The following is a 70,728-nucleotide window of genomic DNA, read 5'->3' as shown; positions in this document are numbered from 1 at the left end:
CTTAGTTGCAGAGTAGACGATGCCAGCTTCATCGCACTTCTCCCGAATACTCTGCTGAACAAAGCGCACACCCTTCGTCTTGATATGCTTCCGTTTGATAACGGTAAGCATATCAAGAACACCAGGTTGCATAGCAATTCGAATTTGAGCCTCAGGAATCGCCAGCTTCTTCATCTTTCGCCTCACCGCCTGCTTGAAGTGAAAAAAGCAGCCGATGCGCTGTGCTTCTGGAAATTGCACAGCAACAGCATTGATAAGAGCAGCCTCAAAATCGCATACTATCGCCGCCGGTCGAATCTTCTCGTCGGTGCATTCAACGATGAAGTTGAAGATATTCCAATACGTATCTTGTGTTTCGACGTGCAGAGGATGTAGAAAATAGGGACATAGAGCCCAGTTGCCTGGTCGAGTACCATGATAACCACGCATTGCCGAAACTGCGATGGGACGCAACGGAATGTTGCGTCCACGAAGATCGTTGTGCCAGCGTACATTAGCAGACGGATTAACTCGGGATGAGCCCACCCGATAATCCTCTGCGGCTGGTTTGGGTTTCGCTGCATGTCTTCGTAGTAGATGTGATGGAACTGAAAAAAACGAAGAGTTGAGTTTTTCACCAGTGACAGCGGCGGTATCTCCAGACGCCCATGCACTTCTCCGCCGTCGTGATTGCGCCTTCTATTAAACACACGAGTGATCACCTGCTCTCGCGTGAGACCGACGACAGCACGGCCAGGCTCTGCTTCAGTGTAGAACTCTTGATTGACAATATCCCACACGTGACGAGCAGTACTCGATAGCTCCGAAATTGCAAGAGCGTCAATTCGACGCTTCATCTCCTCGACGACGTTGGCCTCTTGTACAGCGAATGCAACCCTAAGCTGGCAGGTGTGCTCGACAAGGACGGTGTACGCATCCTGTAGTAGCGTCCGTTCAGCTTTAGCTCGGCAGCCCGTCCGCCGATAGCTGCTGCAGCGGTAGGTAGCCTTTCGCCGTGAAATGCGTGCCCGTGTGAGCTGAAAGCCGTCGATGAAAACAACCGTAGCAAATTGGGCCGAGCGTTGAGCATGCTGCGGAGCTGGTGGAGGGTCGGGTGGCCCCGACTCGATCGCTGGGGTCTCTGCCATCGTATTGACTGTTAGGAAGATGGAGACTGCTCGCAAAATCCTGTGAACATCTGCCGAACAACGGCGCACCATTCATCGTTACGATGCGTGGCAACCACTCATTCAACTTGACAAGCACGAGGTTGTGTCGGCCCTCAACTCATCCCCAAGATTGCAACTAATAATGATTTGGTTTGTGTTTGCAGACAATTTTAATATCTTCGTGATTGTATTAGTGACGCTGAAAGGAGACCCGATGGAGACCAGACCGACAGTATCGTAGCTGCACTGCGGACCCGAAAAAGACCGGACCCGTAGGTAACCCATTTTAACGCTAATTGCGGGTTTCATTCGCAAAATGCGTGCGTTGAACAACTTTTTCGCTTCTGGTAGACACAGCGCATTCATCGACTGACTGAAGTGTAAACTTTTCACAAGCTACCGCAGCTCACTGCAATAGGTGACATTGAAGTTCGAGCTGCATCAACTATAAAGCTTTTCAGACGGTCTATTATCAACTACCCGATCTTCCAAGCTTTTTTTTTTCAGAGCGCCGATGTGACCTAGACAGAAAAAAGTATTTACCTGCATCACAGATGACGGGTGGAGCTTGGTAGGGCAACGCGAGGCCGTAACGCAGCGTATAGCCGGACTGGCCTTAAGGGAGGCTTAGTATGCACCCATGGTGTCATCATCGATGTATATCTTTCTTCGCGTGGCATCTGTCCGGATGAATCCGTACAAATTTTTAGCATTTTGCCAATCCTTCTAGCCCAATATTCTGCATTATACAGAATAAGTGTAACAAGGTTACACGAAAGTGGCTACACATAGCCACTTGGTTAGGAAAGAGGTTTTATAAATTAATGTCAGATTTACTAATGGGTACATTTGGTAGATTGTTCATTCAAGGCCTTCATTGGTTGAAAGTCAATTTCCTCAATTAATTAGGATAATAGGATTCTGTCAACCATTCGTTGATAAATACCTTTCATTTAGATTACTAGATTAGGAGAAAACCCAAACAAACAATTGAACAGTTCTCATTTTACCGGAAATCGGCTTTGCTTTCCTATTCAAGTGCACCTTCGGACACAAGTTTAGTTAATCTAAGTGAAACGCATCTTACGCTTCCTCATACACGTGCGCCTATGTGTAAGCTGAAGTAGTGGGCTTAAAGTGGGTCCATTACAAAAAGATGTTTCACAGGATCTAATATCCAGCAAACTAGGCTGCCGCGTCAGACTTCGCATATGTGCTTTTTGTACGGGTATGGATTATCAAATCTTCCTGTTGGATTGGCGTTGGGTAGATAAACGGACATTATTCTACGGTGATAGAAAGTATAAATTGTATACAGGTCTGAATATCGTAATGGAAACCTAAGTGAACGCGTCTCACCCATTCACTCATCTTTTCATTTTGGAAACGGTAAGCGGCCGCGGTAGCAAGCACTCAAGGAGGCAGGTGGCGGGCGTTTGGAAGAGAGTGGCGAGCGACTGGATGCATACTAAGGGTCCGCTGAAAAGCAGATAAGGGGCGCTACACGGATGCAAACGTGAAATCAGCGGTGGGTGGTAAGCGGTATGCGATGTGCTTATGTAATAAGCATACAATTGTTCTCCCAGATAAACCAGGCTGGGCTTAGAATTGATCGCACGCCGTCCGGGACGGCTCCACCTAAAAGCAGGGCGCTAGTATCTCTTGTCAGTACCGGTTGACAGCAAGCGTCAGTTTAGTGTACATGTATTGCAATTTTAATACTTGAAGCACGCCGGGCACCGCCAGCTCACTGCCTCCTGTGCACCGCCCTACCACCACCTTCTGTGCATCGCCCTACCACCACCTTCTGTGCACCGCCCTGTCACTACTTTCTGTGCACCGCTCTGCCGCCGTCCTGCTGCCGCTCTGCCACCGCCCTGCCGCCACCCTTCCGCCACCTCTACTTCCCCCGCTCTTCTTGTTTTTGTGAATATATTTTCGATGTGGCCCACAGTTAAAAAAAGAAACTTAATATATTTGTTTGAAGAACTACTGACTTAGATGTGTCACCCTTTTGGTACAGGTCGGAGATTGTCGGAGGTCGAAGATTTTATGATATGGCGTGCCGAAACGTCCTGAAATGGTGCGCTACTGAGATGAGTAAGCGCAGCATTCATAATAGGTCAATCCGAGCCCTCTAAATTTATTTACGCCTCAGTAAAAATGCGAACGTAAGCTACGTGAATATTGGCAGACAGATCCAATCATGTAAATGAATACTTCGTGCTTTAATCTGGGGAAGGGCACCCTTCTCTACTATACGGCTCCATTACAGCTAGAATATAAGGAATAGGGAACTGACGAAAACAATATAATTCAATATGCTTTCTTAATTGCACCTCTGGGTATCACTTTTACGGTGGAGATTAATATATATTTTTTATTCAATTGCCTTTTAAACTAACACTTCCATTAGCTGACACACCGGGGTAGTTAAATGAAATTTTTAATTTTTATTTCGAATTTAACATGTAAATTTTTTTTTACCAGCACATTACCACGCTTAAGCCTTCTGCTCACGCCTGGTCATTTTAAAACACAATCAATAGATCAGCTCTGTACTGGTTTTTATATACTTGAATACAGCATAGACATTAATAATAGTAAATGGCATTGAGAGTAAAGGCGGCATTAAAATCTTTGTTTTATTTCTAGCATTTGTGCGGCCAGGTCGCGTTAGGAACGAGCAGCGCCAGTCGAATTGACATCGAGCGAGTAACTGTTGCGTCGTCGTGATTGACCGACGACGTGACGAACGCGTATGCGAGTGACGAAGACGCGAAACTATTGCTAAACTATGTCTTAGCACCTTCTGACACGGCACGTCGAAAGCTGTTGCCACGTCTCCGAGCGCGTCCAATGTAGTGTAGTGTTTCTCCTAAAAGCTACAGAAACATTATCGGCGGACACAGGCACACCATGTTCAAGTTGCTCAAGCTACGAACGCACGGTCACGTGACAGATAGAGATTTCGGGGTGTCAAAGACTCGACTATGTCACTAAAGAACTCTCATTGGGGCTCAACTGTGACCAAGATGTTAATCCGCCCGGGCCGTTCTTTTTGAAAACAATGGGACTGGTCAGATTCACATTCAGCGACACTAAATGGCGATTTACGGTACGAATGCTCAGTGGCGGTTGGAGCGACTCTTGCGAAGACCAGGCGACGGTTTGAGTCCTCGTTGGCCATTTGAGAAGACGCGTCGACGGCTCAAGCGTCTGTTGATATGCGAAGAGATCCATAACGGATTGTAGCTCACTTGATATTAGTATGAATATTTAGGATTACGTTTTAGGAATAGGCCCGAAAGGGCAGCACAAATACAGAACCGAATTTCCACTCAAGTGCATAAGCGACGTTCAGCTTCGAGGCTTACTTGTGTGTGTTATGCCTGTTGGTGGGCTCGAAGCTTACTAGCGAGGGCTCATTTGGCAAGGACAAGCGACTGTGTGTGCATTGGCCAATTATATATCTAAATGTTCAGGTGACGGCTTTATTTTGACTATTTGCACGAATGGTATTGCGTGTTGCATCCCTTTTATTCTTCGAGGCCGAGTGTTAAACACTCGGAGCCCTTGTAAAAAGCTTACCCGTGCCTTGTACGCTTCCGATGTTGGGAAAACGAGGATTCAACACACCTGCTAGCTTTGCTCGTGCTAGTAGCGAGCTATCATCTCTACTGGTTGGCCTATATAAGCGATTTGCAAGGTCCAATCTGTCCCTGTGCTAGCGCTTGACATGGTGTTCCGACACCATGAAATGCCGCTCGACATTGTATCGAAACATGATCCGCGCTTTACAGCGCCGCTCGAGCAAGAAGTGCTTACACTTCTTGGAACACTACTGTTGACGTCGACTGCGGATCATCCGCAGATGGACGGACAGACCGAGCGCGTGAATCGCGGGCTCGGTGACTACTGGAGCGCTACGCACACTCGTTCCCATAGTGGAACGACTGCTTATCGATGGCAGAGTTTGCCATTAACTAATCGGTGCATACCTCGACCGGGTATACACCTTTACGTGAATGTTATTCGGCATCTACCACTTCCGATCTTGCTCGGAACGGTAAGCTCCTCCTTAAATGGACGAGGGGGGGGTCTACGGTTGCATCGAAACAGCCGCAGAAGAACACTGACATCGACGTGGTATTAGCGGTGACGACACGAAGACCAATGTCTCGTTCCGGGAACGAGGCAAAGACCAATAACTCTATGTATATCCAAGGCACAGCACCGCAAACAAAGTACGTATGTACCGTGTACCGACAGCGCGCCGGTCGGGCCCGCTGTGGAGAAGGAAGTCGGCTGAGCAAGTCATTCGGCACGCAATCACTGTACTGTATCCAGCGCCGACAAGCCATAATACGGTTTGTCAAGGACGCAATAGCCGTTTCTGTAGACATACAGAAGTGGAACGCAGACAATGTCGACAAATGAATTTAAAAAGGGTTCAATGGTTCTGTTAGCTACAGAGACTTACCACGACATGCAGTTTCTTATTTCGGTGTAAGAAATCTTGTTCCGCGCTTCATCAGTCCGTTCACTGGGCTTTAGCGGTATGGCAGCGCGTACATGTTGGCCACACCGTCCAGCATGCGACTCCATCCGACATTCAATGTCGGGCGGCTGAAGCCTTACGAACTGCACGAGCCATCTAGTCCTGAAGCTCGAGGGCTACGAAGTGGCGTGAGCCAACTTCTTGAGAGCGGCGACGCGGTCGCGTTGCCGTTCCAGCTTTGAACCAAGTGCGACTTGAATGCTTGAAGCGGTCTGAGCTACCGCGGCGAGCTGCGCCATCGAAGACGAACCAATACCAGGCTCGTCTTATCTCAGTTTCTTTTCGGGACTTCATATTTGTTGGGAATACTTTTCCTCCCCATCGAGATACATGGGATCCACGGGACGTTTCGGATATGGTGGGGCGTACCAGGCCCAGAACCAAGTGCAGGCATAACCGCCTCCATAGCGTCATTATGGAGGCGATCGATGAGTAACGCCTCGAGAAAGTCTCGAAGCGCTGGCGTGCCGCGACAATGCGCTCGCGGTAGCCTCTCGCATTGTTGATGAGGCTCACAATAAAGGGTCGGATGTAGTTGTCGCGCCTTTGATTCGTTAACGGATTAAAGTGCGTGTTGAAGGTCTCAGCGTCATCATTGATGGCTCTGCACACGTAAAATCCTATCGGGTTCGGCGGCGAAGTCGCGCCAACTGGCATCCAGGGAGCGCGTACTGCAGGTGCAGTACGCGGAGAAGAAGGCGGCACCGGGACATGTGGCTGTGCCTCTTCTTCATTACGCAGACGCTTTGATCCAGGAGCGTCCAGAACATTGTCACGGTCACCAACAGGAGGATCGGGTGTTGGTTCGGTCGACTGAGAGTCGACAGCTGACGACAAGGTGTTCTCATCCTCCATGGGGACAACTTCAATGTCAGACCCATACGCAATGGGTATGTCTCCGTCACTAGACATAACTGACGGACCCTCCATGACGACTTTTAGTCTTAGTTAGCGCGCAGTTCTGCTTATGCAGAGTGTGGTATTGAGCGACAGAAAATTTGTCTTCTGTCGCGGGTGGCATCAAATTCCGTTCTCTGCCTTATGCTCGGCACAACCATGTATTTCATGGCGAGAGCTGTGAGCGGAACCGTGGTGCGCGAATTCATCGAAGGCAAAACGTTCAGGTCCGTTGAAGACCACTGGTACGATTTTCACCGTACAAACGGCTAGTCCACCAAGGACCAGCCCACGACCGACACTCTGACGTTGAGTGCAGTTGGGTGTCGCTATGCCAACCGACGCTCCGGTGGTGTATCAACGCCCTAGAACATATTAAACGTTCAAGGGGTACCGTACCCCTGTACACCGACTGTACTACCCGCAGGCTATCACTGCCTTCACCGGTTTAGAGAACCACGTCTCTCTGGGTTAAGCCTCGTGGTGCGCACAACCTGCACATCCATCATTAAGTCTTAGCGCTCTTCGGTAGGGCATACCGGCTCTACTGGTGGCCGGGTAGTCTTTGTCCACCTGCCCGTGCCCTACGCCACCGTACCTAGGGTCCATGGGCTGTCTTCTTCCTGAAGACTGATGAGGATCATACACGCTGATAGCGTCCATGTCCGCCACACCCGTATCATTGGACCAACCTCTTGCCTGAGCTTAAATCCATGGGTTCGGGCTCGCTGTACGCACCGGTAACACCGGGCTGAGTGACAGCGGGAGCAACAGCGTCATTGCTGTGAAGCTCCGCCTCCCGAGGATCGCCATCCCTATCGTGGCAATGCTCCTCTTCCCGAGGATTTCCTACGTGCTTGTGGTTGTACTCCTCTTGGAGGTCGATTCGAATCGCCTCCTCGATAGTTGTCGCGCTCACCCGGAATAACCACACGAGTGCAGGACCGACCTTCAGGCCGTCAATGAAGACTGCTGTCTTAATGTCATCAGGCAGAGGATTTCCCGCCATAGATGCCACCGACGTACGCATCTCTTGCACGTACGCCTGTAGCTCCCGTTTACCTTGCTTACACGCGACAAAGCGTGAGTGCTGGCAGAACTCTTTGTTCGCCGGTAGGAACGCGGCTCGAAGCTGTTCACACAGCTGAGCCCAGGATGTAAAGCATCCAGAGATGTTGTCTCCAGTGCTTGGCACGCCCACCAAGGTTGGATAGGACAAAACCCACCCGAAGTGGCTCGTCCGAGACAAGACCCGCCTTCATGGCGATCTCCATCTCTCGGACCCAGAAGTAAAGGTTCTCTCCTTCTTTCCTCTCAAACGCTGGGACCTCCAACCTTACCGGCCTAGGCCTGGTTGCATGGGGAGCGGTCATCGAGGCCTCCAAGCTCCCGCGGACGTGAGCGATGAGACCGCGCTCGTAGGTCTCAAACGCGGCCATGCGTTCGTCCAGCTCGACAGGCGTCCCCGCCGCCAAGATGCGAAGGACACCTTGCTCAAAGATGACTCGCAATTTCCAAGCCGACTTGTACTGTGAGTCGTTCAAACGTAAAGCGCACAAAGGATTCCGGTTGTTCAATCTACCCGCGAAGGCGTAGGATTGACTACGAGTGCTACCAAGTGTGACGGGGTCACATAGCACCTTGCGCAGAGGAAGTGCTTAAGGGTATTTACTACCCGAGTGAACCTTGGTTCACGTGCTCCTGCCTCAGAGGGAACGGTTTGCTACTTAGACGACGAGTAGATGTAAGACTGATGTATTTATAAGTAAGCTTAGCTTGGGTTCTATACAACCTAGAAGTTACCTATAGCTAAGCTATGTAGCTATACCCTGACTGGCTCCTAGAGTATCTGGTACCGTGTACCAGCTGTTCACAAGAGCGACGGGTCACTCTGTATGTAACTGAAGGTACACTGGATTATAAACCGCTACACATAGACTGTGGCACTGACGAAAAGAAATCGTGAGCAAGATACGGCGTAGTGTAGGGGGTGCTGCTTTAAAGCGGTCACGCTTCCGGCATGTCGGTAGGCACGCACCAAAAGCTTTACCTGTTGGAGCTCCAGCGTAGAATAAAATAGGGTTTATAAAGTCAGGTCTTGAGTGCCATTGATATACCAACCAGTCAGAGTACTGAAGCCATTCTATGTTGCGCTCACAGTTAAAAAGTGAAGATTTGATTTGATTCGCTGCTGGATCAAACAATTCAGCCGTGATAAACCCTAATAAGAACTAGACGTTTTTTATACTTGGTCATAGTATTGAATGGAGTTGATGAGAGGGTGAAACATGAATAGAGCCGCCCTTGGGTAGATACCTGTACTCTATCGCATTTAAACACTCGCAGGGCGCAGCCAACAGACATTACAAGCTGTAGGTACTTGTTGTTTTACACTCTCCCGAACCGAAGGAGACCGGGTTTCCGGGCTAGCTTCTATGTGAAGAACATGGTGCGCTCACGCTTCTTTTAGTGCGCCGATTTACGGTAAATTGCATCGGAAGACACTCCTAGCTGTGTAAAAGTGCACTACATGCCAACAGCTACAAACGAGCGCTTTTTGTCGATTCAACGCGCAAATGTACGCCTTCGTTCTATATATACTTTGTGCAGGGCCCCAAAGGCGTTTTTTTTGTGCAGCTTCGTCAGTTCGGCTCCTGTTTTAGAGTGGCGACCACCATTGGATTTGACCTGATTAGCAGCGCTTATTTGCCAATTTTATGCTGAGATTGGATTGTGATTAGTGGCTAAGATAACGAAATAACTGCAGCTCCTATAATTAGTGCCAGCACAGTAGGTATCCAACGTTTTTTTTCGTAAAGCAGATACCATATTTCTTGATTTGATGTCCCATAAAATACTACACTCTCTACGGTAATTAGTATGTGTGCAAAAATAGTCTAAGCTCAAAAATAGTCTAGGTCAGACTATATTGTGTTCGAGCAAAATAATTTTATTCCTTATTAGTCTTACTAACTCCTATTCGTGATTAGTCTTACCTGGTCGAGTGGGTATAGACGCTTAGATCTAATCTGAGTGTCAGGGTTCGAGTCTCCCATTACGCTTTTGTTTTCAAATCAGTTGGTTTAGCTGTTCGTGGTTCTCGAAGTGTCGACCAACTGCAAGCATGTATTGGACCACTATTACTGCTCTTATAGAGTGTCTGATGGTACATCTGCTTAGGTGGTACGGATAAAGGACTAGGACGCCCTATTTTACTTCTACATCTTCACTTTCGTTTTACAAGCTCATACATCATGTCTACCACCAAGTCTATTGCGCCGTGTGGGGGTTGCGGTCAGCCTGCTGTGCAGTGGGGCTGCCGTAGCTTTAGCGTCAGAGGAATACGTTCGACTCAAAGAGTCCCTAATACTAAGTTCCTTATCCAAAGGACACTTACAGCCCAAGACCAGGGCTCAAAGTTAATACCTTAACTTTTATGCTTCAAACCAGAAGTGTTTTATTGCGGATAAGCCGCCTAGGGATAAATGTATATGTTTAACTACATAGCATAGTTAAACCTAATCAAATGCATAATGTGTGGCTTTCAGCCAACGTACTGATAGACCCTTGTTAGCTCTCCAACTTATGTACTGAGAGTCTGCTAGCTCTCCAACTTATGTACTAAGAATTTGTTAGCTCTCCGGGTATTCCGTACCCCTGTGTGTTTCACACAATGTAACCCCGTTACAATCTCCCTTACTAAGCTGAGAGCATTCCGTTTTCGAAATTTTCCTCCGCGAGGTCACGTCTTGTCAAGACGGCGGAGGTCATTAGACCTCACCTCTGAGCTCTGCAGCTCCGCGAGCTCACAAACGCTTTCGCATCCTTGATGCCTGGCACTTCCACTCCGCCCATATCATCATCGCGTCGCGCCGCCCCTGCCCCGACGGTCCCAGACCCACAACTGCGCTCCGCAACTGCTCCAAGAGCATCTTCGTCTCTTTCCGTGGCGGAGTACCACCAAGGGTATAGCCGACGACACGGTCAACACTCCATGAGCCGTCAACTTGATGAGAGCAAAGCTCAAAGCTCGTCAGAGCCGCGGGCGTCGCCCAGAGGGAGCGATGTTCTGTTCTCGGAACTTGAAGAGGGCCAAGTCTACTACGACAAGCCCATGGGTAGCGAGGTCCACTCCAACCCAACCTCTCCGAGGTCGCACACTGGTGCCGCGTCTTTTCCAGCAGCCTTTGTGAGGTCTAACCGCTCGGCGGCGCGATTTCCAACAAGAAGAGACCCGCGGATACCGCATCCGTCCCCTGAACGTTCGAATCCGATTCGTGCGCTGCGCGATGCGCCACAGCTATCGTCGCGGTATGACGAGGAAGATAGATACGATCACAACGTCATTACGAATAACCTGGACGAGGCCCAAGGCGGTTAGTTGACCAATGGGCAGCGCTCACAGTCGTTTCGACCTGTGGTCCGACCACTTGTTCTCACGACACGCCGTGACTACGGCTTCCAGACGCGGAACCCTGCCGAAGCGGCCCACCTCGAGGCACAGCAGCCGCTGAACACGTACACGTGTGGGCCTGCTGCCTCGACTGCTGATGAGCAAGTGCAGCGGCACCGGCTCCGAGAGTATCTGACTTCACAAGTCACAACACCTCGGGAGTATCAGGCGCGCCTGTAAATGCAGCTTAACCGTTAACCAGTTCCCTCCATGCGAACCATTCCGGGTGCTCTCAACCCTAGGGAATCCCAGCGTGCTTTTGAAGCACAATTTCGAAGCTGGGTGGAGAGAGCTCGACGGCTCCCCTCCTACAATGCACTTCGAGCAAGTTTCTCTGAAACCGATATTCGTCTTGAGAGACGTTTGCGCTTAGACTTCGCTAAGTCGAAAGCGCGCCGTCAAACCTTGCGACCCCGTCCCCATCTCCACGAGGCGTCACCGCCTCCCGCCCATGCTGCGAGTGCCGCTCATTCCTACGATCCGGCTGCTACAGTCACGGGTCGGAGCTTGTGCTCAGCCAGTGACCTGTCATCCCCGCGTTCTAGCGGCGGGGAGCGCTCAGCGCCTGACGACGCGGTCGTACGCCGTAGCGGCGTGGCAGTGGGTGTGCCCGATCAAAAGCGTCAGCGACGTCAGGGCAGTCCTGCCGGAGGACAACCTCAAACTCCCAAGAGCTTTGTGTGTGAGGATAACCCCTCCATTTCACAAGATACTGCGTACGACTCTGACGCCTGCGCCTCGCCACCAGGCATTCCACATGAAAGTGGGGCTCGCCGTGTTCATCGAGCAGAGCGGGAGGAGGCCTTGCCTCAGCTGGGCTCTCGCGGGGAGAGCCAGCGCTTGCCGGAACGGCGTCTGCGGCCATACAACGCCGGCTTCCACGACGCGAACGTTCACCTTCACCGCCCATCGGTCGATCTCGAAGAGATGGTCCACCTTGTGGATAGGTTAGAGCCACCACTGCTGACTCATTACCAGGTCTCGGACCTTGAGCATTCAGTCGCTCCGCGGAACGTTCAGCTTGCCTTGCTCCTGCATCTTGAGCACTTCGCTCCGTGACCTGTGGCTCAGCCACATGCTGTTGATCAGCCATCGGTGGGTCCACCCCTTGCTGTCGTTCAGCCTCCCGTGGCTCTGTCACCCGCTGCCCTGCAGTTGTCTGTGGCCTAGCCACCGTTGGCGCCAACGCCTCCGTGATCACCAGAGTAGGGTCTTGATATGGCTTAAGCAAGCCAGCATAGAAGACCGGATGTGTGCGCATCTTCTTCGGAAGGTGTAGCGTATACGCTAGGCCCTTCTTGGCCACGACCTTGAACAGTCCTATGAACCGTGGTCTCAATTTTGTCTTGAAAATCGCAGACACTGCATGAGTAGGTAGGGTTTTAGCGTTTTATAAAAATTGGGCCACCGACCTCAAACCTCTCAACATTGCTTCTACCCTTGGCATCTGCATGCTCCTTCTGCATGGCTTGGCTTTCAGTCATAGCGTCGCGTACTCGACGCATTACGCTCAGTCTCAAAGAGCCAAAGTCATCGACTTGCTTACGAACCGCAACAGGGCTGACATCAGCTAGCCGCTCGGCCACCCCTCTCCCATCAAGCCCTGGGCCACTCCGTGGCGGCGTCAGTGGGACGCGAGGGTTAACCAAGCCGCTCACATAGAGCGGAGTGTAGCCTGCCGAGGCGTGCACTGCATTATTTGATGCAAATTCAGCGAGTGGGAGCATCTGGCTCCAGCCGTTTGGCGCCTCAGCGCATACGCTTCGGAGGATATCCTCCACAACGCGATTCAGGCGTTCGGTTTGACCGTCGGTCTGCGGATGGTCCGCTGTGGACATGTCCAAACGAGTGCCGAGCACTCTGAAGAGGGACGTCCAGAACTTCGCGGTGAAGCGCGGGTCTCGATCCAAGACAATTGCCTCAGGCAAGCCATGTTGGCGATAGACTATGGCTAAGAACAGCAAAGCTGTACCTTCACCATCAATGGTGTCCGGCACCGCCGCTAAATGAGCCATGTTGCTCAATCGGTCTACAAAGACCACAATACCCGTGTTTCCCGCCTTATCCTTGGGAAGGTCAAACACAAAGTCCATACTCATGGACTCCCAACATCCCTTGGGGACAAACAAACTCGCCAATGGCGCTGCCGTGCTCGGCGCGGACTTTGTCCGTTGACACGTCTCACACGTGCGTACATAAGTGCCGACCCACTTATACATCTTGGGCCACCAGTACATCGAGCTCACCGAGCCATAGGTCTTCTCCGGACCTAAGTGCCCGCCCACGGGCGTATCATGAACCTCGTAGAGGATTCGATACTTTAAACTCTCATCATGAGAAACGACTACACGCGGGTTATCCTCAGCGTCGGTGCTGTAGTACAGCAGGCCGCCATCGAGTGAGTATCGATGCAGCCTCGCGCGTAAGCGCCCAGACAATTCCTTGTCAGAGTCTTTAAACTCTTCGCTCCCAAGAGCCCGTAGCAGCGCTACGCACATGTCGTCTTGTGCATACGCTCCGCGTATCAAGTCAGGCACTGACGACGTCACTGTCGTGACATGAGCTAACTCGTAGTCCGGCCTGCGCGAGAGCGCATCGGCCACTAGATTAAGCCGCCCCAGCTTGTACTTCACCTCGAAGTTATACTCGGCAAAGAAGGAAAGCCATCTTGCCATTCTCTGAGAGAGATGAGGCGACTGTGTCGCAGTGCGTAACGACGCATGATCAGTAAAGATCACAAAAGGCTTAGAGCCTAGCAGGTGTACCCTGAATTTGACTAGAGCATACTTCATTGCAAGTAGCTCTTTGTCATGAACTGGATAGTTCTTCTCTGCAGCTTTGAGCTGGCGAGACTCAAACGCGATCACGCGCTCACGCCCTTCGGCGTCTGCTTGTAGTAAAGCACAACCGATTGCAAAATCGGAGGCGTCACAGACGACGCTAAACGGACTATCCGGGTCCGGTAGCGCAAGGATCGGAGCCTGGAGGATGCTCTCCTTCACAGCCTCAAAGGCTCCGTCGTGCTCGACGTTCCGGCACCATGGTGCGTCCTTCTTAAGGAGATCTGATAATGGCCGAGCCATCTCCGCGTAGTTCGCGCTGTACTTGTGCAAGTAATTGGCTAAGCCTAGCCACTTGCGTAAGTCTTTTTGGTTCTTGGGAACCGGCCAGTCCACGATGGCCTTGACTTTGGCAGGATCTGCCCGTAAGCCACGCTTCCCAATGAAGCACCCGAGGATAAGTATATCCTCCACGCCAAAGATGCACTTGTCCAGGCTGGCATACAACTTATTAGTGCGCATGCCCTCGAGCACCGCTCGCAAGTGGTCAATGTGATTTTTCACGTCTGACTTTCCGTGCTCAGCACGACTATGGATGAATATATCGTCAAAGTACGTCTGAACGTACGCCCGGTGGGGCCTAAACAGCTGCGTCACAAGACGATTGAGCGTTGCTGGTGCGTTTGACAGCCCCTGGGGCATCACCAGCCCATAACCGCTCGGAATACACACCGCTGTCAGCGGAATGTCGCTCGCTCTCATGAGCAATTGGTAGTAACCATCGACCAAGTCGAGCGCGCTGTACAGCGTACAGCGTACCATGTTGTTCTGCAGAACATCCTTGTGAGGAATCGGCGTTTGCGCCGGGATAGTGGCCACATTTAGCTTGCTAAAAGCATGAACAATGCGTCACTTGCCGCTCGGCTTTCTGACACAGAACGTGGGTGTCGAGTGCGGAGACTTTCTCTCACGCACCATCCCTGCCTCGTGCTTCGCACGGAAGAACGCGTCAATGACGTCACACTGCTCTCTCGTCAAAGGCCATTGCTTTGTTACGCAGTATTTGGTTCCAGGGACCAGGTCAATCGCATGACACACCTCGATCCGGAGGCAGGCCCATCGGTGGGTCTTTCGAGACAACGTCTCCGTATTCCTTTACCACCGGGTAGAAGGGATCCGAAGGATCTTTTAGGATCGCCGATCCGCTTCTTGCGCTCAGCGTCTTAGTGTCCTCTAGGACCGGGTCGCCCACGACAAATGAGGAGTTCAACTCCTCCTCGGGTCCCAGCAGGGCCTTTTCGGCTAGCACGCCTGACTTCAAGGCTTCGCCAAACTTGGCAATGGACATCCCGTCCAGCTCTAGGAGAGAATCTACAGCGGGCAGAGTGTCAAGGCTGATGTCGCCTTCTACCTCCCCGGTCACGCCATTGACGGGTGTGTACAGCTGCTCACAGCAATCACGTGGAGCCTTAACGCTCGTCCCGTTGGACACCTCGTCCGACGTCGAAGACGTCACAGACGCCCTGCATCTTCTTCTCCTCTCTCTCCGCGACCGAGCCCGGCCGGATGAGGGCGGTGTGGCGACATCTTCATCACCACCACCGGGTGCAGCAGCACCATCACTCCTCGAAGAGGATACAGTGTCTCGCAAGACACTTGGCTGAGAGCCAAGAGGTCCTTGACCCTCACACAGTGAGCTAGGTGTCACTTCACCTGCATCTCCTGGGCCGCACCGATGATGCCTCGACTCGCAGTCGACCGCGACCCAAGCCACGCAGCGGTAGGGCATCGACCAGATTCGTACCACTCAGTGGATTACGCGTCACTCCGCGTTCGTCCTCACCAGGACCCAGCAGTTGGCCATCGACCTGATCTGCACCGCTCAGCGGATAACTTGCCGCACCACGTACGCCCTCAGGGCGAACAGCAACCTCGTTGCTAATAATTTCGGACATACCAATGTCCAGCACTACGGCCGCCTCGGTCTCGTTCTCGCGCCAAAAGCGCTACTGCTTCCTAGCAGAGGTGGGTTCATGACTCACCAAAGCTTCACTAGGAGCACGGTGCGACGCACCCAGCGTTTTCGACTTCCAGTCGATCTATGGCTCATGGCGCTCCAGCTATGCCATGCCAAGGATGAAGCCATATCTCGCAACTAGGTCTAAGACCAAACAGCGTTCCACGCTATCGAAGTTCTTAAACTTCACTCCAAGGTCGACACAGACCTTCGACACAGTTACCAGTGTCCCCGTCGCGAGACAGACAGAGATCGTATCTCTCGTTAGCACTTCAAGTGCCTCAGCATACAGCTGACTCCCTTCCAGGGTGGAGCGACGGGCGTAGTTGCCCGAGGCTCCCGAATCAATCAAGACTCTCCATGGCTTTAAAAAGCCCTTCACGCTCGCTTGAACGACCAGCAAGCCCGGCTTGCACACACTCTTCTCGTAAGAGAGCTCAGCTCTTTTCGAGGCTGAGCCCCGTTGCCCTCTACTGCCTCGAGGCACAACAGAAATCAGCTCTTCCCAGTAGGCGCGGGGCGGCCTACTGGGGAGTTGCCGTTTCCCGGCGATGACCCGGAGGGTTGGCTCGCCGGGGCCTCGCGCTTCTTGCGCAGAGGCAAAAGGCCCTCAAGTGCTTAGTGCTATTGCACACAAAGCATCGGTGCATGCCGGCGCGCTGCTCCGCAGCAAGAAGGTCCGCTTCTTCGTCTTCAGCATAGCTGAGGTCCATCGGCTCTGGACCGCTCGAACAGCTTGCGCTACCAGCGCTCCAACCAGGTCGAGCCGACCTGAAGTTGTGCTCGACATTTAATGCCACATCCACCGCCTCTTCGAAAGCGTTAGGGTGTACACGGAACACTTCCGTTCGAGCTGCGCTCACACGAAGTCCCTCCATGAAGACGGTCACGCTGACCAGTTCCGGAAGAGAATCCGCCGCCATTCCGGCGATAAGAGTTCTCAACTCTTGGACATAGTCCAATAACTCCTTCTTGCCCGGGCGGGTAGCAAGGCGCTTCGACCGGATACGGTACGCCTGATTAGGCGGCGCGAGCACGCGCGAAAGCTGTTGCTTCAGCTGATCCCAAGTGGGAAATGCAGCGTCATCAGACGTGCCGCACGGTAGTGCCCATTCACACCTCCAAGCCTGGAGATAGCCAGCGCCACGCGCTGATGCTCAGACTGGAGCAGGGCCGATCCCATGGCCATCTCGACCTCACGGATCCACTGAAGGAGATTTTCTCCATCTTTCCCCTCGAAGGTTTTTACGCTCACCATGAGCGGTTTCAGTCTCATAGACCCCTCACGCGTTATCGACGCCGCCGCCGTTGTGGCGCTCCTCTTCTCTTGGACGTGCTCCAAGAGCGCGTTCTCGTAGTGAGAGAACGATTCCAGGCTACCGGTGACCGCCTCTGAACCTTGCACTGCAAGATGAGCCACGCCTTCCGGGCCAAGCAAGGACATAAGCTTAGTATGCGCGTCCTGCTACGCCGGGTGAAATTCGCGATCACGGGGTGTTCCATCCTCGCAAAGCATATAGTCAACCGACTCAGGAGCGGATTGACTACAAGTACTACCAAGTGCAGCGGGGCTGCCGTAGCTTTAGCGTCAGAGGAAGACGTTCGACTCAAAGAGTCCCTAATACTAAGTTCCTTATCCAAAGGACACTTACAGCCCAAGACCAGGGCTCAAAGTTAATACCTTAACTTTTATGCTTCAAACCAGAAGTGTTTTATTGCGGATAAGCCGCCTAGGGATAAATGTATATGTTTAACTATATAGCATAGTTAAACCTAATCAAATGCATAACGTGTGGCTTTCAGCCAACGTACTGATAGACCCTTGTTAACTCTCCAACTTATGTACTGAGAGTCTGTTAGCTCTCCGGGTATCCCGTACCTCTGTGTGCTCCACACCATGGTGGATTCCATAGTGGAGCAAAGTGAAACAAGGGAATTGTGTTTTCCACACGAGATAACGTACCGGTATACTAGTGCTAACCGGTATTGCCTGCTTCGCTTGTCTGCTGCAAACCACACGTGTCCTGTCCTCACACTTCGCAATCGGAAGAACAAGCAGCAAGCAGCTCAAGAATTACCCGCCTCTCCTCGTCCCTTTTTCGGACTGAGCTGATGGTCATTGCATAAGCTCTCATTAACGAAATTGTTGTTTGACCCCCATGGTTTGTGGAAAGTAACCCCGTTACATGTTGGTCCAGTTCATCGTTGTCCAAACTGCCCCCGCCGCGTGCACCCATTCTGTGGACGTCTCACAGGAAGTGAAGGCTTCGGACAATCTGCGGTTTGTCCCAAATGTGACCACGTTGACCAAGAGACCCAAGATGCACCAGATAACGCCTCAGCACTAAATATCATGGCAGGGAACGTGGTGTTGCTGGACAGTGATTCCGACGTTGAGCTTGACTCGTCTCAGCAGAAATCTTCACAGTTAAGTCAATCTTTGCGCCACGCACAATTCGTAAGCAGTATTGCTCGCCGTCGAAAAGTTGTACGCTAGAAGAAAGCGTACGAGGCGACCAGTGCAGTTAAAGGCATGTATGCAAAGGCTGTAGATAAATCTAGTGCTATTTTCACCTCGGCTACCTGTGCGGCTACCTTAGTCAGGGGTTTAGACTGGTGGAAGAAACGAGAGCGCATATTGAAGGCAGAGCACGGTTCAGTCGCGGTTTCGGCCCGTCGATGTGATGGAAGACAGCGTATAAACGCAAAAGAATTTGGGGTACGCGGGAAGCCAAGGTGGAGTAGCTGTACTATTTGCTGTTCTCAATTTTTTTTTCCACCGAACGCGACAGACGTCTGCCAACCAGCGGACTCATTCGTAATCTTAAAGATAAAGGACGCGTGGAAGGTCAAGTAGAACGAGAAAAAGATAGAGTTGATTAAAAAGCTGTTGGCAAAAAAAGATACGGAAGGATGGTTCGTGGTCCGGGACACTTCAAAATCTATGCAAGAGGTTTTTCCTGCAGCTTGTTGCAGAGGCGGTGAAATCAGTCAACCTTAAAAAAGACAAGAACGGTATGTCCTACGCGCGTAAGGCGATGATACGGTGTGGTTTGTCGCTTGGATTAGACGGTGTGTGGTCAGTAAAGCAGCTTTATCCTCATCTCCAAGATATCATAAAGAAACATCTCGTGCACTTTGAAGGTGATCCTGTAGATGCGAATCACACCTGGCGCTTAGTGTCACAGTTAATACTTTTTGAACAAGTTAGTAACTGATACCAAATCGGCTGAGTCGTCACGTTTTACGAGGGTTTGAGTCCCAATGTTTTTGACGAAGAATATTTTAGAGTCTAAGTCAGACTAATTATGTTGACTAAACATACAGACTTAACCCCCCCCCCCGCACTTATAGGTTGTATTTGACGACATGTGACCAAAAGGTGCGCCAGGTCCTGTTTTTTCCACATGTTGTATATACAACATGTTAAAGACAGTGAAATGCACAGGGTTAGGCTGAAAAATGCACAGAACACGCACACAAAACTCCTCCGATTTGTCACAAAGGTTGCTGACTCTCGCCTCGTGTAATCCACTGATTTCACACATTCGAGAAAAAGCAACGGGGACCAGAGATGGTTGGCCGACGCAAAACGCGTCGCGAGTCAGAAGCGTTCCTCGCCCGCCTGGAAGGCAAAAGCTCGGAGGATCGGGTGCGCTTGACTGCCCAACACACAGCATACCTGAACGGAGAGAGGGAGGCGGATGCTGACTTCGGGAACGAGGCCGCGGGGGCAACGCAGACGACTACGGTGGCCGCGACGAAGATAAGGCAGACGACGACGGCTATGACTTATGGGCAATCCATTCCGGCGCTTCCGAGCCGACCACCTGTTGGAAAGACGGCGTCGTACATTGCAGCGGCAAAGAAGCTGCGGGCAGCTCGTCTCGCAGCTAAGGCCAAAGCGGAGAAAAAACTTGGAAAGGGGAAGAAGAAGATGACTAAGGCCCAGCGCGAAGCTTTGGCGAAGGAAAGGAACGCGTTCAAAGAAATGGAAGCTGTAGTCCGTGTGGAGTCTATATCTGCACGACGTGATGCCGAGAAAGCAAGGGAACGTGCGCACGTGGTCGACGAAGAACGCAGCGGGGCTGAAGCGCGCCAAGCAGCGCTGAAAGCACTAGCAGCAGCAAGGAGGAAGGAATCGTTAAAGCCTCCCGCAGCGAAGAAGCAGAAGAAAACCGCCAGTCCGCACCTTGCTGAACCAGTTGAGGATTCAGATGCAGACGACGAGAGTATGCTGTCTGCATCAAAGTACGTGATTCTCGACATGCTGAACATACTACATTAACTAATTGTTTTAATGTTGTATCTGATGTTATGTTGTTTCAGATCACCACCAATACCACTCGAAGCCACAGCCCTGCCTCCAACCAGACATCAAACGGCCAGGTAGCTTCTGCGATGATATATATACTGCACGTGTGAACGCATAGAAGATGTATATTGACGCGTGATGTGAGCTACTTTGGGACAGGGTTTTGAGTATGGACACGATTGAGCCACTCACGTCTTCCGCTCCAGCTATGAATGCATCCGTTGAAGATTATGATAATGGAGCTCTCAACTCGGACTTGGATGGCGAAGGCGAAGATATGGATGACTGGTATATTGAGGAGCAGGACTTGTCTGCAAAGCACACGGACGACGACCTTCTCAGCGAAGATGCAGATAAAATTCTTTTAAGTGATAGTGATGGTAGTTTGGACGGTGCAGCGCTCCTCAATCGTGACAAGAGGAAAGCCCAAAGAGAGCTGGAGAAGCGACGTCTGCAGGCAGCTATCGGCAAGCTGCGACGTGACTGGAACACAACCACAAACAATTGGAACACGGTGACAAAAGACGTATGCAAGCGCTCGCGCAGGATGATGCTGCTCTGAAGAAGATGCGAGTAGACGGCTGGGAGTTTGGTAAGGTTTGTGAGATGATGTATATACAACATGAAACTAATGTGGTATATGATGTATGATGTTTAGATACCGCATCGCATCCTGAACGAGCAGAACCATACCCGAGTCTATAGAGTGGTGACAATGGACCAACGGAGGCAGCGATTGAAGTAGCCGAGTCTTCATTACAACTCATCTTCTTCTTCATGCCTCGTCGGCTTTGGCGCCGGATAGCTACTGAGAGTAATCGATACTGTTATCAGCATCTCAATGGACGGGTCGACAGAATACATGCGAAGCGAGTGGCTGATGATGCAGAGTTGACTAGGGAAGCTGTGATGTTGCGGGAGACCAAGAAACACAAGGACATAAAGCCAGAGGACATTGTGCATTGTATCGGGCTCCTTATCGCGAGGATGTTGGTACCTCACAAGCGCCGTTTTGCGGATCCATCAAGAAGTCGTCACAACGTGACCAGGCAATTTATGAAGGACAAGCCCCACAAATGGGGCACAAAACTGTTTATGACATGCTGTGCTGACACAGCGTATTGTCTGCGGTACGTAGTTTAACGGCCTCCATCGTGGAGTTTTTTTTTTTTTGGCTAAGTCTCATATGTTGTATTTGTCTACCTCTGTATTGTTTGAAATGTTGTATTGTGCTGCATCGAAGTCTGGAAGTATTTTGTGGGACTAACCAGCACTCAGACGAGCTCGGAGGTCAATCGACGACCCGATTTTCAGCAGCCCGAACTCTGGCCCTGCAGCGGTTATCCGTAATCTGCATGAAGTTCTTCCTGCCCCAGAAGAAGATGTGTACCACGCTGTGGTGACGGATCGATTCTATACGTCAATCCAACTAGCTTTTCAGCTCCTGGCTCGGATTGTATACACGGTTGGCACTATACAGCCAAACAAGAAAGGGTTTCCGCCAGCTCTCGTTACCAAAGCAGCAACTCGTCCAGCTCATATCCCCCGCGGGACCAGCACGATCGCCGTCGCAAAGGGCTGCGATCTTCTACAGGTAATGCTTTGGTGGGACCGCCTTCCTGTCTACCTTCTTTCGACTGGCAGCAGTACATCTATTGAAACCTGCGGTAAGTTACTTTTGGGTCGTGTCTTAGTGACGACGGCTTCCTAACTTATGCTGTTGCTGTTGTACCATCGAAGGGCGGCATCTTCGTGGCAGCAGAAAGGAAATCATACCCTGCCCATCAGCGATGCGCGACTACCATCGCTGGATGGGCGGGGTTGATATCCACGACCAGCTAAGGCTACAGCGCTATTCGCTGCAACTCTCGGTGCGCTTTCGAAAGTACTACAAGACGGTCTTCTTAGGCCTAGTCGACATGGCACTCGTGAATGCCTATATCATTTTCCGTAAGGCTCGGAAAATGGTTGGTGAAGGTGCTGATCATGCCGAGTCTCTAGCAGAGTTACAGGCGCAGCTTTTGCAGGTCACTTTGGCTGACTTCATTGATGAGGTATATACTTCATGTTTGCCGGCGATCATGTGGTAGATGTTGTATCGTATCTGACTCGTTTATTATCATGCAGACATTTTCTCCAGCACCTTCCGACCAAAATGTGGCCTCGATATCAGCTGCCCACAAATTGACCGAGTTTCCAGAGTGGACCCAGATCCGGGAAGGTGTTCGGAAGAGGCCACAGCACCAGTGCAAGGTCTGCTCGATTCGCAAGCAGAAGGTCGGCCAGCGCAGTGCAACGAGGTTCTATTGCGAGGCATGCAGCGACGGCAACAAGTAGTAAGTGTGACAATGGCCTATGCAATCGTACTTAACTAATTGTACTTCTTCATGCACAGTGTCTACCTCTGTGACCGAGTCCGGCCGGGCCACTACCCAGGAAACACCATGACATGCCACCAAATCTGGCATGTCATGTGGAAGAACGGAAAGGAGCGGCCTCACCCTTGTGTTGGTCGTGGAATCCAGATGCGCAGCCCGGCAAAGAAGCGCCTACGCGCCGCTAGTGATACGGAAGAAGGCAGCGGCGCGGAGGAGGGAGGTGCTGACAGCGGTACTGTGGAGGGGGGCGCTGGCTCCGAAGGCAGCGGTGCGGAGGAGGGAGGCGCTGGCAGCGGTACTGTGGAGGGGGGGCGCTGGTTCCGAAGGCAGCGGTGCGGAGGAAGGAGGCGCTGGCAGCGGTACTGTGAAGTGGGGCGCTGGTTCCAACACTGATGTCGGCGCTGAAGAGAGAAGTGGTGGGGAGGGATGTGCTGGAGAGGATGATAGCGAGTAAGAGTGGGCTTGTCGATGAATACCTAACCTGATTCAATATGAATGTGTTGCAATCATTGATGACTGTACACATAGCCATTGCGCTTCGTACATGGCATGTTCAAGCCCTGTAAAAGGGACACTTCTAATATGTTGGATATACGTCTTCTTCAGGTTTGTTGGCGCAGCGTGGGTGTCTTAGACAGGGCCAAACTAAAGATCGCCATTTCTAGGGACTGCCATTTGTAAAAAAAAGGATGTAATCAGTGTTATGTGCATTAAAGCCAGAAAGAAAAACACATGAAAATTTCTTTTGCCGTCGCTGCATCGAGGTATACAAACTCAAAATGTTTCAAAATCGTGTCAGTTGCATCCCACCGTGTCCGTTGCAGATTCACTTAAAATCCATTGTGTGTGACACCATACAAAAATCAAGTTGCTCAGAGGTGTGTCCGTTGCAAATAGGCGTGTCCGTTGCATTTTCAAAATGGCGCCCAAGCTAACACTCCCTGCCTGCGGCTACCTAGTAGCACACATCGGATTGTCTACGGATACGCTTAATGCCCTACTGGACCCGCACGTACACCCCCGTTTTCACTGTGACTGCTTGTCTGAACCCGGCGTGGCTTTCTACAGTCTTCTCCTTTCTGCGTTCAACGCCAGGAGGAGAAGAGCAAGAAGCGCATCCAGACTATCCTGAATCTGTCACCACTGAAGCTTCCAAGAACAAGTCTACGCGTGTCCCGGTAAGTATGGTTCTCGCTTTGGAGGAAGGAACAGGTCTACGAGTCTACGATGGCTGCTTCACTGCGCGCGACGACACCAAATCTCGCGTGGTGCAAATTCCAGTGGGTTTCTGCATCATTTTCCCGTGGGGACCTTATCCATAACGGAATGTCCTATGATCTCGTGAGCCACCGGATCCACTGCTACCTGTCATTTCGCGGACTCAAATGGGAACCGGATGTGGTAAACAGCGTGTTGCCCAAGACCTACTCGTGCCAGAACTGCGGAATCGAGTATGGAGACTCTGCAGCGATGCGTTCGCATCGCCGTTTCTGTACTAGGAATCCTGAAGCAGCGAAGAACGAAGAGACCAGACGCCGGATGGACAACAAGGAAGGAGAATGAACGTGTCCCCTTTGTTTGAAGAAGTTCCCTAAGAGTGGATCACTGAGATCTGACACTTTTCGCGGATGCAGCAAGAAGCGTTAGGCAGATTAAAACATCATTCCATGATAATTTTAAATAGAGAATGGGCGCTTTGTTGAATTATAACGATGTTAATAACGTAAGTTAAACTAACAAACAAATTGCTTCGCATGTTTGCGATATCTTGTGGAATTACGAAAGAACCAGGGTCTGCGTCAATCAAACTGGCATGCACCCATGCAGTTGTAATTCCAACAGCAGTTTGAGAACCGATGATATCTTGTAGCGAAGCTGTCGGTAGCGCACTATTGGAAGCTGCGGCCCGTTGACGATGACCTGGATGAACTCTGGCGTCTTCTGACGGTGGATGGCTGTGAAGCCGACTTCCGTTCCTCGTGTGTACAATTTTCCATTTCCCAGTAGGGTCAGACTTGTCCACGGCTTGGAGTATTATCTTCATCGGACAACCAATACGCATGGAACCTCGCATGGGGCGCTTTCGGTCTTCATCTTCAAGATGCCGCGTACACTTTGGCTTGCCACCTCGATCACAATCGAAACCACGTTACCAAACTGCATCCCCTGCCGTCGCTGAAGTAAAGGCACGCCTCTTGGTCACATTAAAACCATGATTCTTGGTCCAGTCATGCAGAGCTGCAATGGCGGCATCCTCTGACGAGTGCGTATCCTCAGGCGGAGGGATTATTTCCACGGAAATGCTACTTGCACTCATAGACCTTGTCTCCACACGAGTATACCTCGGTTCGCTATCCATAGCAACTTGAGATTCAGTCGGAGTACCAAACCCAGGTACGTTTCCTGCGTTCACTTGGTCTTCCACCAAAGGCGGCAGGTCACTAAGGGCTTCTGAGAGGGCGGAAACCGAAGGGCACGTATACTCACACGTTGGCGAAAATCTTGGACTGCTGACAGTCGGGGACACAGCGTTGAGCAGAGATGCTAGATCCATTTTAGATGTCGAAGTAGAGGCTTGATGAGTTAGGCTGAGAGCTATCTCACTAGTTGGAGTATGTGGAAATGAGCTTACTCCACACTCCAGACGTGGACAGGAAGAAGGCTACACGCTCGGCTTCGTTTGTGCGATACAGTTAAATAACTTGGGCTCTCGTCTTCATCAATATCCCCCACCAAATAATGTATTCGCATACTATCTCGTCTACCCGGGCAAGAACATTGATTAAAAAATGAAAATTGATCAAATTGTGGTATAAACTCCATCCATATCTATCCTCTGCAACGGACACGGTGGGATGCAACGGACACGGTCATTTGTAACTTGATTTAAGTAAAGAAGAATAATCGACCCAAAAGGGCTCGCCCTGCAACGGACACGCAAAAATGCAACGGACACGTTTAAATCATCTTGGTTTCAGTATTGGGAAATTGCCTGTATTTTTTAAATTGATTACATCCCTTTTTTTACAAATGGCCCCTAGAATTTCTAGGAAACTAAAGAGGGCCATTTCTAGTAGAAATGGCCCTCTTTAGTTTGGCCCTCTTAGACAGCATGTGGCTACATAGCGCTGCGAAGAAGCTCATGTATCACCGAGCGTCTGATCTTCCCGCAGTGCAGAAAACGTATTCGTACTTACGGAGGTCAATACAAAATTCAAGTTTAGTCTTTTTTTAACATGTTGTATATACAACATGTGGTCGTAGACAGGGACCGAAAATAGCCGTATTAATAAGTGCGGGGGGGTTAACACATAAAATAGTCTCAGTACCGTAGACAGTGTAGCGAAACCAGCAACAGATTTTTTGAGAGTACTTTCCTGAACATTTTTGGGTATTAACTGAGGCACTCTGCTGCTTCTAAGGCAGTCGCCAAGAAGCAAAGAAGCAACGCTTAGTATATTTCCAACTGCGCTTCCGGATCGACGGCGTACACAGACTTGTCAACTTTTGCAGAGCCTCGACGTACTGACCATGATATTTCTGCACGTCTTCCTTGGTTGGTTGTTCGATACGTGGTAGGACCAAGGCTTCTCCAACGACAGTGATAAGGTCCACGTCGGTGCGAGGCAGAAAGAAACAATGCGGAAGACCGAAGAAAAATACTCCAGGAATCTTGAACTCGTTCAGCTTGAGACGCAACTTGAGCAGATAAGGAAAGGTGTGATAAGCGTACTCCTCCCCGAACGTGTACACTGGATCTCCGTGCTGAAATCGCTAGAGTCATTGGTAGCACCGTCTTGACTTGATTGCGTGGCCCTCTCGCGCTCGTCGAAGACCGTGGTATTGAGGCGGAAGTACGGGTAGTGAAGGAGCGAGTAGCGAATCAAACACCGCATGAATGGCCAGGGGTGATGCGAAGGCCGAGTCACGAAATGGAAACTCTCATAAAGTGCGACGAGACTTAGAAAAACTTGCACGGCAAGTGGAATCGGAGCTTCATTTGCACCGATGAGGGTACTCCAAACCCACTGAGCTACACAGAAGAGCGAGAAAACCCACATCATTATGAAGAAAGCAATACCAACCACCCAGAGACCATAAAAAAGCGAAAGATGAAGTCGTCGTAGAAAGCGTCCTCGTAGTGTCTGCAGATCCGGACGAGTATCCGAGTCAGGCCACGCTGGTGAGCGACCGAACGCAGCATTCTTGAGCGCTTGGGTTGCCGACATGATGTCACTTTAGCGAATGACGAAGAATCGACTCGATCATGCTGTTCGGGAGAGGTGTCTAGTGCTTGCGTGGGGCTCAACGGGAAAGTTTTTAATGGCTTAGTCTTTGTAAAATTGACCGTAGGCTATGTACGGTCCGTAGCACTTGTGAATGCACTTTAACTGCATTCCCTAGCTTCAAAAGCGAGAGTTTTCAGTTTGTTTCTCCGTGTAATCGATGTCACGTCGAGTAAATTAAATTGTCAGCAGCCTTTGTATTGCGTGAGTTTGGAGGTGATGAGCGGAATTGACGCACGGCTAGGCGTCACTTCAATATGAAACCCATGCTGTAAACAAGTATCTTGTTGATTCACATTTACAGATGTGAAGGGAGGAGGCTCAAGCGGATGCGACGAAATCAGCGAAGGATGCCTTCATTTTCCAATTCGCTCCAACAACGTCACCAGGATGGCCTTTTCACCCTTACTACAATCCTTTGTGCGGATGGGAGACGCCCTTCTTGGTCAGCTTGCAAGGGTTTTCGTGCTCTCATTAGGCTTCCTATCTCCAACAATGTCCAAGAACATCAGCTGGGACTACAATCCTGAAGACGTAGGACCTATTGTGCCGGTGAGTTCACAAATTAGTCTCGGTTTACGAAGGTATCATTTCATGAGATCTGTTAAACTGTAGGAATGGGGTGGACCTTCAGCGTCCGAGAAGCGCGACTTTCGCCTGGCGAAATTTGCATGAGCCACGAAACATAAGAGCTCGACCAAACGTTCTGTTAGCGTTTAAAAATGTAAATTTACCTCTGTTGCTTAGTAAATTTCAAGTTTGGCGGTCGGATCGACGGCGTCACACTCTTGTACTTATCAAATAGTTCTTGAAGCGTCTCGATGTACTGGTCTTGAAACCTTATAACGTCCTCTCTCGTAGGGTGCTCGATATGAGGTAGAATTAAAGGAAGGCTTGCCCACGACTGTAATTAGGCCAACGTCAGCTCGCGGCAGGTAGCAACAGTTGAATCGACTGAAGAAACTACGCCGGGCAGCTTAAACTCGTTCAATTTGAGACGAAGCTTCACTAAGCTCGGGAACGTGTGGTAGGCGTACTCCTCGCCAAACGTGTAGACTGGGTGCACCTTGTATCCGTATTGCAGCGCCATCTTGATGAAGCCGAAGCGTTTCTTGATGTACACGCGGTGTTTGCCACGCCGGTAAAGTGTGGCTTCTTCAAACCCGCCAGGAATGAGACTCACGCTCTGCCCCGTTGGCATGATACGCTGGAAAGTGGCTTTGGCTACGCTACTGAAGTCCATCCAGTTCAAACCCTCACGCAGCACGGGGAACCAGAAGACATTCTCGGCTACAAGCCAGCGGCATTCTGCGCGCTCAAACGTCATGTGGTGTGCGTCGTTGATGTCAAACCCGTTGGAAAGCACGCCATGGGGGTGGAAAGCAAACATAGATCGGTCGCTCGGCTTGACGAAAGGTGTAGCGTCATTTTCCTCGATAGCCTTGCTGGCTGCAGCAGTACCGTCCTCATCACTTGCATGCAGCTTTCTCTCAGCTTCCAGGCGGTCTTCGAAGACTGTCACGTTAAGACGGAAGTACAGGTAGTGCAAGAAGTTGAAGCGCATGACACGGCGCATCAATGGCCACGAGTGGAGCGAAGAAGATGTCAGGTGGTAGAAACTTTCGTGCATCGCCAGACCGCATAGATAAAGCTTCACTATGTATGGCAACGGTGTTGCGTAGGTGTTAACCACAGCCGTCCGGCCCCATCGCACGGCGGAATAAAACGAGAAAATCGATATTGCGACGAAGAAACCCAAACCGACAACTCAGAGACCGTAGAGGACTCAAAGCTGGAATTGCCGCAGCGTGCGACCTCGCAGCGTACGTAGTTCTGGCCGTGCATCGTTGTCAGGCCAGGCCGCGGTGCGTCCGCAAGCCGCATTCTTGAGCTTCCCGACGACTCTGGATCGAATGCCGAGTCGGCATGCGAAAGAACAGAGACGAGACTGTGGACGCCAATCGCTAATTGCATCGGCCAAGCCCACTCGATGACGTGCACAACAACCAGTTCACTTCAATGTGCTCCACGCCGACATTTCACGTTGAGGATGTCACTGTTCACCGCCGATCACCTTCGTCACCGTTTTCCAAGTGGAACTATGACAGATCCGAATGGATGGAGGTACTCACGATACTGAGCCGAGCCCCATCACTGCCACCGTACCAGTTGCGAATCTGCGGCTGAAGACCAAGATGGCGCTAACTACTTGTCCACTCGTCCAGATGGGCGACGCTCTACTGGGACAGCTAGCCCGTGCACTCGTACTGTTGGTGGCCCTAGCAGCTCCAACAACTATGGCCAAGGACATTTGCTGGGACTACAGCGACGAGGACATGGGTCCACTCGTACCGGTGAGTGTGCGTCGGTCTCGGCGGTGGTCCAGGCGTAGTGTGGAAGAGCTTGTAATTGGTAAAACTAATTTGAATCACCTCAACGCTTTACTGGTACATGTACCCAGGAGTGGAGCAGCGAGCCTCGCAACAACTTCTTCAATTGGAGCGCCCGTCAGGCAGAGTTTGCCTAATGTTAGTAAGAAGGTGATCATCAACTTCAACCTCGAAAATATGGTCTGTTTTTGTCCACCCTATTCAATATAGTGACCCGTCACTACTGTAATATGTGTATTCTACGTGGCAAAAATCCAAGCTTCAGCCCCTCTTACACTTTCCCATACATACGACAACACACGATCTCCAAGTAGCAGACAGATATGGCCGAACCGGATGAGCTCTTCACGCTAAAGAATCAGCTCTGGGTGGGCAACTTCCAGAACACGCTGAGCGAGGGTACCATGCTCAACCACGTGGGCGAGGCGCTGCGCAACGAGCGCGACGTATACGTATACCGCGCGCAATTAGCGCTAGGCAACTTTCCCCTTGTGCTCCAGAGCATCCCGGACGCCGGCAATACACCCATTGCGCTGAGCGCTGTAAAGCTCTGGGCTACGTACCTCAGTGGTCAGAGTGACAAGGAAATGATTGATCTGACGCTCAAGGAGTGGCTGGCCGACCCCACGAGCGGTGAGAACGCGCACCTGTTGCTGATCGCCGGCCAGATCTACGCACGCGAAGGCAAACTCTCGGATGCGCTGTCGGCGTTAACCCGCGGCGGCTCGCTCGAGCATATGCTGTACATTGTGCACTTATACCTTCAGATGGACCGATTGGACCTGGCTCAGAAGACTGTGCAGGAGATGAAGCGCATTGAGGAAGACTCGACGCTCACGCAGCTGGCACAGGCCTGGTGTTTGACGCTGCAGGGCGGCGACAAGGCTGACGAGGCCACGCTGCACTTTCAAGAACTTGCAGACAGGTTTGGATCCACTCCTCTGCTGCTGAATGGCGCTGCAGCGGCCTTTATGGCGCTCAAGAACTACATTGAGGCCGAGCGACTGCTGCTTGAAGCCGTCCAGAAGGACCCTAGTAATGAGGACACGTTGATCAACCTGATTGCAGTCAGTGCTCATTTGAGCAAACCCACGCACCAGTACATCGTGCAGCTACAGCAGGTCGCGCCGTCAAGTTCGTGGCTTGAAAACTTCGTGATGTTGGACCGGGGCTTCTCTGAGATGGCGGCCACTTTTGCGTGAGCATAGCGAGGTGATGGCAAACAGGAGAGAAGCATATATACGTGGTAAAACAACTTGAGAAAGAAGGAGCAAGCAACGAAGTCTGTACTGTCTTGGTTTGGCCAGTAAAATTCCACCTCAAAATGGCGAAACAAGAGTTTTCTTGCTCACCGTTGGCCGATCTGACCGTTAAAATCCCAGAACCAGCCCACCCTCCCCAGTGCGTAATTGTTTTCTGCATTAGTGACGAGATTGTACTTCAGCGGCTGAGCCTTCGCCAACAGCACTCTAACGCGACAGCTCCTTGTTCATGAATTTTCGCTTGGCGAAGAACATCCACCATTTGCTCTTCTCCCCGTTCGGAAAGACCTCATCGACCAGGCGGAAGGCAATAGCTTCGCGTAGTTGCTTAAAGAATCCACGAATAGTTTCTGCGAACAAAAGAGCAACAGCAACACGGTCAGCTTCATTTCGGCCCCCAAAACTCCACCCTCGACCCCACCTGCTTCGTTCGCACTCGATGGTGCGCGCACCAATCCTCCCAGTGGGAAGCTAGAGTCGCCAGGGATAACGAAAGTGTCCACCGCCGTCTGCTGCAGGATGCGTGTGGCTACAAGGCACAACACATTTATGTCAGTTCCGAATTTTAACTTTATGCTTGGAGAGAAATCGTGCCGCGTTCGCACCATCCGCCTTGTTGGTGCATCGGTCCAGCTTCTTAAGGCAAAGGTGCACGAAGAGGGTGCCATAAATGAGCACGCGGTCCGCGTTGCCCTTGATCTCGAAGTTGGTGAACAACACGTTAGCACGGAAGAGCGTGAGAATCTCGTCCACGATGTCGTCCTGGCCCTCGGGTGCCGGCGGTGCCGGTCCTCGTGCACGCGTCTTAATTGGGAGTATGGCGCATCCGCACGCCTCCTGCGACTGCAGCTCGTTGAGCGTCGAGTGATATGCAGGCATCTCTAGTGTCGACGGTCGAAGAAGAGAGCGAGTATGTGCGACAGCTTCAGCTCTGATTAGGGAGGTTGGTGTAATAAACACTAACATGGTGTGGCTCCCATAACAGTTGTTTTGGCCTCATCTGGTCTTTTTAAGAATTTATTTTTATTAAAAAGTTTGAATGTCTAATGCACATCATAAATACAAGAAAACATGACATCCTCCTTCCGTGGAATGTAGTGCCTGAAGCGTGCGTTGTATGTGTGCGTTTTTGCTTTGATTATTGTACGTTGCTAAAGGTTTGTATCACAAAGATTATATTTTAAATAAAATAAAAGATTTACAAATTGTGAGCCTTACAATGACACCTTTTTTAGCAGTAGAGGATACTTCTATTATTCTTGTACATGTACATTACCCTACAGTAGATGGCAATTCTGGTAAGGTAGCAATACTTAATAACGCATTCTTGTTTTTTATTTATACATGTTACGCGCTCGATCGTAATTACTACATGTATGTAGACTGATACGACGTTCAGCTGGTATCCATATTCGTGAATGAAGATGCAACGGCAACAAGCTACATACAGTTGAAGCCGTCACCACTGGTGGTGACTCACCAGAGCCGCTCTGCCAGAGAGTCGATATGACTGGAACGGAGGCCTCGTGCGGGACTCCCGCCTCAACGTGTTGAAGTTTGCACGTGTTTTGTATGAGTGGGCAGAGGATCTGTGACAAGTCGCAGCCCTCGTCCTCGAGTTCACCATCCAAGCTAAGATGCAAAATCGGCGGATATGCTTGGAGGTAGTTTATTTCCAAGCTGTTAGACCTACATTAATAGAATAGTCGACATGTTTTTTAGTAGTGTTATGCGATGACCATCCGTTTTGTGTACCACACCAGCAAGTCAGAATACAGCACGCGCTATCACTTTCGCTTTCGCTACACAGGCGCAAGGAGTGTATTCAGTGGTCTCAACCCTCCGAAGACAACCACGCACTTCCGTTAATCTCTGCTTCAGGGTACATCAACTCGCCTGTGAACAGAGATACCACTTGCCATAGATATGGGCGGCGTATACACTCGTGTGCTAAATGTGGCGTCGCTGCGGCCAGGTGATCACGTTTGCATCTGGGACTACAGTCGCTGGCCCATTTCCTACCAACACCACGGCATCGTGTGGACCTCAGGCGCTACAGCTGCCGAAATTCGCGTCTGCCACGTATGGAGCCCGCTAGAGGGCTTCCAGGAGGCTCAGGCCGACTCTTGCTTCCGTATTTCAACGCTCGAGGAATTCTTGTTCAATCGTAAGCAGAAATACCTTCGACTCGTCGAATACCACACGTCCGGACTGCGCGAGGTGCTATCCAGGTGGGGTGAGGTACATCTCAGCAAAGCCGATCTCCCTGAGGTAGTCTTAGCGCGCTGCAAGTTTCTGCTGGGCCTGGGACGAGGAGACTTTAATATTTTCACACAGAATTGCGAGCACGCAGCGCACTGGTGCATGACAGGTGAACAATGGTGCAAACAGACGCTTACCAAGGTGAAAGGCCGTGTACCATTCGAGAAGCGACTTGTGAAGGAGGACGTGGATGCGCTCGTTAAGCAGGTGGATGAGATCAAGGAGATCTCGCGCTCTGTAGTCAGCAACGTGCTCAAACTCTCAGGCTCCAGTGTGTTTCTGAGGGTCAAGGGCAACCACTACGTACAGGTACATGCGGATGGAACGGTGGGCATTGTACCACAGGGAGACGACCCGACGACGTGCGGACGGACGGCCTTCCGTCTGGAATGTTACGCCCGAGGCTACAACAGCATTCGCGTGCGCTTTTTCCATGAAGACACAGGCTGCTACATGTTCAGCCGGTCGACGTTTAGCTGCTTCCGCGATTTGCGGATGAAAGAACCTATGGGCGTGCGCGGCAAATCGGGATTAACGTGGGAGTATTCCACTATGGGCTATCTTCGCAGTATGAACCAACATAGACGGTATGTAGGAGCACGGGACGACGGCTTGCTGCTGGACGTGAGCATGCGCGGAGACGCCGTGCGCGTCGAATTCGTGGCCTGTGAAGGCGCTGCTGAGGCTTACACGCCCCCGGACATTCATCAGGTCACACGCACTTACAACCACGAAAAGTCCATTCAGTACACAGAGTCGCAGAGCATGCGGGACTATAAGGCGGCCGAGCGGGTTAAGTCGTCGCCCACATCCTCCACTACAACCCCCACGACGGAACGAGCAGCAGCAGTGGCAGCGTTGCCGACTCTTGTCGAATCAGTGTGAAAGACTGACAGTACATCAGAATTGCAACTAGATGGTGGACTCCACGGTGGAGTCCAGGTGCAGTAAGCGGGCACTCACACTTTTGACGCTCTGGAAGTCTGAGCAAGCGTGATCCAACTTCTTCGAACGGGTTGGTGAGCATGAATATTGCACGACACACGACAACGCATTGAGGACAGTGGCTTTTAGTTTGGTCGCTAACTTCGTACGGAGTCTGGCATGGCATCAGATAAACCGGCCACGGGGAGCCAAGCAGCTCTCCTTAATTTATCGACAGTGTCTCGAACTAGTCCGAGACTAGTACATGTAGTCCTTGCCGGTCGATAGCAGATCGTTGTTCGCAGTAAATGGATGTAAGGTCAATAAAATTGTTGTTCAGGTTAATTTCAGGAAATTCTTCAGCATCTTCAATCCCACCAAGACTGGAGCGGGCTCATCAAGTCAACATTTCGCGTGGATACGCCGTCGATACGATCGACTCGATGTAGCGGGAGTAATCCTGCACGAACGCGAACAAACACGCAGTCATTCAACATGATTGCCACCTGCATTTTTTGCAGGGTTTAAGCACGATAGCAGCATTTACCCATTTCATTCTAAAGCGCGGTTAGTATGGGCAATGCAAACTCGCATGCAGTGAAAGTCGGAGCGTTGCGTCCAGGAGACCACATCTTCATTTGGGACCACACGCACTGGCCGTTTTCGTATCAACACCACGGCATTGTGTGGGCGTCGGGCGACAGTGTTGAAGGTGTTCGGGTTTGCCACGTTTGGACGCCGTTGGAAGGTTTTCAACAGGCACAGAACGACTCGAACTTCCGAGTGTCGACGCTTGGACAGTTCCTTTATCACCGAAGTGTTGACGATCTGCGGGTTGTCGAGTATGATGATACCAAGCTGTTCAGGCGCATGGCAGACCGACCTGACATCGTGTTGGCGCGCTGCAGACTGTTACTTGGTCGCGGGCGCGGTGACTACCACCCGATCACACAGAACTGCGAGCACGCTGCACGTTGGTGCAAGACTGGTCGTCAATGGTGCTGGCAGACGCTCACGCCAGGTCACGGAGATATACCGTTTGAGAATCAGCTTCGAAAAGTGGACGTCCTTGCACTGGAACACCAAGTTGAAGCAATTAGGATGGCCGCAGCAACGAGCACTTTGGCCATTGACTGCGCTAAGCACCAGGGCCTACGTGTCAAGGTCAGTGGCAAAACACTGTTCTGGATGGACAGCTTCTCAACGGAAGTAGTAGACGTTCGCAAAAGGTTAGCCCGCCGCGTTTTCAATTGGCCACCCACTGCAGCCAGCATATACCATTTTCGCTTGAAGACAAACCCTATTGACTTGGGATCTCTGCAACACGCGAACTGGCCCCGACACGTCGAGTTCGCAGCTTCCTACTTGAAGATACCTAGGGAGACCCGCAGTTACACTATAGGACAGGCTTGTGACGTGAGCTGCCGGCAAAATTGCCTCGCTCCCGCTCTTCTGCAGCGGTTGACTCAAACCAACGCTAACGGACGGACGCAGGCAACGACAGCAAGCACCACGCCCAGCGTCGAGACATCGATCGTCTGCTCGCACAAGTTGCCAGTTGCTATTTCGAGCCATCCAATTGACCATTGCCACTCACTTTTGGAAGTGCTTTCTTGGTGTCGATTCCTCTCTAGCAAAATCTTGTCTCTGCGACAGGTGCACTCTGAAAGCTATCCGTTTCCGGGCGGGAGCATCGACACTAACGACGACAGACAGGAATTCGCAAGCTAGAGCACAGACCGGGACTAGAAACCATGGGCGGCGTGTACACGCGTGTGCAGAACATCTCGTCGCTACGGCCCGGTGACCACATCTGCATCTGGGACTACAGCCGCTGGCCGTTTTCATACCAGCACCATGGCATCGTGTGGGCCTCGAGTGATCGGCCCGAGGACGTCCGCGTTTGCCACGTTTGGAGTCCGTTGCAGGGCTACAAAGAAGCCCAGGCCGACTCGTGTTTTCGCATCTCCACACTCGAGGATTTCCTGTACAACCGTAGCGTGGACGACCTACGCCTCGTGGAATACCACACATCGGCGTTCAGAGACTTTCTATCGAAGTGGGGCGAAGTGCATCGAGGGAAATCGGATTTGCCTGAAGTCGTGCTGGCACGGTGCAAATTTCTACTTGGTCTGGGCAAGGGTGACTTCAATATCTTCACTCAGAACTGTGAGCACGCTGCTCATTGGTGCAAGACCGGACAGCAGTGGTCAAAACAGATTCTTACCAAGGTTAGTGGGCGTGTGCCGTTCGAGAAGCGACTTTCAAAGGAGGACGTGGATGCTATGGAGAAGGAGATTGAGGAAATCAAGGCGGTGTCGCGTACAGTAGTGAACAACGTGCTCCGGTTATCAGGATCTAAGGTGTTTTTACGAGTGCAAGGCAACAAGTACGTCCGGATAATGGATGACGGACTGCACGTGGATGTTGTTCCTCAGGGTGACAACGCAGAGACTTGTGGACGCACAGCGTTCCGACTTGAGTGCTACTCCAAGCAGTACAACTGCGTAAAGGTGGCGTTCTACCATGAAGAATCGGGTCGCTACATGTTCAGCCGCTCGACGTTCTCATGCTTCCGAGACCTGCGTATGAAGAAGGGCAACTGTCTGCGCGGAACGTCCGGCATGCGCTGGGAATACTCGTCGGGTGGCCACTTGAACAGTATGAACCAGCACCGCCGATATATTGGTACTCGTGACGACGGCCTGCTGGTAGACGTGAGTCTTCGTGGAGACGCGTCGTACTTTGAATTCGTCCCGTGTGTCCCGCCGAAGGCCGTTGCCAATGGCCAACTCGGATCGTACGTGCCGCCGGACATTACGCTGATCAAACGATCGTATAACCACGCTAAGAGCGTGGAGGAAACGAGATCGCAGAGCATGCTGGAGCTCGAGGAGGAGAGACGCGGGCTATATGAGATCACCCCGTTATGAAGAGGGCAATGATGACACCGGAGAAAATGGCCCACGCACCGGTTGAAGCTCAGGCCATCGAGGGCGCTGGTTGAAGAGCCTCGTACATTAGAGAATCTATGAAATGGCACATCCCATTACAAAAATTGTCGTTCTCGCTCTTGTTTTCTCGTCAAACAGCAACTTCAAACAAGCATCAAATCCGGAGATTCCGAGTAACAATTGCTTTTAAATTAAGAGGCTCGATGCAAGTGCAGGTAGCGTTCGCATTCATGCAGCGTCTCACGGCGGCATCTAAGTTACAATTGAACCTATCTGCAACACCATGGTATACAGGGCACCACTCGACAATCGTGGTTTCGTTGGAAACCGAAGCAAAGGTCTGGCATGACGACATCTGTGGCGCCTGTCGTGCGGTGCTGCATGACGCGTTGTCCATTCAATCACTATTACGTCACCACGCGCCAAGCTGGGCACTGTCCAGTGGACAGACAGCACGGATACTCTTCGTCTGTGTCTTGTCGTTGCTGTCGAGAGGGGTCGCATTTGGCGCAGAGGGAGCACCTCGTTGTCTTCTGCGCCGTGTCATCGGTCCTAGCAGCCTGATGAAATAAATGCACATCGCAATGGCCTCCTGAACACGCAGACGAATTTATCCTGGGATCGAGTGCTTGTATTTTTAGGGCATGTTTAATACTTAAAAGTATTTTTAAATGTGTGCACCAAAAACTATATATGTTTACTTAGGAAGTCGGAGTTGCTTCAGCCTGAACTCCGAGTCGGAATTGCCAAGTTGGCGGCAAGTGCACTGCACTCATTGCTGGTCAGCCTTTGGTTTGAGCTCATTGCCCATAATAGACCTCTGCTGCACTGTACAAAGTACTGTACACTCCTTGAATCTCGTGATTGACATTAAATTTGGGTTGGTTTACATGCGAAATTTATTGTGCGTTTTTTGCGTGAGCCAAGGCGGCCTCGACCAGCTGCCACTTGCTAATTTGCCGTCATCGCATCAGGACTCTCCCAGCGCCAACTTATTCGTATTCATTCGACGCCGGCGACAAGCCATTTTATCGTTACCCGGCGGTTCATCTGAGAATCGAGCCGAATCTCTACACTACAACAACACGACTAACCAGTCAAGTGCGGGAACCTTCTTGCTCCAACCACGAGCTCTTTGCCATTCCGCATCCTGCCGCGTCGTTGGCGCATTCACTCTGCACTCTAAACCTCGAAAGTTGAAGTTGCCTTTTGCCGAGAATGAACGTCATCTACTCGGTCAAGGACTATGTGAGCAACGTCTTTCACCAAGACTCTGGCTCGGGTGCCATCGACGTTGTCGCCGTGCAACAGCCCGACGGATCACTGCGCTGTTCACCATTCCACGTGCATTTCGGCAAGTTCAAGCCCGAGGAAAAACAGCAGGTCACCCTCGAGGTCAACGGACAGAACATTGACGGCGTCCGCATGAAGCTCGGGGCTGCTGGGGAGGCCTATTTCGTTCACCAGGTGCAGGAACCCGTGGACGAGAAAGATTATCTGGCGTCTCCTTTGCCCAGTCCCCTCAGCAGTATTGGTGACGCTGAAGACTTGCTACACAATGACACATTTGCCACATCCGGGACGTTGGAGCCTGAGCACGAGGAAAACACCGGCGACATGCACGAAGAAATAGTCGATACGAAGAGAAACGAGTCGATCGATCGGTTAACGTGGGGATGGGGCACGCTCCCGAGTATGCGACCTGGAGACGAGGCCAATGACGAGCTGCCGAGTATGGTCAAAAGTGCGTCCGTGTACTTTGATGCGGTGGATACTGAAGCCACTGCTGCGGCGAATGAAGATGTGGACTATTACGACCATCCGTCGATGTCACTTTGTGGCCATTTGCTGCGCGAAGCAGAGACAGAGGAGGAGATGCATCAGATCTTCTCGGAACATATTGTCACTTTTGACTTTTTCCGAGTCAATCCTGCGAAGATATTGGCAAACCCAGACTTGCGGTTCTTCGTACGCGGGAACGTATCGTCGTACGATGCAGACATGCAGGCATACCTCGTGTCTCGAGTCCTTTTCCCGTACTCGCATCATTTGCCCGTTGGCACGGCACCTACACTGTCCCTCGATACCGATAATGTATCGAAAACTCGCGAGGAAAGCCTCAGTCTTTCTGGTTCTAACCTCTCACGCTCGGCACACTGTCACACACTAGAGCCTTTGCACGAAGTTTTGAGCGACGACGGTGGATCGACGCAAGACACCGCCAGTATTACGAGCGAGCCGTACTTTAAGAAGAGCTTGAAGCCGTCGCAACAAGAGTTACTCGAAATGGGGCTGTGTGTGGGTACGAACGATATCGAGTTTGTGTTGCGGTCTCACGATTCAGGCGAACTGGCTCGCGTGACAGCCAAACTGTATCTGTGGCCAGTGACGGCAAAAGTGGTCATTGCTCAGATTGATGGAGCCATTTCAAGTAGCGCAGCAACTGGCAGCATGTTTAAGCGCAGAGATCCCGCTGCAATGCATCCGGGCGCAGTAGAATTCTACTCGAAGCTGGCTCGGAACGGCTACCGAGTCGTGTATGTCACGTGTCTCGGCCTTTCGCAGGCCAATTTGCTTCACACTTTGCTACACAACAACGCGGAGGATGGAGAAATCACACTACCGATGGGTCCGGTGTTGCTGTCACCTGATCGGTTGCTTGCCTATGGCAACGAGATAGTCGACGCGGAAGACTTTAAGATCGCTGCACTTGGTGCCTTGCGTTCTCTCTTCCCAAGGGAAGTGAACCCGTTCTACGCGGCGTTCGGGACTACGCAAACCGACAGTGTAGTGTTCACTCAAGTCGGCGTTTTCTCCGGAAAAGTGTTTGTAGTAGACCCTACCGACGGTAGTCTACGACACCGGTCGCTGATGGGTTTCCACGAGTCCTACACGAGTTTGCTGGATCGGATGGACGCGATGTTCCCACCCATTTATTCTCCAACGACACAGGTTTCAATCTCCAGTCAGCACACCTTGCAACTTATCGTACCAACGCTTCGTTCGGTGCCAATCAACCTCAGCACAACGTCACGAGGTTCCTTGATTGAGGACGAGGAGCGACTTGTATCCGAAGCGGTTGCTTCACAAGTGCGGGCACGGAATCTCGCGGATGAGGCCTACAACGATATCAACTTTTGGCGGATCGAACCAGGCCGCGTCTAGAGGATTGTAGTCTCGATTAATTTAATTGAAAAGTGTTTTTCTAGGAAGCCCCGTGTCGTTCTGGGATGCAAATGCGGGCCCGGTACGTGTTGGTTTCACAGGAAATTCAAGAACAGCGAAACCGGCGACTGCTAAGTTTCCATCGCTTCATTTCGTGTTCACCTGCTCAAGTAGTGGTGAAGCCTGAAGATGCGGCGTCGTTTGGAGAAGCCTGTGACTTCAGACCACCTTCCTGATGTAATAACAGCTGAGCGAGTGTCCAATGGCCCAGCACCTCCAAGAAACGTAGCATGGGGCTCGACACCCGCAACACCAGCACCCAAATATTTATTCACGAGTCCCGTCGCTCCGCCACGAGGAGGGTTGGACACTATGCGCTCGCTAGATTTGAGAGACATGAAGAAAATACGCTGCATCTGGCTCGCACCCGATGAAGGTAACGTAACTGGTTGTCCTTCGTGACTTTGTCACTTCCACAGTCTTGATTCAATCTCTGCAGGTGACCAGCAAATTGTGCGACCTCCTCCGCTGGACAGCATGCAATACGCACAAATCAGTGTAAGTTTGATGTTACAGTAACGAAGGGAGTAGACTGAATCTGATCACACTTGATAGGCGTCAATGTTTGGCAGCAACATTATGGAGAAAATTAAGCGCGCCGACAACCTCTCTGTCCAACTTGAACGCAGTAACCGCTTCATGGACGCCATGCACACGTACGAGCAGGCAGCAAAAATGCTGGTACGTTTTTTGCTGCACCATATTACGCGTGGTATTGTGCCAAACTTGACGCTCTATTGCGTCATTTCAGCTTCGATGTATACAAAAGCGCGAGGAAGCTCGAGGCATTATGATGGATGAGCTCAAGTGGCTTCGTATCGACTACGAGATTCGCTGTGTGCAACTCGTGGCGCTTTGTATGTGTGGAGCACGGAAAGCAGCCGCAGGGGGAGATAACACAGCGTTCTTGGTACGTCTGCACCATGTAACAAACGTTCATTATTCAAATGTTGACAGGCATTTCCGTTGCTTTGTTGCAGCTACTCAAGAAGGCGGAGGAGTTGACAGCCCGGGATGGACTCCAGTATTGTAAAAAACACGTTCAGCGTGCTGCAGTTTACCAGAACGTCGCGAATTACTACAAGAAACAAAAGAAATATCAAGCAGCGCTGCAGGCTGCGGAGAAGGCGGTGCGAATCAACGACAAGCTCGCGCCGAGCGATCGTTTCCCTGTCGCGTACTTCTTGCAAGCGTGTATACATGGGCTACTACAAGAGCCCTCGAAGGCTGGCTTCCTGTACACTGCATGCCTCACGTTGGTCGAATCCCAGCGATCAGCGAACGAGAATCCTCAAACTGCAGAAGTGTTTTATACAGTTAAGGCTGCAACATTACACAATTTGGCCATCGAGTGGGCCAACTTAAATATGCCTGACCAAACGCGTGACGCTCTTGCAAGCGCCATGGAGATTGGAGTCCACTACCTCCCACAGACGCACCTAGTGGTTGCACGTATCCTGGAAACCTACAAGGTTATGAGAGAGAATTTCCTCTTCCACTCGAGTACCAGGACAGCTACAGTACCAGCTGCAGCACCGCAAAGTACTCCACCAACTGCTCCTGTTCGTCCCGCCCCAGACAGTGGTAATAAACGTCCATTACCCCCAAGTTTACAGAAGACGTCTCATGGCGCACCACAAGATTTGTCGAGTCCTCGAGCAAGGCGAGTATTGACCCGTGAAGTGTATCACCCCGAGTCTGAAGATATTAGTCCAGTACCGCCAACGTCTCGACGGCCGACCACCCCCTTGTCAGCAGCGAGTCTACTGTCACCACGTGCCAGAGCTGCCACGCGACCGACTACCTCAGCAGAAATGCCAGCTAAATTATCCGGACACACCCTCCCGCCTGGAGCAACAAGGACCTCTCATCTTCGGACAGTACCAGACAAGATTTACTCTCATTCATTGGGGGCAAAATACAATTCTAACAAAGAACGAGTCCTTGAAGAAGCCCGAGCCTTCGGGGTCCGCCGCAGAGCTGCAGCGAAAATACAGGTACGCAGTAGAAACAAGAGATTGATGAAGCTGTTAACAACAGCTAACTGTTTATCTGTCTAAGAAATTGTGGATGAAAGCACTTATGCGGCTTCAGTTGGTCAAACGAAAGCAACATGCGGCAATCCTGATACAGAGCACCATACGTATGCATCATCAAAAAGTTGAGTACGAGCAAATTCTCCGGATAATTCGACGGGCGCAAGCTGTATGGCGAGGCGGTCTTTCACGGACGCGTAACAGGATGGCTCTTTCATCGGTAGTTCAGATTCAAAGTGCGTGGCGCTGTCGTAATGAGCGCGCGAAATATGCTATCAAGAAGATCCGGATAGTACTATTGCAGTCCGTCGTGCGTGGATTCCTGGCGAGAGCGGTACGAACTCGGAAAAGCAAAGCCGCGGTGGAGATTCAGGCGCAGATGAGAAGATATTTGTGCGTGAAAGAGTTTAACAAGATCGTCGCAGCGGCTGCTATGATAAATCGTGTATTACGGGGGTTGCTAGCTCGCAAGCGAGTGGAAAATGGAGTGAAGTGTGCTGTAAGTGATGTGTTGAAGAATTTGGTGGATGTAGTTGTTGCAGACGAGATGGCTGTTCGGGTAGCAAAGGCGGTTGTGGAGAGTACTATTGAGGAACTTGTGGCGATAGGGGTTATTGAACTAAAGCAAGATGAACATTTAGAGTGCGTCGGAGACGAGCCCACTCCTGATGTAGAAGATAGTAAGGGTGGCGACGACGAGAAGATGCTGAACACTGGCAGCTTACAAGGCCGTGAAGAAGAAACTGAGAGCTACCAGGTAATGGGTGATGACATCGACGATGCTGGCTGTGAAGACGAAGGTAACGAAAAAATCACCCCTACATCTGAGAGCCAATCGATCGTAGAGTGTACGCGCAAGGCCCCGACTTCTCCAATGCTTAAAACGGATTCCGATCGAGCAATACTCGAAGCTATGATGAGCAGGTCGATTTCGAAGTTTGTCGATGCCGCAATTACTGCCGCTATTAACGAGTGCAGTAGCGATGTTCACTTCGTAGTTGTCTCTGGAACGAAAGCTCAATCGAAGGAAGAAAATGTAGTGGAAGTGGAGAGCACGGCCGCGACAATATTGGCGGCATTGGAAGCTGTCAAGGATGTCGTCGGCGCTGTTGCTTCGAGGGAGCAGGAAGCTATAGCGACTACCCTAGAGGACGATAGAATGGAACCGAGACAGGAGATGGAAACTATCGTAACAGACTTGGTCATCCGCCGTGTCAGTGTCAAAGAGAACAATATTTCATCAGATCCGGGGGAAAAGAAAGATGCATCGCCAGTCCCCGACACGCAACCACCAACGCAGCTGACGCCCTTACTGGTGACAGAAGAAGCGGCCGCGCCCGCCACAGCAGAAATGGCTGTGGACGACGAGGTGAGCGAGGTGATGGCGGCTGTGCTGTCGCAAGTATCGACTGCGCCGGCTGTGCCGGTTGAGGTGGAGCCCTTCGTGGAAATGGCGTCGGAGGTGGAAGTCGTCGCTGCGGTGGAAGCCGTCGTGGAAGCCACGGTTAGTGCGGCCGAGCCAGCGCCGGCTGAACCGGAAGCACCTGACGAGACGAAGACGCCAACGGATTCGGAGACGCTGGTGGAGACCGTGAAGGAAGAAGCGGCCACGCCCGTTACAGCGGAACCGGCTGTGGACGACGAGGTGAGCGAGGTGATGGCGGTTGTGCTGTCGCAAGTATCGACTGCGCCGGCTGTGCCGGTTGAGGTGGAGCCCGTCGTGGAAATGGCGTCGGAGGTGGAAGTCGAATCCGTGGCGATGGAGGCGGTGAAAGTCGTCGCTGCGGTGGAAGCCGTCGTGGAAGCCACGGTTAGTGCGGCCGAGCTAGCGCCGGCTGAACCGGAAGCACCTGACGAGACGAAGACGCCAACGGATTCGGAGACGCTGGCGGAGACCGTGAAAGAAGAAGCGGCCACGCCCGCCACAGCAGAACCGGCTGTGGACGACGAGGTGATGGCGGCTGTGCCGGTTGAGGTGGAGCCCTTCGTGGAAATGGCGTCGGAGGTGGAAGTCGTCGCTGCGGTGGAAGCCGTCGTGGAAGCCACGGTTAGTGCGGCCGAGCCAGCGCCGGCTGAACCGGAAGCACCTGACGAGACGAAGACGCCAACGGATTCGGAGACGCTGGCGGAGACCGTGAAGGAAGAAGCGGCCACGCCCGTTACAGCGGAACCGGCTGTGGACGACGAGGTGAGCGAGGTGATGGCGGTTGTGCTGTCGCAAGTATCGACTGCGCCGGCTGTGCCGGTTGAGGTGGAGCCCGTCGTGGAAATGGCGTCGGAGGTGGAAGTCGAATCCGTGGCGATGGAGGCGGTGAAAGTCGTCGCTGCGGTGGAAGCCGTCGTGGAAGCCACGGTTAGTGCGGCCGAGCTAGCGCCGGCTGAACCGGAAGCACCTGACGAGACGAAGACGCCAACGGATTCGGAGACGCTGGCGGAGACCGTGAAGGAAGAAGCGGCCACGCCCGCCACAGCAGAACCGGCTGTGGACGACGAGGTGATGGCGGCTGTGCTGTCGCAAGTATCGACTGCGCCGGCTGTGCCGGTTGAGGTGGAGCCCGTCGTGGAAATGGCGTCGGAGGTGGAAGTCGAATCCTTCACGGTTGATTTAGCTGTGATATGAACGTGGTTGTTCATTTTGTGGGAGTTGGAGCTGAAATATGCTAGATTTGTACTCTTACTCGAGGTTGCTGTTGACATCGTTGGTGATGGTTTTGGGGTGGAAATGGTGCAGTATGGTAGCCATCGACGAAATAGTTAATGCACTCACTCAGAGTGTAGGGACACCGAGGAACGTACTGAGCAATGAGCTGGGTGTCTTCTTAAAAAAATGTCTAAGACAAAAGTATTTATTCGTGCAGAGCCTTAGATTTAAATCCTTCCTACCACCTTCATTCATCCTTGGCCTCTCGACGGCGGCGGCTGCTGCCGATAGAAAGCACAGTAGGTATCGCATGAGAACACAAGTGAGTTTATATAGGCACGCAAATCCACAGAGCTCGTACCTCGCTGTGGCAGGTCTCTTGGTTGCACTCTTCTTACTCTTGTCGTCTGCTCCACTAGAGCTCGGCACTTTCTTAGCTCCGTCCTTGCTCTCTTTGCTCCCCCCATTCGATGCTGATGGATACTTTTCTTTGCTAGGAGCAACTTCTACTTCGTTGGCGAACATGATCTCTACATCATTCTCCGACGCGACACCAACGCGCTCAAGCCAATAGTCCATGCTGATGGCACATCCAGCTCCATTCGCTGGCTCAAAGTCGCGAGTACGGCGCTCTGGCATCTCCAAGTCCAGTTGCACCACATTATCACTGCGCCAACGCACATTAAGCGGATCAATGAGTCGGTTGCGTCTCGCGTACTCGCTCTCAATGCGTCGGGCACCGCGACGAGAAATGGGACGTTTAGGACGGAGAGACGACGGTTTTGTCTCTAGACGACTGACTTGCCAGGCGTCGTGGTCCGCGTCGTATCGAGCTCTTTTCTCAAGACTTTGCGCTTCATCCAGAGGCACAAAGTGGCTCAATAGTAAATGTTTGAGCTTAAGTTGACGCGTGAGTTCTCGCACCGTGTCCAGCATATCTTCCTTCTCAGCTTGGAACTCGACTTTAAGGTCCTCGATCTCGGTGGTGGCTGCCTTGTGCTTGGCCCAGAGCTTCTTAAGTTTCTTCGTCTTGTCATCGACAGCGTCTTGTAGCGTCGTGTACTGCTCTTCCAGCAGCACGTTCGAGTCTTCCTTCTCCGCCAGCTCTCGCGCGAGTTGCAGTTCCTGACGCTTTTGAGCTTCGACGCGAGCTTGGGCCTCACGCAGCTGACGTTCCTGCTTGGCAGCTTTATCCAGTACGCGTCCACCGGAGATGAGTTTGTGCTCCAGAGCCTCGAGTTGGCTGACCATTTCGTCCTTCTGCTTGGACATGACTTCTTTCTGCTGCGCTTGAGACTGCAGTTCACGCTCCAGTTGGTCTCGTTCCTCTTCGGTTCGCGATTGAGCGGCAAGTAAAGCCTTCATCTCCTCTTGCGCCTTCTGTTTGAGCTCACGCTTTTCACGTCGTGCATCTTCTTCCAGTTTCCTTAGGACCTCCTCACTCACACCTTCACGCTTCACCACGGTCTTCTCTACGATTCGCTCTACAATTTGAGGAACGACAGCAGAGCCACCGTCTTTTGAAAAGGCTTTCCCCTCCGCACCAGATGCAACCGGCCCGTTCTTCTCCTGAGCAGCCAGCGCTTCGCGTAGTTCCTTAATTTTCTCCTGGTATTCTCGAATCTTGGCATCTTTCGGATCTTCATTAATCTTCGGTTTGTTCTTAATGTTCTTGGCGCGATTCGCGTACCGGAGCGTGGACAACGTTTCGTTGTAGTTGTAGTCTGCTGGACCACAGTTGGCAATCATGACAGTCTTCGCATTGCCTCCAAGAGAGTCTTGAAGCAACCGCGTGAGCTTCGAGTCACGGTACGGGATATGCTGAGATTTCCCGTCTACGAGCGCAGAGATGACGTTGCCTAACGCCGAGAGACTCAAGTTGATCTTCGTCGCTTCTTTCATGCGGTCTCCAGTGGCTCCGGTCTTGGCCTGTCGCTCGCTACCGGCAAGATCGACGAGGTTCAGCTTACCCACACAGATATGAGGCTTGCCGTTGGCCTCGGACTGTGCTACAGATAAGGCTTCAACTGTAATAGTGAACATGGAATGCGAGCGCGAAGACGTCTGGTTCATGAGTGTGGCTCCGACACTGCGATTCTTCTTCCCTTGCTGCATGACAGCGTCGATCTCAGCGGCGGCTGCAACTTGGCGAGACGTCAGATCCTTCACGAAGACTCCGGCGTCCACCGTTTCTTTGAGTTCTAGACGGTTCTTCGGGTCGGGAGCGAGGAGATCTCGGATCTCTTCGTTGTAGATCTCGAGATATGACGCGTAGACCATAAATTGTTTGTTGTCGGCCTCCGCAGCGATACGGTCGAAGATGTGAGAGAACGAGTTGGGGATAATACCTTTAGCCTCGGGCGGTTCCGAGTATCCCTCCATCGTGTGTGACTTGCCAGCGCCCGTTTGACCGTAGGCGAAGATGGTTCCATTGAAGCCGTTGACGACCGACTCGACGATGTCGGTGGCCGCTTGCGCGTACACGTCTTGCTGTGAGTTTTCAGGTGGGATAGCAGCGTCAAATGTAAATTTCTTGGGAGGCTCCCTGGCGTCTGCTTCCGGATTGGAGAGCGAAATTTCGCCCTGTGCTGGGCTGGCGTGGACAATGTACGTCCGGCCATCTTGCACCTCCTTGGTGCTGAGTGGACGAATGCGTACACATACGCGGACGCTTTCACTCTTGCTGGACATGTGGTGTTTGATTGATTCCGTCGCTTGGGGCGTCGGAATCCTGCTACATCACACGAAAGACCGCGGCCGAAACGGCAGCAAGAGTCGAAAAGCACAACGGCCACACGACCTAGAAGTCCTTGACCTCCGCAAACAGCGAGTGGTCCTAGCCTAGGACCATCATGTGATCGTTGAGTACTTAACTCAGAAACATTAGCTTGAAGTATCACAGCTATTATGCTGTAGCACGAACCAGTCCGCGAGAACAAACTATTAATATTAACATCCTCTAATCGAAATGCTACATGTATGTAAGCACAACTACCGGTACTAAAAAACATTTTTTAAAGTGATTTAAAAATCATTTTGCTTTCCCCGAAATTCAGTTTATGCCTTCCTTCACATGAACGCATTGGCGGGACCCCGGGATCCCCATTGGACCCCGGGTCTGCCAAAACAAATCGGTAAACCTCGGTATGATGCAAATAAAATACATGTTGAAGCGCGTGTTTATCTACTGCTCCTGTTGCTTCACTGGGAAAAATTTAGAATGGATGGTTGTCGAGACCCAAACTTTTGCTTCCTCATCTTGGATCTGCCGGGTTTGCGTTTATTCCAGATAGCCCGACTGGTCAGGCAGTTGGTCACTGTTGAGAGCTGCCGAATTTATCAGCGTTTCTGGTACAGCTGGATAGTAGTCGATATAGTCTGGAGGGATGGAGAGAAATACTTTGCAGACAACGATTTGTTTTCTCGTATGATAGCGTTTTGACTGGGTGGCGCGGTAGCTGAACATGGTTCGCAGAAGCTTTCCAAACGCTGTGTACACTTGGATCAAACAGCTCTGTTAAAAAAGCTTTCTGAATTGCAGTGATGTCTCCATGCAGCACCATCGAAAACACGATCGCATCTTAGTTCGACAAATTTACCGTCTTTCTAGCTATACAAACTCCTTGGTCGATCTAAAAAAAATAGTTCGCCGTATATCCGGCAGGAGGTGGCACGAAATATTAGGTCTGTAGGTCGTTTCATTCGATATAAAGATATTGTTAGGGTCTCTATGATCGAGAAAGGTAGCTTTTACGCTTTTGACTTTGTTGACTTCATCAACAATCGCCATAAATTCAACCCGCGAATAGCACCACGACACCACGCAACGACGCGATCAGCAATGTTGTGTGAGTATCCAGGCAAGAGAAAGCATAAAACCACTTTCTTGTAAGGAAATACAATCGAAAGCATAGCGAAAAACAGCAGAACAGCTTTGGACTTATTTTGGCCACACAGTTATCGAGTACTGTATACTGAGGCAGATCTCTGGTGGACGGACTTCAATTCGTGCATTAGACTGCAGCGTCTATATATGTGGTAAATGAGACGAAGGCTGCACAATGCGTCGGCATTTTTGCCCTGGGCACGCTCGTCATAAAAGTACATATTATTTCTCGTGTTCGAGATATCGGCGACGTCAAAGTTTTGAATGATCAAATCACTGTTGAAAATTTTTGCTGAAGGACGACAGTGTCCATAATAAGGCATGGAGAGACCCCGCGCCGAAATTCTCAACTTGTATTTGAACGCGACAGTTAGGTTCTTTAGCACTCGAAATATTTCTCTGGTCGCAACCATCCATCTCTCCCGCTGACACTTCATAGCAATCGTCACTTTCTTCACTTTCATAGTCCTTTCCACTGTCTGCAGATTCATACGTATTTGGAATAACTTCCTTGGGCAATTTTTGATTGGGAGCGCTTTTGGCAGCAAAATGCTTAATGCAGGATGAATTAAAACGGCGCTGAGCGATGGCCTCGGTAGGGTGCATATGCTTTTCTAACAAAATTGCTTCTTTGTCGTCAGCACTCACACTTTCTTGCTGCAGAGGAATATTTCAGCGCATGCAGCAGTCACAAACGTCTTGTTTTGTGCGAGTTAAACGGACACCAGGGTAGTAGTATATCCTGTACTGCGTAAAGCGCGTGTAGCTCAGTGTGCGTGCTCCAGGGTGTGCTCGTGTTACCCCATCGACGTATCTTGCATGCACGATGACCCACGACAAATTTGCCTCTGTGAAGTACTGGCGGGGTCGTCGGTGCGAGCACGGGAAGCTACCTTCCAATACCCAGGTCGAGCAATGAGCCTTAAAACGTTCGAAGTCCTGATCACTGAGCGCATGCCAAGGCCTTAATTTTCTTAGTCGTGTGTGAAATGTATCGAGTTCATGTACTAACACCTTTCTTAATCGATCAATGCGGCTGCCTCAAACAGGAACGATAGCTCGAATGACTCTTTCGGAAGGTCCCTGCTGTAACAACTGGAGGAGAACGCCGTCTGACTGCTCCCACTCGCGCCCTCCGTAGTTCGTTTCTCACGAGTCCCAGTCTGCTATAATATTCTTTACTGAATGTTTACCAAGGAGCTCGACTGAACGCAAATATGTTGTTTCCTGTCTAGTAGGACCCTTGTACCGCTTGCGTTGTGGGATCGTTGTTCGTGAGCCTCCTCCACGTCTAGTCATCTTTGCCGGTGGGTTTCCAAACTGGATCCCATCCTTGCCTCCTTGCGGTCACCAAAAATAAATAATTGCCGTTTTCATCGGTTAAGTTTAGGGGACCCCGGTCCCGCCAATGCGTTCACATGTCAACAGATTAACGATTGATCCTACTATTACATGTAATAGTAGACTATTTTGAAGTAGTCATGCACCTAGAATTTTAATAATTAATGCATTGTTTGTATTACTAGCCGAGCGCCGCCGCTACGCAGCGGTAGTTAAGGTTAAGTCCCACTTGTTTTGGCCTTCCCGCCTCCGCAACGCTTCGGCGGGATAATGAGAAAAAGGATGCACCCCTTTGTGCCTAAACCGATTTTTTTTATTTTATCAATCTTGGTCAGCGTCATGCTCGATTACAAATAATTATTTAGTGATCTTGAATCAAGATTCTTGAAACAATCTCTTTATATTGATGGCTATCACTGAATCTTCACCTTCCACCTGCACTTCAAATAACATTTATACAAACGCTACAAAATTATTAGTTTAGCATCGTGCTCGATATCACGGGCCATTTCGGAGCCTCTATGAAACTTCGCTCACATCAACGCAAACGATAGTAGTGGCCTGTCCACAGGGCTCCCGATTATGGCATGGCCTTGTCAATAATTTCTTATGAAATCATAAAAAATATTTATTTCGTCGACTTCACTAATGCAATAAATAATTTATTTGCTAAAGTACCAATCTACCCAACCGTCAAAATTTCAACCGTCCGACCGGGGCTCCAACCTGATACCGGTACGGTCTGCCAGCTAAGGGTCGGACTTTGCCGTGACCCGCGGGCCGTCCCGCGGTAATACACATAATAATAATAAAAAAAATTCCTTCTCTCTGAGGCCCCACAGCAATTCTACAAACCACGGCCACGAGCGCGCAGCGGTGAGAGCGGAGCGCAATTCTACGGCCCTCCTGCGACCTCAAGGCCTCGGTCGCATCTCTACGCGCGCGGTATCACTACCAGGGACTCACGCCACACTACTCCCGCCGTTATCGTCCCCGTAGATGACTTATTTGATGTGAAATAACCCGTAATTGCGGGCGGAATGCAGCCGAATTCTATCTACGACATACATCGAGGCCATAGTACCTATTTTTTATGGTAAGTTTTTGCTGTTGCTTATCATGAGTGAACATGTCGTTTCTAACTTGCTGTTGCAGCTTTGTTTGTAATATAAGATGATGCGTTAGTGCCTAAAGCGGAAGCTGTTATCTATTGCCAAGAATTATACAGTTTAAAGTGTAAGGCGAGATCTGGTGTTGTCACTTAGCTATACTATATGTACAGCAGGTTCAGCGCTCTCGAAGGCTTGTTACGAATAAATTTTGGCAGCGCCGAAGGTGGTGCTGGGTCGACAATGTCACTACGCTCAGCACGCTCGTGAACTGGGTTTTATGTGCGTCAAGCTTTCCAGCCTTAAGCCGATTGCGAAGGGCTCAGTGCCGTAACCGTTGCTGCTGCTGAGGACCCGTTCGTCTTCAAGAAGGCCCGCGTGTTCACTTGCGCTTTCTCACCAAGCGCGATAACCTCACTCTTAAACGCAGGAGACGAAGCATCAAGTGAAAACCCATGGGGTAAGAGTTGCATCATGCAGCCTGCGGTGTGTCTAAGCTCGTACAGCGTTGTTTTCTTCATAGAGCGCGAAGCATAAACGCGGGGCTCGGCCGTAAACCGTTCGTACCAGACTGCAGCAAGAGACTGCGAGCCCTTTATCTTCGGACGAACAGTTTGTATCGCGCTTCGTGGGCATGCTGTGATACACGACCCGCCACAGGTTTTGCTGTAGCCGACGGCGAGTGCAACTTAGCCTCTACAGCTGCAGTCATTCCTCTGGGCATTAATTTTGCAGGATTAAAACGCTGATCTGCGTGGACTTGCGCTTCATGAGGCTTAGCACCTCGGCAAAGTGAGAGCTCCTAACGCTGGGCTTGGTTATAGCTGATGGTGGCATGAAAGAATGGCGGGTTGTGCTGCTCCATGCCAGTACTTCCGCTTCCCCGATGACCCGTGCTGACATGGCCGCCCGAATGCGGGCAACCAGTGCTCCTTCGCATGAAAGCAGCAGCATGTCGGGGTAGTGCATGATGAGGGTGGCTGACAAGACCTCTGCAACGTCTTCGTTTAGGCTCATGGCAGGCTCTGCAATCCCAGGAAGCTCGTGAAAAGTAGGTCATGCAATGCTTGGGCGTGGGACCGCACAGGCGGCTCCAAGATACGCAACGAAGGAAGACGAGCGCCTTCTTTTGGTTTTCCATCCGCTCAGTACACGTGTAACTTGCTGATCAGTCTGCGCTGTACCGAACATGTACCCAAACGCCATATTGACGCGGTCAAACTGCCAATGGCCGCGCTCTATAATCCAGTTTTCTGCCAGAGTTCCATCGTTGGCGTGCATGGCAGCTCCTCGACGAAAAGAATGGGAGGTAAGTCCTTGTGTGAGTTTTATCTGCTTCTGATCTGCAATGTTCTTGACTCTAACCAATAATCGGTTCACGTACGCTTGAGCACCAGGAGTCGATGATCTGGTAGCTGGCGACTGTTGAGAGGTCTGGCAAGGATGCGGGACTGTCGTCTGCCTCGAGAAGCTCTACGAGACTGCGCCCTCTACGTCGCCAGCATTAGCTCCGGTATGGCTTGTACTGGTAAACTAAGGAAATAGACGTTTCCTTGGCGCATTCTTTATGGGTAGACCAGCAGCTAAAACGAATAGTGGACAAGTTAAAAACCTTGTCGGGTCCTTAAACAAGGACACACCTTGTAGCAAAGCTGTTTTAATCCACTTAAAGCGTAGGAAGAGTAGGTTACCTACATGTTGCAAGGATCCAGTTGGCGTAATTGTCAATAATTATATAAATAAAATAATCAATGATCTTACCAGGTAAATCAAGAGCTGGTATTTCTCAAGTCGCTCTGCATTCGAGCTACGTCCGTATAAATGCCAGAGTATCACAACCAGAGCTACATCCGGATAGATACTCCCAGCAGATTCAGACGTATAAAGTATGCGAACGATATTTTCTAGATCTTGCTTGGAACACGGTGGAGCGTTTTTTTCAAAAACCCTTATCCTCGCGATTGGCACAGTACTTACCAAGCCCAGACAGGATCTTCTGCAGCTGGGGCTTTACTGTCCCTTGTTGTGGGTATTTATCTATCAACCAGTTCTTTACGTTTCCGAAATAGGTTAGACATGTATTGGTAGATCGAGCTTTGTCTGTCGATCTAGCTAGAGAATATGCATATATCTATCTATAATACAGCTTGAAGTACCCTACCGGTCTTGTCAGCGTCGATAAGCTGTTGAACATGCTCTAGTGTGATATTTTCTGAAGAAAGAAACGTGCTAAACGAGTTGATCGCCGTCACCCGAGCCTTCTTACTGTTAGATGGCGCTAGCGATGCGATAGACATGACCACAGCTCTGCAAATTAATGTCTTTTAGGAAACAGCCGCCAACCGCCACCTCGGGTCGGAAACTTCCTGATATTTTTAGAATATGCTATTATATGGAAATTTGTAAAGAGTACAACATATTTTAAAAAAAACCAACTAAATATGGTCGGATTGGTAGGAATGTGGTGGTTATTTTTTAAGACTTCGTCATTGGATAAGATCACATTTATTTTGCAATCTAATTGGTGGATTGGCTGAGTACCATGGACGAGACATGGTTGAAATCTTGCGGATATTATATAATAACATATAGTCTTCGACCTCCGACAATCAACGACCGTAACAAAAGCAGTCCATAATTGTGTTCAAGTTATGTATTTTTGTACTAGTTGTGTAAGAAGCTTAGTGGATCAGGGTTTGGGATAGGCGAGGCCAGAAACATGTTTATAGCGAGTTTGTAGTCGCAATCTTAGGCTCTGAAACTGCCTGTGGGCTTAGAAAGCGGCAATTTACTGATTATGCATTTCTTAAAGGCACTCGTTATTTTGCCCGACTGGGGTAACATAGCATCGCCTTTTATACGTGTACAAATAGTATAGTACGGTTAAATTGGAGTAAAGGTTGGACACTAGCGCGTTTGCACTCGTCTGCGGACTTATAGCCGTGGGCCCGCCCCTCTCTTCACTTGCTGCGCTGCGCTCGGGGGGCGCCGCTGCGCGGCCTGCCCCACCCCGGCCTCTAAGTCCTCGACTCGGCAAGGCGCTGTGTCTGCGATTAGAAATTAATTCCGAGCGAGTGTTGCCAAGACCGTCGGCTAAGTCCATTTTATGCATGTTGGGGGGTATAATTGTATAGTCGGTTAGCCAGTCGGGCAAAATACTCACTTCCTTTCTTAAACCCGGATGAATTTCTGATTCGGCACCTTTACAATATTTAGCACCTTATGCTCACTAAACACTGCAAAACGCGAAATGAGGCCCCGGTTCAGAAATCGGAGTCCACAAATTGAAGCAGATTTTTTTTTTACGGCACCTTTTACACGTAATTACTATTAGCAACGACTGGCTACGTGGTTAAACCCTTATCAGTAAGATTGTATCTAAAAGGTTCGCTTGTGGGGCCGCAAAAATAAACAAAGCTTCATTCTTGTTTTTTTCTGGTAAGGGACAAGTCGCCCAACCGCTACTACTCTATCGCTGGCCCGCTACATTGATTATCTGTGTATTTGTATATTTCGTGAATAAGCGATATGTGGCCACCTCTGCTGTCAATGCGTTGTGTGCTTGCTTGCGTTGAGGCTAACATTGCTGTTCTGAAAGGAGGTTAAGTTTTGTGTTTGACGCAGCACTCAAATGTGTATTTCGTGTACTCTGCAAAGAGGTTAGCTTTGCTGTTCCACATGGAGGTTAAGCTATGTGTTCAATACGGTACTACCAATGCAAAAGTTTAGGTACAGCTTCTTAAGCATGTAATGCACCCAGTATTAGTTATTATTGCTTACTCTGCGTTACCTTCTGCGTCGTTGAGTGAGTTGTCCTCCATAGCCTCGTCCTCGAAGAAGCGCTTGCGAACAAGAAGACGGCGATCCTTTTCGAAGGCAGCAACAACAGAATTGTGGATGTGCTCCCACGACTCCCACGTTGGCTACCAGTCTACGAGGTAGTACATCTGCCGCTACTCGCGCCTTCACGTCATCACCTTGCGTACGTGGTGCTGCTTCTCGCTGCCTACATGATCGGCGTCATCATCAGATGGAGAAGGGTCGACAAGCCATTCGCGAACATCGCCAAAGCCCGCCCGTCGCTTCTTCCGCTCCTTCATGGCTTCGTAGATGACTTGAATGCCTTCGGGAAGAAGGCTTGCTGATGCGACGATCGTGTTCAAGGTAAGTCGGAAGTGCCGAAACGCTAAATCATCCAGGCGAAGCTTGTACGCCTTGCCTGCTGTGATACACAGGGTCTTGAACTTTTTTAAGAGCTAACAGGGTGATTGGTCGGCTTCATCGTTGGTAAGATCAGCAGTGTGACTGTAGGTTGGGGTGTAAATTGCAAAATGAATTCAATGTTGATCAAATCGATAGGAAACGACTGGACCAGGCAAGTAGCGTGGTACTACTGGATGCAATTTAACGCTATGACTTTATTCGTATGCAATCGTGCGGGGTCGGTGATGCGTCCCACAGCGTGACGTTGGTGGTAGCTACGGATATGATCGCTGAGAAGGTCACTCTTGTGGAGCTTGCGCATGGACTTCTAGGTATTTTGGGCCCCACGAGCGGTGGTCTTGTTACCTTAAAGGAACGCTAGCAGCTTTACCTCAGCGTCTGCCCCCAAGGCCAGCACCTCATCGCGATACGCTGGTGATTTTTTTTGTTCAGCTTGAAGCCTTCGGGGAGGAACAGCTTCATGAGCGCCACGATCATCTTGAAGGTAGACCTTGTGTGCTTCGTAGCCGCGTCGGCTGAGCGCCATATTCGAGGTTCTTGTGCTTACCAGGAGTAGCATGCGTCTTTTAAGCTCGTAGCCGCAGAGGTACGTCTTCGCTTTACTGACTGCGAGCTGCTGATTACACCCTCACTTGTGTTGTCTCCTGATTCTGCTCGTTCGGCCTTGTTGTAGATCTTAGACGCCATGGTAGACAGTCGGGCGTCAAGCTTTTGGTTGACTTGGACTAACAGCTCAATCAAAGCCGCTTGCTGACGAAATACTGGGTGCTTCGTTACATTTTCTGAATTAATTGGAGGAGTCACCATGATGGGTTTCCCATCCGGGCTTGTGCTGCTGAACAGGTGAGATGACCATGCAAGAAGCTCATTCACGGGTACCCCTTTCGCGACTGCACATGCCTCGATACGCTGTACTGTTGAGACGTCCGACTTCACGCCTTTCAGGGATGGATAGTGGCGCAACACATATGCCATGAGGGTGTCATCGACGTGTGCGTTTATGCTGTAAGCCTCCACATCAAGCCCAGTCGAGGCACTAAACAGCGCAGAGGAGACAGGGCGGATCTTGGCTTGCGCGTCAGAGTCGAAGAAGTCCAAGGCTAGAAGTGGTACCGGTTTCGCAGGGTCGTGGCCACTCAGTACTCGGGCAACTTTGTGATCTTCGGCTGGAGAATTGAAGACGTATGCGAATTCCTTGTTGGTCGACATCATATTCCACGCGCTTCTATCGAAGATCCATTGAACGCACATACCTGACCCATTCGCGTGCTGCGCTCCTCCACGTTGAAAGGAATGCAATGTCAGGTTATCATCCACATCTGCCTTACCCATGACTCGTTTAAGAGCGCGATTCACGTAGCTGTGGATACTGGGCGAAGCATCGACCGTTTTCGGCTGTCCATCAGACCTTGGTGCGTCTTGAGGATGGTCGATCAAGTCAATCAGAGGTGCCGTTAGCGTCTGAGATGGTAGGGAAGGTCCCTACGATTCTGGAAGCCGGTTGAGAAGTGCCACTGTTGGTGATGAGCGCGTGATTAGCCCAGGGGCAACCGCAAGCAACGGACACGTGGTAGAGTCGGAGTCTGAGAGGAGCGATAAGCCTTGCTCCTCAAACGTCTTGACCCGGATGAACCGAACGAAATATCGCCGGATCCAATCGTCAGATTCGTTTTGCGGAGAAGCGTCATGTCCGACGCGCGCCCGAAGTGGTACCAGAGGCATGAGAGCGCCGCATCTTGATAGTCGCTGGCACAAGTTGCAGTTGAATACAGGTATTCGGCTATCTGCTTAAAAGCTTTCTTCGTGCATGCTGGGGCCAAGTTCCTGTCTTGCGTTTCATCCAGTAGCGCTCCAACACTTAGCATTTCTTGAGCATATTATTTTCAGCTGCGACGCGATGCTGAGGAAATTGGTCGAGCGAGCCGCTCTTTGCCTGTCGGTAGTATTGCATCACCGAGTGTCGAGCTAGAAGCAGTCCCTTGCGGCCTTCCTTGAAGGCGGGTTATATGACAAATTTGCCCCCCCCTCACACCTTCTAGAACCAGCGCGGCAGTATCGTAACTCATAGACGACTCCAAGTATTCCCACGCCACATCTCCGTCTTTTAGAAACACTAAAAACGAGCGTGCTGTGCTTCGTGCTGGCGAGCGCAAGATCCTCGAGACTCATACGGAGTCGGAGATGTCGGACCTTTCACGTAATTTGAGAAATATGTGAATGACTTACAGTTTGTAAAAGGATATCAATAACAGGACCACCCCCTCCGACTCGATATGTCGGAGATGCTGTCTATTTACACAGCACCTTCCTGATTGGACAAATATCTGCATCTTCTCTGCTTTCATTCGTTCAAAACTATCAAAAGCGCACTGAATACACTTTATTGGTGAATAATGTGAATGTAACTTCAAGTATGGTCGGAAATTCGACTATATTCATCCATAATTTATGAAAAGATATCTTCCTCATTATGCAAACATCAGCATGCTCATTGAAAATTAACTCGCAAACGCTTAGTATCAGAGTTGCTGAAGCGCTCACTCCTCATTTCGGACAAAGTAGGCAAAAGGGTGTTATTAATGCACGCAAACGGTGTGATTTCCACGTGATGTACAAAACAATTATGTTGGGTTTCTCCACATAATGCTCTTATTAATTGTTTGACCACTGTGCATGCCATAATATATGTATTGGCACTATGTAGCGGAGCTGCCGTAGCTTTAGCTTAAGCGTCAGAGGAAGACGATCGACTCAAAGAGTCACTAATACTAAGCTTTTTATCCAAAGGACACTTACAGCCCACGACCAGGGCTCAAACTTAATACCTTAACTTTTGTGCTTCAATACCAGAAGTGTTTCATTAACTATTATTGTGGCCAAGCCGTTTAGGGGTAAATGTATCTGTTTAACTTTCTAGCATAGCTAAACCTAATCAAATGCATAACGTGTGGCTTTCAGCCCACGTACTGAGAGACCTTTAACTCTCCAACTTATGTACTGAGAGTTTGTTAGCTCTCCGGGTACTTCGTACCGCGGTGTGCTCCACGCCATGTAAGCCCGTTACACTCTTTCCCACTAAGATGAGAACATTCCGTTATCGGAGCGTTCCTCAGCGAGGTCACGTCTTGTTAAGACGGTGGAGGTTACTACACGTCCCACCAGCGTTGTACAGCTCTGTGAGCTCACAAACGCCTACGCATCGTTGATGCCCAACTTCTCGTCGTCGGTCCACAGCCCAATGTTTCAAGCGCACTGCGCACCTTGCTCTCAAGTGGTCTCAGACTTACCCTCGCGCTCCGCGCCTTCTCCAAGAGCTGCAAACCGCTAAGAGTTATGCTCTTGACTCATTCGAGTCGTTGCCAACAGTTCAGTAGTTGAACACTCGCTTTACAAGCGATAGGTCGGTGGTTCGATCCCACCAGGGCGTCGCCCTCTCGCTCTATGAATGATTGTCCACGCTTGGACAAGCTTAAGGGCAACACCCTTTTAGCTCAATGGTTGAGCATTGGCTTTTAGAGCCATCGGACGGTGGTTTGAGCTCACCAGAGCACAGCTCTCTCGTTCCATGAGCTGCTGCCCACGCTTGGACAAACTTAAGGGCAACACCCTTATCTCAGTGATCGAGCTTTGGCTTTGACGACCACAGGTCGGTGGTTCGATTCCACCCGGGCGCTGCCCTCTCATTTCATGAGTAGTCCGTACTCGGACAAACTTACGGGCATCGCCGTTATAGCGCAATGGTAGAGCTCCGGCCTGGAAAGCCAAAGGCCAGTGGTTCGATCCCCATCTGGGACACACTTTCGCGGTTACAGCGCATCCACATTTGGATCATGCTCATCGGGCAAGTTGCTTGAAAACAACTATGCGTCTATCGAGACGCTTGTGCCTGAACCTTGTTCAGCACAGCACGAAGCACCTGCTTCCTTCGGGACCATGTCCCTGAAACGACGAGGTCTCTCCACTTCCTGCTTCCGCTGCGAGCACCGATCATACGTACGAAGTGGCTGCTGCAGCCACTGGTCAGAGCCTGAGCCCAACTACTGACCTGTTCGCTCCCCCTCTTGTGGGAGACGCCAAGCGCCTGGCGACGCTGTCGCACGCCATGGTGGCGCTTCGACACATGATGTGCCCGATCGTAAGCGTCAACGAGACGTCAGAGTAATCTTGCCAGAGGATAACCTCAGACTCTCATGAGCTCTGTGAGTGAGGGTAACCCCTCCACTTCACCAAGTACTGGGTACGACCCTGGCGTCTACGCCGCGCCACAAGGCGTTCCCGTGATAGTGGGGCTCACCATGCTCATCGAGCAGAGCGGAAGGAGGCCTTGCCTCAGCTGGGCTCTCGCGGGGAGCGTCAGCACTTGCCGGAACGGCGTCTGCGTCCATACGTAGCCGGCTTCCACGGCGCGAACGTTCACGTTCACCGACCATCGGTCGGTCTCGAAGAGATGATCCACCTTGTGCATAGGTTAGAGTCACCACTGCTAACGCACAGCCAGGCCTCGGACCTTGAGCGTCCAGTCGCTCGGCTGAGCGCTCAGCTTGCCTTGCTCTTGCACCTCGAGCACTTCGCTCCGCGACCTGTGGCTCTGCCACATGCTGTTGATCAGCCTGCTGTGGGTCCATCACTTGCTGTCGTTCAGCCTCCCGTGGCTCTGTCACCTGCTGCCCTGCCGCTGTCCGTGGCCCAGTCACCGTTGGCGCCAACGCCTCCGCGCTCACCTGAGCAGGGCTTGATATGGCTTAAGCAAGCCAACATAGAAGACCGGATGCGTGCGCATCTTCTTCGGAAGGTGGGCGTATACGCTAGGCCCTTACTGGCCACAATCTTAAATGGGTCTATGGGGGCCGAGGTCTCAACTTCGTCTTGAAGACTGCGGACACTGCAAGAGTAGGTAGTTTTTTTCACGTTTAATAGAACTGGGTTCACCGACCTCAAGCCTATCAACATTGCTTCTGCCCTTGGCATCTGCATGTTCCTTCTGCGTGTCTTGGCTTTCAGCCATAGCGTCGCGTATTTGACGTATTACGCTCAGTCTCAAAGAGACAAAGTCATCGACTTGTTTGCGAACCGCAAAAGGGCCGACATCAGCTAGCCGCTCAGCTATCCCTCCCCATCAAGCCCTAAGCCACTGCGTGGCGGCGTCAGTGGGACGCGACGGCTATCCAAGCCGTTCTCATAGAACGAAGTGTAGCCTGTCGAGGCGTGCACTGCATTATTTAATGCGAGCTCAACGAGTGGGAGCATCTGGCCCCAGCATTTTCGCGCCTCAGCGCATACGCTTCGGATGATATCCTCCACAACGCGCTTCACGCGTTCGGTTTGACCATCGGTCTGCGGATGGTCCGCTGTGGAAATGTCCAAACGAATGCCGAGCGCTCTGAGGAGGGACGTTCAGAACTTCGCAGTGAAGCGTGGGTCTCGATCCGAGACAATTGCCTCAGGCAAGCCATGTTGGCGAAAGATGCCGTCTAAAAACAGCAAAGCTGTACCTTCATCATCAATGGTGTCCGGCACCGCCGCTAAATGAACCATCTTGCTCAATCGGTCTACCAAGACCACAATACCCGTGTTTCCCGCCTTATCCTTGGGAAGGCCAAACACAAAGTCCATACGCATGGACTGCCAACATCCCTTGGGGACAGGCAAACTCGCTTATGGCGCTGCTGTGCTCGGCGCGGACTTTGTCCGTTGACACGTCTCACACGTGCGTACATAGGTGCCAGCTCACTTATACATCTCGGGCCACCAGTATATCGAGCTCACCGAGCCATAGGTCTTCTCCCGACCTAAGTGCCCGCCCACGGGCGTATCATGAACCTTATAGAGGATTCGACACTTTAGTTCCTCATCATGAGGTACGACTACACGAGGATTATCCTCAGAGTCGGTGCTGTAGTACAGCAGGCCGTCATCGAGCGAGTATCGATGCAGCCTCGCGCGTAAGCGCCCAGAAAATTCCTTGTCGGAGTCTTTGAACTCTTCTCTTCCAAGAGCCCGTAGCTGCGCTACGCACATGTCGTCCTCTGCATACGCTCTGCGTTTCAAGTCAGGCACTGACGACGTCACTGTCATGACATGAGCTAACTCGTAGTCCGGCCGACGCGAGAGCGCATCGGCCTCTACATTAAGCGCCCCTGGCTTGTACTTTACCTCGAAGTTGTACTCGGCAAAGAAAGAAAGCCATCTTGCCATTATCTGAGAGAGATGAGGCGACTGTGTCGCAGTGCGTAGCGACGCATGATCCGTAAAGATCACAAAAGGCTTAGAGCGAAGCAGGTGTACCCTGAATTTGACTAGAGCATACTTCATTGCAAGTAGCTCTTTGTCATGAGCTTGTAACGCCTACTGCAAGCTGATTGAAGACGACGCGTCCAAGTACGTGTGCTGCTACCATGTGCAGCTGCAGATGCAGACACAGCATTAAACGGCTTGCCCGAGTGGTTTGCTTCGTTCGGAGTGTGTCGTACCTGGGTCAGCGACCAGGGCATACACTTCAAGAACAAACCCATCGAGGCTTTGCATCACGCATTAGGTGCGCACTACCACTTCACAATGGCAAGGTACCCGTGGTCGAACGGCACCATTGAGGTTGTGATGTGTGAAACGCTTCGTTGTCGCCGTGCCCCCTATCCGAGTGGAGACGTTTGCGCAGATGGTGCTCAACAACTCACCGTCGCCATTGCTAGAAGGGGTGGCCCCCATCACGGCTATGATGGGACTTCCGGCAATGTATCCAAGCGACAGCCTTGCGCTTCCAGGTTCGAACGAAATGACTACATTGGAGAGTATACATACATCGTAGCGCGACCACATGGAAAATCTGGGCTAAGCACAAGATGAAATGCATCGTCGTACAAACCGGGTGAACTGGGCGGTTCGAGTAAGAATCAAAACAAAAAGTTAGAAACAGCTATGTCTCAGTTCGATATCGGTGCCTACGTGCTGTACGCCGATGTCTGGTAGCACACACGACGTAAGCTGCGTGTGTAAGGGGTGTGGCCTGTACAAGTGACAGGGACGGTCTCATATAGAATTTTCGAGATAGAAACTCTCATCACTGGGCGGCGACGTGAAGCCCATGCTAGCCGCCTTAAGTTTTACGCAGACGGCTCTCTGAACGCGAACAAGCAAATGTTGAAGCACGTGGATCCGAACATTGAAGGGCCCGTAGCTGACAAGTTGCTGAAGGCGTGCTACAACTCGTAGACAACGCGTCATGAAATTGAGGTGCGCTGGAAAGGTCTCAGTGAAGCAGAGGCCTCTTGGGAACCAGCAGACGTGCTGCTACAAGACGTTCCAGTGGCCGTGCGAGCCTTTGTCAAGAAACATCACAAGCAATGCAAAATACGAGCTCTGCGTAATGCGCTCCGGATCAAGTAGACAAGTAGCTTTAAGATGGCGCTGAAATGAAGAACTACGACTACGGCATCGGAGGGGGAAGTGCTGTAGCTAATGCTACACAGTGCCGCAATCGCTGGGGTTGCAGCACAGCGGTAACAGCACTTGGCCTAGTGCAAGTGCAACACGTTGAACTTTACAACGGACGACACTTCAACTGGTGGTTGCAGAACGGCCGACCTTTCAGTAGTCATGCATTTGCATAAAAGAGTGCTCTCTCATGAACAAGGACACATCTACATTTCGGTTGTAGGCGACAAACAGCACTATCAAATAAAAAAACGCTGCAGTCAACAACAAGAACAGCAAGGCGTCTTGCGGCACCTTATCCAGAAACTTTAATTTTTAACTGGTACATAATCGAGTGTCTAATGACTAATTCTGAATCAGTACACAATGAACGCTACATGCATAAAAATGTTACATTTTGAATATGTTTTAGCTTTCATTGAGTTTGGTTTGAGAAGTGATCAATCATCATTTACTATTACTTACAAGCTCAAATAGGCAGTACAAGCGGGTAAGAAATGCAGCTGGACAGCCAGGTCTCCCGATTATGGCATTATTGTTATTTATCGGGAGCCCTTCCTTAGCATAAATAATGGCATTGGGCAGCTAGTGTGTAACGATGTTACATGGTATGGAGCACACAGGGGTACGAAGTACTCGGAGAGCTAAGAAACCCTCAAAACATAAGCTGGAGAGTTAAAAAGGTCTCTCAGTACGTTGGCTGAAAGCCACACATTATGCATTTGATTAGGTTTAGCTATGCTAGAAAGTTAAACAGATACATTTACCCCTAGGCGGCTTGGCCGCAATAATAGTGAATAAAACGCTACTGGTTTTGAAGCATAAAAGTTAAGGTATTAACTTTGAGCCCTGGCCGTGGGCGGTAAGTGTCCTTTGGATAAGGAGCTTAGTATTAGTGACTCTTTGAGTCGAACGTCTTCCTCTGACGCTAAAGCTACGGCAGCCCCGCTACACTTGGTAGCACTTGTAGTCAATTCCGCTCCTGCGTCGGTTGACTATATCCTCCGCGAGGTTGGAACACCCAGTGTTCGCCAATTTGCCCCCGGCGCAGCAGGACGCGCTTACTAAGCTTATGTCCTTGCTTGGCCCGGAGGGCGTGGCTCATCTGGCGTCGCAAGACTCAGAGGCGGTCACCGCCAGGCTGGAATCGTTCTCACACTACGAGAACGCGCTCTTGGAGCACGTCCAAGAGAAGATGAGCGTCGCAACGGCAGCGGCGTCGATGACGCGTGAAGGGTCTATGAGACTGAGACCGCTCATAATGAGCGTAATAAGCTTCGAGGGAAAGAATGGAGAGAATCTCCTTCTCTGGACCCGTGAAGTCGAGATGGCCATGGGATCGGCTCTGCTCCAGTCTGAGCATCAGCGCGTGGCGCTGGCTATCTCCAGGCTTGGAGGTCACGCTCGCGAATGGGCACTAACGTGCAGCACGTCTGATGACGCTGCATTTCCCACTTGGGATCAGCTGAAGCAACAGCTTTCGCGCGTGTTCGCGCCGCCTAATCAGGCGTACCGTATCCGGTCGAAGCTCCTTGCTACCCGCCAGGGTAAGAAGGAGTTATTGGACTATGTCCAAGCGTTGAGAACTCTTATCGCCGGAATGGCGGCAGTTCTCTTCTGGAATTAGTCAGCGTAACCGTCTTCCCAGAGGGACTTCGTGTGAGCGCAGCTCGAACGGAAGTGTTCCGTGAACCCTAACTCTTTCGAAGAAGCGGTGGATGTGACATTGAATGCCGAGCACAACTTCAGGCCGGCTCGACCTCTGGTAGTACAAGCTCTTCAAGCCGTCCAGAGCTGCTGGACCTCAGCTATGCTGAAGACGAATTAGCAAAGCTTCTTGCTGCGGAGCAGCGCGCCAGCATCTGCCGATGCGTTGTGTGCAATAGCACTAAACACTTGAGGGCCTATTGCCCTCTGCGCAAGAAGTGCGTAGCTCCGGCGAGCCAACCCTCCGGGTCATCGCATGGAAACGGCAACTCCCGGTAGGCGCGGAGCTGCCTACTGGAGAAGAACTGAGTTCTGTTGTGCCTCGAGGAGGTAGAGGACAACGGGGCTCAGCCTCGAAGAGAGCTGAGCTCTCTTACGAGAAGAGTATGCGCAAGCCGGGCTTGCTGGTCGCTCAAGCGAACGTGAAGGGCTTTGCAAAGCCATCGAGAGTCTTGATTGACTCAGGAGCCTCGGGCAACTACGCCCGTCCCTCAACCCTGAAAGTGAGTCTGAAGCTGAGGCACTGGAAGTGCTAACGAGAGATACGATCTCTGTTCATCTCGCGACGGGAGCACTAGTAACTGTGTCGACGGTCTCTGTCGACCTTGGAGTGAAGTTTGAGAACTTCGATAGCGTGGATTGCTGTTCGGGCTTATACTTGGATGCGAGGTATGACCTCAACCTTGGCATGGCATGGCTGGAACGCAATGAGCCATGGATCGAATGGAAGTCGAAAACGTTAGGTGCGTCACACCCTGCTTCAAGTGGAGCTTTGGTAAGTCATGAACCCACCTCTGATAGGAAGCAGAAGCGTTTTTGGCGCGAGCACGAGGCCGTGGCGGCCGTAGTGCTGGGCATTATTAGGTCAGAAATTGTTAGCAACGAGGTCGCGGCTTGCCCTGAGGGCGTACGTGGTGCGGCACGTTATCCGCTGAAGGTCAATGACCAGCTGCTGGGTCCTGGTGAGGACGAACGCGGAGTGGCGCGTTATCCACTAAGTGGTACGGATCGGATCGAGGACCTACCGCTGCGGGGCCCGACGGTCGCGGTCGACTGCGAGTCGAGGCGTCATGGGCGCGGCCCAGGAGATACAGGTGAAGTGACACCTAGCTCACTGTGTGAAGGTCAAGGACCTCTTGGCTCTCAGCTAAGTGTCTTGCGAGACACTGCGTCCTCTTCAAGGAGTGATGGTGCTGCTGCATCCGGTGATGGTGATGGAGATGTCGCCACACTTCCCTCATCCGGTCGGGCTCGGTCGCGAAGGGAGAGGAGAAGAAGACGCAGGGCGTCTGTGACGTCTTCGACGTCGGACGAGGTGTCCAACGTGACGAGCGGTGAGGCTCCACGGAGTCACTGACTCCCAAGAACAAATAGTCCCAGTGGATGAGCTCGCTCGGGTGCTCTGCGTGCGTTGCTTCGCCTAATACCATATGCTGTGGTGGCTCACCGAATGTGCTCGCGCAGCACAAACGGCGTTGAACAAAGAATTCGACATGTTTGCTCATGCCCGTCCAGAAAAACCCGGCACCAATCTTTGCCAGCGTCGCCGCCACTCCGCGACCCCGAAATGGCCAACCACACAAAAACGAACTTGCAGCTCTGCTGATCTGTCCGGAATCCAAACTTCATTCTCCGTGTCCCTCCACAACCTATCAGTCGGAGATTGTGACGCACCATAGCGTGGCGTCGCTGCGCCCTGAGCTGCCATGATGTCGACCGCTGTGCAAACTGTGGCGATAGAGATAAGTCCACGTGACAAATTGCGCACATGTTTTGACGCCGATCCCCGACGTGATAAGGTCTACCCACACGCTATCATCCCCTAAATGTTGTAGATCTCGCACCTATAAGCCATGAGAAGCAGTGCCAACCTTTGCAGTTTGTCGGTAGTGTATATCGCGGCACCGACTCGGATACACTGTGAGGATCGAAGATATACCGTAGGTTACGGTGGTCGGTGTACAGGGATAATCCGTCAGATCGATGTAGCAGATAGATTGCTCTTCGGCACGTCTCAATGATTGCAAACGCCTCTTTCTCCACAATGGTCCACCATTTTGCCGAACCAGTAAGAGTCCCGCTGAGCATCGACAAGAGCCGATGATCTCGCTCACTTAGCGGTCTCATGGCATCATTATGCGAACCTTGAGTGATTGCAGCGTCCCAGTGCTCGTCACGTACGTCAGTATACTCACAAAGTCGCTTTGCTGGGTCGGGGTGCGCTAGCTCCAGCGCATTTTGCAGTGCCGCTTTTCAGCGACGCATACAGTCTTCTTGTTCTGGCTTCCAGCCCACGTCACTTAACCGCACCTTTTTGACCTGAGTCTTTTTGCGGCCGTCTGCTTTTTTTCAAACACCTTCTCCATAAACTTCAGCAGTGAGTCGATCAGTTTATTGTATGCTGGGAGTGCCGTTCGCATCCTGTTCAGAGCACAAACGAACTGATGCAGCTCTTGCTCTGTATTGGGTGGCTGAAGGTTCGTCAATGCCTCCACTCTAGCTGGGTCGTGACGCACGCCGTCACCAGACACAATGTGCCCGCACCACAGTTTCCCGTAAGTAGAGATATCACTTCTTAGGATTCAACCTAAGGCCTTTATCCGCACAAAACGTGAGCACATTCTTCAGCAAGGCTAACGAGCCCTCGTCAGTGTCGTTGCAGCCTAAAAGGTCATTAATCCATGTTGGACACCTCGGAGAACATCTCTTGCCCCGTAGATTGCACATATGTCACGCTGTTGGTGCCCCCATGAGCACCCGAGTCGGAATAATCACTCGTTTCTCCGTCAGTATCGAATCGATCTCCTGACAGAACAGAGTCGTGGCAAATTGCCAAAACCTCTTAAGAATTCTTATGGAAAGTAGCGTGAAGATCCACACAAGCTATCAAAAATCACCTCCAAACAGGCATCGCCATACAATTTGTTCCACACACTCATTGGGTCTCCTCACATCCACTGTCATTTGGTGGGCTCCTGCCTCAGGTTTTTTCACCACGTGTGGTGGTGGGCACCACTAACTCCGAGGATTTTGGTAGCACAGTCCTGCGGCAATGAGCGCGTCAATGTGCGCCTTCAGAAAATCTCGATGGGCATGTGAGTATCGACGAGCACAGCATCGCACATGAGTGGCACGGGGTAACAGCGTAACTTCCATCGGTGGCATATCCACAGGCGGGTTATGGCCAGTCACCAACTAAAACACATCAATCAACTGGATCAGTATCCTTTAAAAGTTCTTCGGCAAATTCTGCTGACGCTCCCAAGCGACCAGCTTCCTCCAATTTTTCGCGAAGAATCTTCTTCATCTGCTGACGTTCAGTATCCTTATCATCATAAAACACCCGGAAACAGGCCTGGTCCTCGTCCTCACTCATATCATTCTCTTCCTTTGTCGGTTCGGTGATTTCCATTTCCATGGCTCTAACATACGCTAGTACGCTCGCGGCATCAATTCTAGTCTCTTCACCAACATCACTTATAATTCACACGGATTTGCTGAGCAGCGACGAGTAATTTCTCTGGGCTGTAACCGAGCCGCTCCGTAATCAATTGAGACAGCAGTAAGTCACCGATCCTGGGTGAAAGCCGTTGCTCTGCTACCCAAGCAACCACGTTTTGCAACATTAAAGAACTACCCGGTGTCAGAAACTTCAAATGAATCTTGACTTTGCTCTTTACAGCCACGGGTTTGTCCATCACCGCGCTTCTTTCTGGTAAATCTTGACGAGGCAACCCCTTTCACTCTCTGGACAGCAGCGTCAGAAGCTTCGTCGTCGCCACAGACACCCCTGCCGCGCTATCCAGCGTGATCTCAGTGGCTACCGCATCCATAACAACACATGGGATCGCACTGGCCACACTCATTGTTGGTGCTACCGCCAACACACTTTCAACGCTTTTTGACCGTGCTTTTCTCGTACAACGTTTTTTCTTCAGAAGGGCTAACTATGTTTGGGCACTAGAAGACACTTTGTGTATGATCTCCACACTTAAAACACTTTTTGTCCGGCTTGAAAAGCTTTGGGGCGGTATCCGAATTCGTCTTCCTCTCCTGCCGGTTTACCGGGCCATTGTTCCCCGTTTGCAAAGGTTTTGCTACCAGTATCGTTGTCCTCCTTGACCCTTCTTCGAGCTGCTTGCATATCCGAGATGCACTTCAGTCTTAGTGCAAGTTTTGGCTTGCGCCGTTGAGGAAATGTTGGCTTCAAAACGCATAAAACCCTCAGGCTCGCTGCGCACCTACTTAGGTAAAAGGTGTATAATTGCATTAGTCTGCTTGTGAGCTTGACGTCCCAATTGGTCCTCTACACCAGCCCTGAATACCGCTACCAAATATCCAATCATTTTCTCGGCCTCCACTTACACCACGTCTTCCATGTTCAGCGTATCCACTTTCTCGTAGAAGTCGCTCATGAGGCGAGAGAGTCGAGACTCTGCATCGGTAGCTCCAAGTCCATACAGAGCGTCTTTATCGCCTTACCCAGTGTCTTGTACGCGGTGTTGTCTGGTTTACGTGCCGAAAACAAATCCCACCTTTCCGCTTCGGTCACGTCCTTCTCATCTTTAAATGGATCAAAGCCTTAGATCCCCACCATCGTGCTCTGTTCAATACACGCACTCAACGGCATGACAAAACACTTAGTTTGAGTACCTTGATTTAACGTCATAATAATTCGTGAGTAAATGGCGCAGCTGTCCATGATGTCATGCTTTTCTTGCTTGGAGCTGCCTCGGTAAATAGGTGGACAGGCAAATTTGTCCCCGCCGCCACGGAGACGGCCGATTGGTCATTCGGTGGCGCTGCACGCTAGGTGAAAGCTCTCCATCACTCTTGCAAATGCGGCTGCATGGCCTCTGCGAAGTTATTAAGTCGTTCACCTTGTAGCCCCATAGCCTCCTCAGTGGTCTTCAGCGGGCGATACTGCTCCTCCAGATATTGACGGGGCTCGTCCATCTGTAGTTTTTCATCTCATGTTGCTGCTCTAGCAGCGCAGACTGACGGTCGTGTTGTGCCTGCTGATATTCCGACGTCTTTTCCGCCAGCTGCTCTTGCTAGTGCTGCACGTGGTCGAGCTGGGCAGCAGTCATCTGCTGTACAGCTGCAGATTGCTGAGTCAGAGCTTCGACGTGGCGACTGGCCTCGCTGTCTTGGATCGCGACAGTACGCGTCAGCGTCTCTCGAGCCAGCATCAGCTCTTGATCCATGTACTGGGGCAGCGGAGGATACGCAGCAACTGGTCTCTGCTTCTCTAGCCGAGTCACCATCGCTTCTTCGGGATTCCCCATGCTGGAGCGACGCCCAGCTAAAGAATGTATGTTGTTTATCGTCTACAACCGAGATGTAGATGTGAACTTATTGGTGAGAGAGCACTCTCTTATGTAAAATGCATGCCTACTAAAAGGTCGGTCGTTCTGCGACCACCAGTTGAAGTGTCGTCCGTTGCAAATCTCAACGTGTTGCACTTGCACTAGATCAAGTGCTGTAGCCGCTGAGCTGCAACCCCGGAGGTTGCGGCACTGTGTAACATTAGCTACAACATGTAGTGTAACAGGATGGCTAAGCGTCATTTAGGTTCCAAAAGGTTTTAAAACGTTTCTTATTGGGGTCTTCATAACCAGCTATAATTTACACCTGTCTCACCGCTCCATTTAAAATCGTATTATACGCCCTTGACGGCGACACGTCCGCCCGTTAAGTAGCATCGGATTTTGCTGTCTAAACAATGCTTAGAAAACAATGGTGTACAGCAGCAGCACATATGAGCTCTTTTTGTTAAATTTAAAACTATCTATCTTCATGGCTCAAGTGACAACGTTTATTAGCACAGCGTTGTTCTTACAGCCAGTTCTTACGGTCAGCTTCTGCTGTACATGTACTACGATTTGGCAGCTCAGTCCGTTATCTCACACGCAGACAGTTTATTAGTATTTCTACAACAAAACGGTTGTAGTCATTGTAACTTGCAGAAACTAATGAGTACAGAGTATTACGTATAAAATTAATATGTCCTTGGAAGCACGCGTTCCTACGTGTACACTAAGCACTTTGCATTGGAAGTGTCTTTATTTTATTTGAGAATAGTAACTCAGTTTAGCACTCAAATATTTAAATCAACATGCATTATTAAAATAGTAAATAGTATTAAAAAGATGCCGCCTTCGGATAATGGATAGCCTTGTGCAGATCTCAATTTGTATACTGTAAACCACATGAATTTACTGATGTACTACTCTGTTCCATCTCAAATCGAACACTTCTCCTTTGCTGACGTATTTGTTAAACTAATGGTGTGATTTAGCTAAACGAGCCCACTGTGGAAATACCTGTCTTAGCTCTATAAAAACAGTATGTTTTGGTAGATCATAGTCGAACAGTAACGAAGTACAACGCAAAAGAGCGTCATTCGTTTTGACGGAGAGGGGCGTCTGTTTTCGCAGTGGGCTTCCCAGTGTTGGAAAATTGTTGAGGTTTTCAGGAGAGATTGTTTTTTGCAACGGT

General features: G+C 50.9%; 8 protein-coding genes and 1 pseudogene across 9 annotated transcripts; 5 read left to right on the top strand and 4 right to left on the bottom strand.

The window, feature by feature from the left end:
- Positions 1-25,595: 25,595 nt before the first annotated feature.
- PITG_08465 (uncharacterized protein) lies at positions 25,596-26,778 on the bottom strand (the record flags this gene model as incomplete). The annotated part of the gene is made up of 3 exons (XM_002903798.1): positions 25,596-25,603; positions 26,041-26,314; positions 26,635-26,778. The coding sequence occupies 3 exons, from the start codon at positions 26,776-26,778 to the stop codon at positions 25,596-25,598; spliced, it is 426 nt and encodes a 141-aa protein (XP_002903844.1).
- A 967-nt stretch (positions 26,779-27,745) lies between these two features.
- PITG_08464 (uncharacterized protein) lies at positions 27,746-28,465 on the bottom strand (the record flags this gene model as incomplete). The annotated part of the gene is made up of 1 exon (XM_002903797.1): positions 27,746-28,465. The coding sequence occupies one exon, from the start codon at positions 28,463-28,465 to the stop codon at positions 27,746-27,748; it is 720 nt and encodes a 239-aa protein (XP_002903843.1).
- A 1,059-nt stretch (positions 28,466-29,524) lies between these two features.
- Positions 29,525-31,387, bottom strand: PITG_08462 (actin-related protein 2/3 complex subunit 3, putative; the record flags this gene model as incomplete). Its single annotated transcript, XM_002903795.1, has 3 exons — positions 29,525-30,837; positions 30,909-31,016; positions 31,093-31,387. 3 exons carry the CDS (start codon positions 31,364-31,366, stop codon positions 30,695-30,697), a joined length of 525 nt encoding a protein of 174 aa, XP_002903841.1.
- PITG_08463 (coatomer subunit epsilon, putative) lies at positions 29,549-30,427 on the top strand (the record flags this gene model as incomplete). The annotated part of the gene is made up of 1 exon (XM_002903796.1): positions 29,549-30,427. One exon carries the CDS (start codon positions 29,549-29,551, stop codon positions 30,425-30,427), a length of 879 nt encoding a protein of 292 aa, XP_002903842.1.
- Positions 31,388-32,413: 1,026 nt separating the features above from the next.
- PITG_08461 (uncharacterized protein) lies at positions 32,414-33,634 on the top strand (the record flags this gene model as incomplete). The annotated part of the gene is made up of 1 exon (XM_002903794.1): positions 32,414-33,634. One exon carries the CDS (start codon positions 32,414-32,416, stop codon positions 33,632-33,634), a length of 1,221 nt encoding a protein of 406 aa, XP_002903840.1.
- A 3,965-nt stretch (positions 33,635-37,599) lies between these two features.
- PITG_08460 (lipin-like protein) lies at positions 37,600-39,792 on the top strand (the record flags this gene model as incomplete). Its single annotated transcript, XM_002903793.1, has 1 exon — positions 37,600-39,792. One exon carries the CDS (start codon positions 37,846-37,848, stop codon positions 39,790-39,792), a length of 1,947 nt encoding a protein of 648 aa, XP_002903839.1.
- A 189-nt stretch (positions 39,793-39,981) lies between these two features.
- Positions 39,982-42,299, top strand: PITG_08459 (uncharacterized protein; the record flags this gene model as incomplete). The annotated part of the gene is made up of 7 exons (XM_002903792.1): positions 39,982-40,228; positions 40,292-40,350; positions 40,408-40,533; positions 40,604-40,762; positions 40,833-41,849; positions 41,986-42,198; positions 42,276-42,299. The coding sequence occupies 7 exons, from the start codon at positions 39,982-39,984 to the stop codon at positions 42,297-42,299; spliced, it is 1,845 nt and encodes a 614-aa protein (XP_002903838.1).
- Positions 42,300-44,776: 2,477 nt separating this feature from the next.
- On the bottom strand, positions 44,777-47,220 carry PITG_08458 (kinesin-like protein; the record flags this gene model as incomplete). The annotated part of the gene is made up of 2 exons (XM_002903791.1): positions 44,777-44,807; positions 44,891-47,220. The coding sequence occupies 2 exons, from the start codon at positions 47,218-47,220 to the stop codon at positions 44,777-44,779; spliced, it is 2,361 nt and encodes a 786-aa protein (XP_002903837.1).
- An 11,471-nt stretch (positions 47,221-58,691) lies between these two features.
- PITG_27179 lies at positions 58,692-58,763 on the top strand (annotated as a pseudogene). Its single transcript has one exon. The product of its transcript is annotated as a tRNA-OTHER (tRNA).
- The last annotated feature ends 11,965 nt before the right edge of the window (positions 58,764-70,728 follow it).

The sequence above is a fragment of the Phytophthora infestans genome, genomic scaffold, assembly GCF_000142945.1.
Source record: "Phytophthora infestans T30-4 supercont1.13 genomic scaffold, whole genome shotgun sequence".
NCBI lineage: Eukaryota > Oomycota > Peronosporomycetes > Peronosporales > Peronosporaceae > Phytophthora > Phytophthora infestans.
The sequence above is the reverse complement of the archived record's forward strand: the minus strand, read 5'-3'. Positions and strand labels throughout refer to the sequence as shown.